This window comes from Pistacia vera, unplaced genomic scaffold, assembly GCF_008641045.1.
Source record: "Pistacia vera cultivar Batoury unplaced genomic scaffold, PisVer_v2 Contig140, whole genome shotgun sequence".
Taxonomy (NCBI): domain Eukaryota; kingdom Viridiplantae; phylum Streptophyta; class Magnoliopsida; order Sapindales; family Anacardiaceae; genus Pistacia; species Pistacia vera.
The window spans coordinates 959,454-1,031,542 of record NW_022195467.1 but is presented as its reverse complement, the minus strand read 5'-3'; the positions used below and the strand labels follow the sequence as shown (position 1 = coordinate 1,031,542).

The 72,089-nt window shown below is 34.8% G+C and overlaps 5 protein-coding genes across 7 annotated transcripts; all 5 read left to right on the top strand.

Annotated features, from left to right (window-relative positions):
- The first annotated feature begins 3,647 nt into the window (after positions 1 to 3,647).
- LOC116123187 (transport and Golgi organization 2 homolog) lies at positions 3,648 to 5,846 on the top strand. The gene is made up of 4 exons (XM_031408995.1): positions 3,648 to 3,903; positions 3,983 to 4,166; positions 5,288 to 5,491; positions 5,610 to 5,846. The coding sequence occupies exons 1-4, from the start codon at positions 3,821 to 3,823 to the stop codon at positions 5,844 to 5,846; spliced, it is 708 nt and encodes a 235-aa protein (XP_031264855.1). The 5' UTR covers positions 3,648 to 3,820.
- A 20,318-nt stretch (positions 5,847 to 26,164) lies between these two features.
- Positions 26,165 to 27,028, top strand: LOC116123230 (ribosomal protein S1, mitochondrial-like). Its single transcript, XM_031409032.1, has one exon. The coding sequence runs from the start codon at positions 26,250 to 26,252 to the stop codon at positions 26,859 to 26,861; it is 612 nt and encodes a 203-aa protein (XP_031264892.1). The 5' UTR covers positions 26,165 to 26,249; the 3' UTR covers positions 26,862 to 27,028.
- Positions 27,029 to 39,494: 12,466 nt separating this feature from the next.
- Positions 39,495 to 43,367, top strand: LOC116123104 (serine/threonine-protein kinase AFC2). Of its 3 annotated transcripts, XM_031408894.1 has the most exons (12): positions 39,495 to 39,706; positions 40,454 to 40,646; positions 40,934 to 40,960; positions 41,053 to 41,206; positions 41,312 to 41,360; positions 41,458 to 41,572; positions 41,810 to 41,901; positions 42,029 to 42,185; positions 42,279 to 42,343; positions 42,430 to 42,527; positions 42,627 to 42,729; positions 42,821 to 43,367. In XM_031408894.1, exons 1-12 carry the CDS (start codon positions 39,608 to 39,610, stop codon positions 42,965 to 42,967), a joined length of 1,299 nt encoding a protein of 432 aa, XP_031264754.1. In that variant the 5' UTR covers positions 39,495 to 39,607; the 3' UTR covers positions 42,968 to 43,367. The 3 variants fall into 3 exon arrangements, with proteins under 3 accessions (XP_031264754.1, XP_031264755.1, XP_031264756.1); XM_031408895.1 differs by lacking the exon at positions 40,454 to 40,646 and having other exon boundaries at positions 39,571 to 39,706; XM_031408896.1 differs by lacking the exons at positions 39,495 to 39,706; positions 40,454 to 40,646; positions 40,934 to 40,960; positions 41,312 to 41,360; positions 41,458 to 41,572 and having other exon boundaries at positions 41,056 to 41,206.
- Positions 43,368 to 45,299: 1,932 nt separating this feature from the next.
- LOC116123186 (zinc finger BED domain-containing protein RICESLEEPER 1-like) lies at positions 45,300 to 46,782 on the top strand. The gene is made up of 2 exons (XM_031408994.1): positions 45,300 to 45,513; positions 46,073 to 46,782. The coding sequence occupies exons 1-2, from the start codon at positions 45,300 to 45,302 to the stop codon at positions 46,780 to 46,782; spliced, it is 924 nt and encodes a 307-aa protein (XP_031264854.1).
- A 3,894-nt stretch (positions 46,783 to 50,676) lies between these two features.
- Positions 50,677 to 68,804, top strand: LOC116123223. The gene is made up of 13 exons (XM_031409023.1): positions 50,677 to 50,807; positions 50,887 to 51,134; positions 54,375 to 54,700; positions 54,819 to 54,911; positions 55,018 to 55,108; positions 57,516 to 57,594; positions 61,025 to 61,122; positions 62,816 to 62,885; positions 63,241 to 63,347; positions 67,310 to 67,426; positions 67,623 to 67,699; positions 67,831 to 67,875; positions 67,967 to 68,804. The coding sequence occupies exons 2-13, from the start codon at positions 50,919 to 50,921 to the stop codon at positions 68,475 to 68,477; spliced, it is 1,830 nt and encodes a 609-aa protein (XP_031264883.1). The 5' UTR covers positions 50,677 to 50,807; positions 50,887 to 50,918; the 3' UTR covers positions 68,478 to 68,804.
- The last annotated feature ends 3,285 nt before the right edge of the window (positions 68,805 to 72,089 follow it).

Below are 72,089 nucleotides of genomic sequence, written 5' to 3'. Positions count from 1 at the left end.
TACAAGGGCGTCGTCATGGGGATGATGCAACCTGGCTGCATCCTGTTCAGAGAAGGAGATTTCCACGTCCCTGCGAACCTTTCATGGTCGCTGATCCGCATTCATTACTCTAATGGGGTCATGATGTGCTTCGCAAGCATACCTTTCTTGGACACCTCGCGAATTCCCAACGAAGTGCGACCCCCCGAAAATCAAATTAAGACTGAATACCCCTTTCTGATCACGGCGCTTCTTACTCGGCTCCCCTCGATCTTTCTCTTTTGAGGGAGCAGAGTCATCGATGTATTCCTTGAAATGCCCCTTCTTGATAAGCTTTTCGATTGCTTGCTTCAGAGCTCGGCACTCATCAGTATGGTGCCTATTGTCCCGATTGTAATGACAGTACTTTTTATTATTTCTGGCTGTCGTAGGGGTTTTCATGGGCTCGGGCTCTCCGAGCAGACTGGCTTCTTCGGATTTATCAAGAATGGCGGATACAGAGGCATTTAGTGGAGTATATTGGTGCCTGTCGCGATCGCGATGAGGAACTGGTGCATAGGACTTTCTGGGCTCGTAGCGAGGTTTCTTCCCTTTTCGCTGATCATCGGCGGCCCCCCTGCGATCAGCCCTTCGGCTTTCAAACATACTGCCAGAAGCACCGGAGTCACTACAGCGGAGTGCCGCTAGCGAATTTTCTATCCTGAGGTATTTCTCCGCGAGGTTATAGAATCTGGTGAGGGAAACATAGTCCTCAGCCTGTAATTCTTTCCACAAGTCAGTTTGCAGGCGAACTCCAACTATTATGAGTGTTCAGATGGACTCTTCGGGGGCATGAGCCACCTTGTTGAGTTCCTTGTGGAAACGGTCGATGTAGGATTGTAGGGATTCATCCCTTTCTTGCCTTATGTTGCTGAGATAGCTCAAAGGCATCGAAAACTTTCGATTTGCTTGGAAATGCCGTAGGAACGTCGTGCTCATCTGAGGCCACGAACTAATCGATCCCGCTGGTAGCGACTTAACCACCGTTTGGCATGAGAAGTTAGAGTCACGGCCAAACAACGACATTTTACAAGATCCGAAACCTGGTGGAGCTCTATCAGGTCGTTGAACTCATACAAATGATCCTGTGGGTCATGGTTCCCATCAAACGGCCGCATGTCGGGCATTCTGAACCCCGGTGGGAGTGGAGCAGCTAACACTTCGAGAGAGAAGGGGGATGCAGAGGCGACATGGGCCTGCTCGTTTTGCCGCTCTCTCCGCCTGTCCAGAGCTCGCTGCAGCTCCTCAATTTGTGGTAGCGGAGCCAGTTGGGGATTGCTTTCACCCATGTGAGTCCGGCCCTCGCGATTATGGTTTAGGAAAGTCCGGAGGTCGGACTCCTCTTCGCCTCGACTGGCACTTCCGGCCGCTCTCAACACATGCTGGCTAGAGGCGTGTGAAGGCGATGGATGGTGCGAGGTATTTTTACGACCCTCGTGGTGGTACGAACCGCCCCGCGAGGTGTGGGGACCACCCGCATGACAACGATCAAGATCGTTCTGTTGGCGGTGATAAGAATCACCCCGCCCAGCACTTTCGCTTAGGTTCATCTGCGACGTGGCATGGGACAGCTCGGGATTCACTTTTTCGTCGAGTCTTAACTTTGCTGGCACCTTGCCTGGGGCACGGTTTGTGTTTGTTGGCCCTTTAGAGCCCGTAGGCTTGCTTTTTGCCACTTGCTTACCCTTACATCTACACACTGTAGTGCTCGCAGCACGGGCTATTTCCCTTTGCCGTGCTTTTGTGTGACCTGCAGACGTTTTTTGCAGTTGCACCGCCCCAGCTGTTCTAGATGGCACGCCTTGGTCCAAACGGTCCAGCCTTTCGTTGACCGTCTGGAGAATATTGTCAAACCTCTCCAGGTAGCTTCTGATGGCGGGTCAAGCTACGAAACTGCTGGGATATCCACTGCAGCATTTTGTGGAACTGGAAGTATCCTGGAAGAGGTATCCCCCTGGGTTAAGGGAACTCCCTCAATGCGCTGGTTGACTTGCTCAGGTTCAGATTGGCAGGCCATTTGTTCCTGTAGGACCAGTAGGTTAGAGATTCTCCTGATGAAGGATGAACACTAAATAGGGCCCTCCTTCTAGCGTCAAACTGTTGATGCCTGATTTTGACACCAACTAATCGACACGTGAGTAACGTTGGTTGGCCAAGAGACATACGTGGGTACGGATAACGTGTAGAGTAAATGCAATAATAAGAGCTTTTTAAAGTGGTTCGGATGCTAAGGTAGTAGGCCCTACGTCCACTGATAGTTGTATTAGTATTGTGGGTCAGGTCGCAACAGCGGACTGACTTACAAATGATTAGGGAAAAGTAAACACAAAGATACAAGAGAGAGAGAGAGAGAGAGATAGTTCAGAGTGTAAAAAGGCCGAATCCCCTCAATGAAGGGGTCTTCCCCTTTTTATAGTGAGATGAGCGCAAGTAATCATCATTAAATCCATGGGTTGGTGTGAATGTCAAGACAAAATCCGGCTTTACGTCACATTGCCCACCTTCCAAACTGCTTTCACGCGATTTGGAGCAGAGAATGGACACGTGGGGTCTCCACAACGTCTAGCAAGCCTGGCGTGCGCTTACAATTCTGACGGGAGCAGGTCACACTCTATCACGTGATTTCCCATGTCAGCCCTTGATTTCTCAGGCATAACATCAACATAAACCCTTGATGACAGAGGTTTACATCGATTTCAAGAGGTGCCTAATAGGATGAAGTAGAAGACTTATTCTAATTGGGAAAAATAGTACTAAAGGTTACAATTCAGTGACAGAGATGTGTACTTTTCATATAATGTTTTTATTTTAAAGAATGCATACACTTCAAGAATAATCTTAATTTTAGTAAGTTTACCAAGTGAGTATTTGCAAGGCCAAAACACCCTTATTGGTAGGGGTGAGCAAGAAATCCGATAGAGCCGGAACCGGTGGGTGCTTGTGGTTCTAGTTTTAGCTCCTACTCGGAACGAGCATGGAAAGTGTCAATTCCAATTCCAAATTTGGTGGAACCGGCACTGTGGGGTTCCAGTTCCGGTTCTAGTTTCACCACTTCAGGAATTGGAACCAGAATCGATCTTCAGGTTCTCGAGGTGGACCCGATGGGTACTAATGGTGTATTTGTAATTTTTGAAAACTATGGGGGTGTGTTTGTAATTTTCAAAGGGTATATGTGTCATTTTTTGTGATAGTAGGGGGTTTTCATAATTTTCCTAGATATCTGGAACCGTCCAGCTTCAATTCTAATTCCTTGGAAAAAGGGTGGGTACCTGGACCCGATCACCACTACTTATTGGCCACCTTCTTAATGACTTTTTTTTTTCCTCATTTTGTAGATGCTAGAGTTGCATTATCAAACCCATTCCCATTTTCTCACTCAACCAAAACCCATAGGCCATCCAAAATATCAACAATATTTATTCATTCTTTATTTGATTGATCCAAATTATTTATGATAACAAATTTTGTAAAATGTATTGTCATAATAGCATTAATATAGATAATTTTATTAGTTGCTGTCTTGAATTTGTGAAAATGTAAAAGAAATAATAATTAAATTAGCACATGTTAAGGCATAGTCTTGGATTTGGAATGCCAAACTTGGCATGGCCTACTTGGCCAACAACCCACTTGTACTTGTCAAGTACGTCCAACCAACACGTCTCAAGATTCGGTCTGGGGAAGTGGCAAAACCGATACCGGAAGTAACGTCCTGTAAGAAGAAGGCAGAGGACTCGACCTTTTCATTTTACACAAACAGAAACAGCCACATCAAGTAACAATTAAAAAGCAAGCAAAAGCCATGTGTATAGCAGTGTTTATGTGGGAAGCTCACCCACTTTACCCTTTTCTTTTACTACTTAACAGAGACGAGTATCACAACCGGTAATCACTCATTTCAGAATCTGATATGGTTTTATGGGTTGATTTTGTTGTTTGATTTGTGGGTTTTGTTTTTTGCAAGGCCTACCAAGCCATTGGAATGGTGGGAAGGAGGAGAGATTCTGGGAGGGAAAGATGAGATGGCTGGTGGGACATGGTTGGCTTCTTCTAAACATGGTAAATTTGCTTTTCTTACTAATGTTAGGGAGATTCAATCAATCCCTCAAGCTAAGAGCAGAGGAGACCTTCCTGTTCGTTTTTTGCAGGTACTTACTGTTTGGTTACGGGAGTTTTATGTTTGATTATTTTAGGGTTTGCTTTTGGTTTATCAAATGTTTATGCTGGTGATATGTTTGAGATTTTTGCTTCGTGCCATTAAGGGATAATTAGAGGCCTTTGTCTAGAACAGTTTCCTGGTGATTATGTTTTTTTTTTTTTGTGAAGAATCAAATGAAATGGGGACAAGAAGAGACTCTTTAGCTAGAAAACAGAACAAACAGGGAGAATTTTGAGTGAGGTATGGGAAAATTAAATGTAAACAGTTAAAAAAAAACTTAATCCTAATCTAATACTAAGATAATGGAATCACAGCATTCCTTGCCCCTTGAAAGAAGGCTTTTCCTCAAGCACAAGCCAAATCAAATCATCATCCAGGATCTATAACAAAGACTTCTAATCCACTGCCATTGTCATCACTCAAATTAATACTGGAGGCATCAGCATTCACGCAACCAAAGTCATCATAAGTACCTCAGTAACACCGTAACCCATTGATATTGCTCCAAGAAATATCCATGCAATTGGGTCATGGAAAGTCAGTTTGTTTAGTGAGTCCTTGTAATTTGACACCTCCAAGTATGTACTTGTGTCTGGCAAGGATGGCCATGTTGTGAAACATTTTCTGCAGGTTGCAGTTTATCTAGACTTGTGCAAGTACGCTCTAATATATCAGGTAGTAATTCTATTTGGTGGGTCAAAGAGTTAACCTTATCTTCAACTTCTTTATGGTTCATATTTAGGCAACCAGGAAAGTGCTCTGATACCAAAATTTTAGGGCTTTTTGTGAAGATTTTAATGAAAAGGGAATAAGAAGAGACATTTTAGAGAGAAAATAGAACAGCAGGGAGAATTTAGAGAGAGATTTGGGAAAATTATACGTTTATTCTTCCCTTTATAATAAAATTAACCATTAATAGTTTGTATGCAATATAAAATAATAAGATATTGGAATCCTAACAGATTAATGTTTCCCTTAAGTTATTGAATGAAAATTGCTATCTTGATGTTTGTTTGAAGGAATTCACTAAGGTTCAAGGGGACTAGTTTCTTTTGCTAAAATGATTCTTTTAAAAACTTTGGATAATCGTCAAAACTTTCCTTTTTGCAGAGCAAGAAAAGTCCCATGGATTTTGCAGAGGATTTCGTGAAGGAGATAGATCAGTATAATGGGTTTAACCTGGTAATAGCTGACATTTATTCCAAGTCCATGGTGTACATAACCAACAGACCAGAAAGTAAAAGTTTTGTGACAGAGGTTTCACCGGGAATCCATGTACTAACAAATGGAAGGTTGGACTCTCCATGGCCTAAGGTAATATGTTTTATACAACTCAATCGATTCAATTGCCAATTCTTGCATTTTATACTTAAATTTTCTTACCTGTGAATACATATTAGAATAAATTCTCTATACCATTTTTCTTTCTCAGGCTGAGCGTTTGAGCCACAGGTTCAAAGGACTTTTGGAGAAATATGGTGAAGCTGAACTTCCCATGAAAGAGATGGTCGATAAACTAATGTTGGATACAACTAAAGACGATGAAAACTTGTTTCCTCACATTTATTCTCCTGAGACAGAGTACAGCTTAAGTTCCATATTTGTCGATGTAGAACGTCCGTTGGTAAATCCACAAACTTACTCTCCTTTGAGACAGAGTACAGCTTAAGTTCCATATTTGTCGATGTAGAACGTCCGTTGGTAAATCCACAAACTTACTCTCCTTTATNAAACCAGATTTTGTTAGGGCTCATATGAAAGGAACATCCTGAGTCTAGCACCCATTCATTAGCAATTTTAGAACTGGACACAGTAAGGGCTTCAGTGATTTCAAAGCTGTTATTAGAGGATGCTAGGTTACTCTCTGTATAATTCTGCTTTTGCTTCCTAATCCAATCATAGCAATTCTTTTTTATGTGACCAGGTTTGTTACAATGGAAGCACTTTCTAGTCTCTGACTTAGACTTATTGTTATTATAGCCTTTGCCTTTCTTCTTATTCTTTGGCCCTAAGTTTTGTTGAACCCCATTTCCAGTATCTTTACCAAAATGACCAGTATCTTGTTTTCCTTTTACAAAGAGATTATTCCCATTTCTCTTTTGTATTTTCAACTCTAGTTCTCTGGATTTTAAGCCAGCCATTATTAGATCTACACTAGGGACTGTACCAGTGTACTGTAATGCATTCTTTACTACTAAATATTCATCAGGAAGAGAATTTAACAAAATCATTGCAAGACTAGAATCTCCTAATTCCTGATCAGTTCCTTTTAGCACTAATGTCATTTTTAGAAATTCATCTAAATTTTCTTCTAATGACTTAGAGGCATCCATTCTATAAGAAAACAGAGCACCTTTCAAGAATGCTAAATTAGGAGCAGATTTCAATGCATACAGAGTTTCGAGTTTACCCTAAAGCTCTATTGGTGTGTCAAGACCATCCACTTTTCGCAGAACACTATCTGATAAATTCATGATTATCAGATTGTATGCTTTTTCATCTATCTCTGCTTTCTTTTTCGTCTTTTCTTCTTACCACTTGGTTTCATCTTTCTCCATTGTTATTCCCACCTTGTTGTGGGATAAAAGTGGCTTCATCTTTTTCTTCCAGGTATTGAAATCCATCTTCCCATCATATTGGGATATCTCTACACGCGTGGTAGTGTTCATCATATTTACAATGACAAGACAGAGCAGTATAAGGAGTACATGGCTTTGTTACACCAAAAGTTGCCAAATACTGCCAGGCAGTTTTTAAGACAGTCACTGGTTTTCCAGCCTATATACCCTTAAACAAACTCAAAAGATATTCAAAACCCTAATTAAAAAAGAAAACCCCCAAATCTTGACAAAACCCTAATTTTGATTTTGCCCTATTTTCGCCGATCCCTTATGTATGTGAACTAATCTCACGAATTAGTCCCAAGACTCAACAAGATTTGATAGCCTAATGATCTAGGAACCTTTAAATCGAAAAACCCCCAAAATCTGACAAACCTAATTTTTGAGTTCGTCAAGAGTTGAACGATTTCTAACCCTAGACTCGATTTAGACCTAAAAGGCTCTGATACCACTGTGCAAATCAATACCAATCTTTCTACCTGCAAGATTAGTCACAATACAAAACAGAAATGCAAGAACAACGAACAATCACACAACACAAGATATATCGTGGTTCGCTTGTTCAATATAGAACAAGTTACATCCACGTTGAACTCCAGAATATGGAGCTCGCTGCACTAGTATTGATCACTTCAAAGATTACAATTTACAGATGAATCTTCTTCACTGTCAACCACAAAATCAAACACTCATTCACTTCCCTGTATCCCACAAATCCCAACAAATCCTAGAGTATTCTATACCCTTTAAGGAACCCCTGCCCTCAAACAAGACTCTAGAGAGATTCACACAGAGAAGAACTAGAATGAACGTGAAACCCTAACCCAGATGAAACGATTTTACAGAGAAAACAAAATGAAGACCCTTAACTCAATCTGTCTGCCAAATGCGTGAATAGTCCCTTTTTATACTGTTGACCTCTGATTGCATTTGAGCCATTGGATTCTCTTTAACTTTGATGGTTGTGATTCATTTGGACTGATAGACAAAACGACAGCGTTTTGTTACCTGGTCTAAACGACGTCGCATGCTTCACTTATTTAACAATGAAGTTTGTAAATAGAAATGATAAATGAATCTTGAATTCTAAGAATCATCCCCAATCATGAACTTGAAGTTTTGAATTTAAAATTTTGATTTTTATGTTGGAGTCTGAAGTTTCAAATGTCAAAACCTGAAGTCATGGGCTGTGATTTTGATATATGGATTCAAAACCTGAAGTTCTAAGTTTCAAGATTCTGATATCAGAACTTGAAGTTTTAACTCTAATCATTGCTTTCCTTTTATTACGTGCAATTTATTGTTATTATTGTTATTTTATTATTCTTTGACTTAATTGCATTATGTATTTATTTCTTTGACTTCTATTATATTACTAGAGACATCAAAAATCATGGCAAAATGAAGTTTGTAAATAGAAATGATAAAAGAACCCTAAATTCTAAGAATTAGTCCCCAATCATGAACTTAAAGTTTTGAATTTAAAATTTTGATTTTTATGTTAGAGTCTGAAGTTTCAAATGTCAAAACCTAAAGTCTTGGGCTGTGATTTTGGTATATGGATTCAAAACCTAAACTTCTAAGTTTCAAGATTCTGGTATTAGAATTTGAAGTTCTAACTCTAATCATTGCTTTTCTTTTATTACACGCAATTTATTGTTATTAATGTCATTTTATTATTCTTTTTTTTTTTTATGCAATTTATTGTTCCTTTACAATTATCGCCTTTTATATTTATATTTTCATTATTGTTTTTGGATGCTTGAATGCATCCTATGACATGCATCCAAAAAATGAGGATTCAGGAAAGAAAATTACTTATCGTTGTAGGATAAAGTAAAATTCTAAGTTATACAATATTCTAAGGAACCTAAAGTCCTAATATGATTCTTTTACCTTAATAGCTAAAGCTTTAAAGCTTTTTCTGAGATTAATATATGATCTTTTTATAGGTTAATATGACATGTACACTAATTACGTTACTCTTATTAGCGAATAGCTTTTGGAAATGCTGAACCTTGTGAAGATTCAATATGATGCCCTAAGACTAGATGGAAAGAACTATGTTATACAACAACAAAAATGATCTATGGTAACATACAAAAAGTGTTACCAAAAGTAAAGGGCCTAGTTAGTAAATACGCATATAAAATGCGTATTTACGTATTTTATAAAGGACTGCCGAATTATTCGTGAATTATTGGAGTATAACGACATCGTTTTAAAAGGGGGGGAATACAAAAACTAACCCGCCCAAAGACATCCACTTTCCCCCCTATTCCCCCACACCTGACACCTTTACATTTTAAACTCAAAAGTAATATGTATATTTTACGTTTTCACTTACCTCTTTGTATTCATTTTGTGATGAATAATTTTCTTGAATTAAATAGTAATTTGCTTAATTATGATATTGAGTCAAAACACATTTCATATTTTAAATTATTTCCATGCTATCTAATAAATTAGATTGGATTAATGAAATTAAAATAATAATTTATTATGAAAAAAAACTGTCATATATTATAGGTATAAAATAATAGTTAGACTATTGTAACACTAATCTTTTATAGATTTGTGGACAAATTTTAGTTTTTGATTTAAATAATTTAATGGATATAGAAAGTTAAAATTGGTTGCATTTAATATTTGGGTGCGTTGGTTTAGTATTTTGGATAGGATTTTAGGGATAGTATTGGGTTATTGATATGGGTATTACGAGGTAAATTTTAAAAATTTATAAAAAAGCCCTAGGTTTACTAATTTACTAAAGACCCTAATGTAAAATGACAAAAACACCCCCACCATCTGCAGTGTCATATCCGCCACCACCGCCGGAATCTGGCCGGAAAATTTCGTTACGGCAAGACTTGTCGGATCTGTGCCGTAACACGTCGTTATGGCCTTTTCCGGCTAGATCCATGGTGGATCTGGCCGGAAAAGGCCGATCTACGGTTTGTTTTGGCCGTCGACGGCCGGAAAAGGCCAAACGACGGCCATCTTTGGCTGTCAGCGACGCCAAAGTAGTGGCCGTCGTTTTCGGTCAACGACGGCCAAGATTGGCCGTCGTTGACCGTCAACGACGGCCATTTCTTTGGCCGTCACGACGGCCAGATCTGGCCTTTTCCGGCCAGATCCGTGGTGGATCTGGCCGGAAAAGGCCACAGCGGTGAACTTCCGGCCATTTCTGGTCGGAAGTTTGGCCGTTGTACAGATTCCGGCTATCACCGACGGTGGTTGCCGGAATCTGACAAGTTGGGTTAATGGGGGTATTTTTGTTAATTTTTAAACTTTTTTTTCAGGGGGTATTTAGTGAAATTAATAACCTTATGGGGTTAAAATGTAATAAAAAAAATAGGGTAATATTTTGAGAATATTGTACCAAACGCTATTTGAAAAATAGGATCCAGAATAGGGATAAAAATATTAAACCAAACGCATACAAACTTATCAAGTTTTAAATTAGTAAAGAATCATTGCTACATATTGTGTTTGAGTCTGGAGACTATAATTTAAATATCAGTTATATATTATATATTTGTGTTATTGGTTAATTGAATACTTTACATTTAAAATACTATATTGATTTTAGTCAAGTAATCCATAAAAGTATTAAAACTAAGATTGATATTGCAGTATTTTTCAAAACGTATTATTGACAATGCACCGTATTAAACCCGTACCGTATTTTTTCCGTATCCAAATTTTATGGCCGAATTTTTATAAACGTATTTTTCATTGTTTGCCGTATTATACCCGTAAAATTTCCGTATCGTTTTTTTGCCGTACCCGTATTTACTAACTAGGGTAAAGGGTAGCATTAATGAGTATGCTATTAAAGCTCATGTTACCAAAAAATGAGGCTTTGGTAACACTTAAAACTTGTTATTACTAATTATTTTGTTGCACTTATTGAAAGTTATAAATGAACTTTCAATAAGTGTAATAAAATGCTATTCTTGAGTATACTATAGCACTTAATCATAACTATAAATGATTTTAGCTTACACTCTATAAATGCTATAAATTATTTTTTCATAACATTCTTATATTGTTATAGGTTAGTTTTTTTGTAACATCCTTAAAATGTTATAGATACTTAAAATGTTATAGATAACAAATTTATAACATTTTTTTAAATGTTATAGATAGGTTTTTCGTAACATTGTTAAAATGCTATAGAAAAGTTTTTAATAACAATTTAAAAATGCTACCAAAGTTTTTAAAAATGTTGTAGACAGGTATTCATTGCATATTCTAAATGTTATAAAATTATTATCCATAACATTTTAGAAGTGTTATCAATGTATCTTGTATATCATATATAATTATTATTATAGTTGTTACTTTCATAATACAAATTATAGATAATGGTACACTAATTTTGGTTGAAACAATTTTATAACTCTAATGATAAAGTTTTAAAAGCACATTTCATTGATAAACCTCCATATACAAAAACCTTCATTTATGTCTAACAAATAAGCACCCATCATTCTTTACATCATATATAATACCTAGATGATTGAAAAATTAACCATGAACAATAGTTAATACTTTCCAATCATTCAAAAAATCTATCAATAAAAACCACCATATATATCATCTTCAATTCCCATGTGCTACCATTTTACCAAAAAAGTCTTTGATATTCACAAACTACAAAACCATTGAAACAAAAATCATCTTCAATTCTCATGTATATTCTAAAAAATGACATTCCATATATTGCAAACTCAAGAAAAGATGAAAACAAAAGCACCCCAAACATTTAATGCAAAACAAGGAGGAAAAGAGCATATTTAAATCTCCAACTTCACAATGACTAATCCTAAAAATTTCCACCAGGCAAGTTTAAATGATCTATCGATATTACATATTTCTTCAAAATGAAGTGTTATTCATGTTTTCCCTCCCATTTTTCATAATCATGTTATAGGAAGCATGAAATTATCAATAAGAATGCAGAATCAACAAAACTTATCTTCAAATCATGTCATTATCAATAACTCCTAAAAGTGACGAGATAATAGAAAAGAAGTTACCTAAAATTAGTTTGGAAAAGTCATGACAACTTTGTCAACAGGCCAAGAAATTGTACTACCCACAACATCTTCAACATAAACCATTTCTGATGCAAACCTCCACAAAAACGTAGTAGATACCTTAGCTATATCAATCCAAACTCTCATAACATTAGGTCTAATGGGAACATTGTGAACAAGTGCTTTTAGATAATTTGAAGAAAAACGTCCTTCATACTACTTCATTAGACCCTCTCCAATCAAGCAACTTGCATTTAGTTTTGTGGGGAGATTGTTTTCACAATCCACAACACTAAATGGATACAATGAAACAATTTCCATCTTCAAAAGTAAGGACTAAGGAAAAACGTGTACATATATATCTAAGTATACATCTTCATATAAAAATAAACTTATCGATACATCTTCAGATTCTTCAGTTGTTTGCCTTTGACCTTGTCAACTTCATATAAAATTGTTACAAAATATACAAAGTATAATTATGAAATTAAACAATTAGTTATATTTATACTAGCCTAATTTTGTTTCAAAGCTAGGTTGAGCAAGTCCTTGATATGGTCCATTTCCATTTTCATCTCCACTTGCTCTTGTTTTATTTGAGCTATATTGTTGTCCCTTTGAGCTATTATGGACAATTGTGTAAGAGTTACGTGTCTACCTTTGTCAGGACCGAATACCTTTGTTATAACATCTTCTCTCAAATTATTGGGAGTAGGCAAATGTGAATCATTTTCAATTTCTTGTAACTTATTTTATAAATGCAAATAACACAACATCAGGATGTTCTGATTATATATATATACTTATTTATATATAAAAGAAAATTCATTCTTACAATTGTTTCTGTAGCCTTTGTGTTGACTGTCTCACCATTCTTTTACTTATGAGCTTTAATCCGATGCGTTTGCTAGTTTTGTTTTTCTAACAAAAAATAAAAATGATTATAAATGTTTAAACTCTTATTCATTTTAATCTTGAAATCATATATAAAAAAATGAGACATTACAATATCCTCAGTCATGCGAGCATAACCCCTTCAACCACCTATGTATGGAGTTTGTTTTTCCTCCTTTTTTTCATTTCATCACTTTTATCTCGAAATAATTCAGTAATTTCACATCTAAAATAAAGTAAACATTACTCATACGCATATATAATATAATGACCAAAGGTGTGCAATGATATAATTACCTTAAACTTTGAACCTGTTTTTTCTTCCACAAACTTTTTCCATGCACCAATATTGTTGATGTTATCAGGTTTGAGTGTCATTCTTTCTTCTTCATTTTTGGTCATCTTAATTTTGCTAACAGCCTTGACTTTGAAACTCTCCAAAGTGCACTCATCTCCATAAACACATAATGTTTCTACCATTCTTCTTCCAACTTATATCTTGCCTAAGGGATATAAGTAAATCGTTAGAACAAGCACTACTATATATATATATAGGGTTTAATGATCATGTCTTTGTATTTTTTTTTTTATTTTTTTTTTTTTTTAACTTATGTATTAGGGATTTGAGATGGCTCATCTACCAAATAATAGGAGAAGAATTAGCATTGCAATGGATGCCATCTATATTGAAATGCTTTTAAACCTTTGTGCTTTTATGACCATTATGATTAAAAAATTTACATTGCTTGGCATGAGATTACCTAGAACTATTAACTACTTTAATGATGAATAAGTTGAAGAGAGGGTTGCTATTAGGTTGAGCAATATTAAATATGCCATAAGAGAAAGTGATGTTCAAACAATAAACTTACCAAGAATATTTGGCAATTTCTCCAATCAGAAATTGCCAAATTTATATCCCTAAACCTTTCTCCAATCAGAAATTGTTAAGGTACAATTTCTCTCCCAAGAGGCCCGAAGAATCAAGACAATTTAACATATTCTTCCTCAATAGGCTGACCTTTGTTATTGAATTTGACTGCAATCCGATTATCAACATTCAAAGCAATGTTCTTCATTTCAGTTGGACCTCTTTTTTTCTTAGGCACACTCGTGAAATTCATAAGTACTTAACTTTTTCACAGAACCTGCTAATCAAACAAAAGAAAGTTAATATCATATTTTACATTTATTAATTCTTAAGAAATTAATAAATGCAAAAAACCCCATTACCTATAAACAAGGCACAACTACAATTACATGTGATACATTACCTAAATGAAAAGAAAACTAGCTATATCCACACACACACACACACACAAAGTTTACATAGAAAAATGGTAGTTCTCTTTACTTAACATTCCAAAAGTACATTAATCACACCAATAGACCTTCACAATCCTCTCTCACGTAACTATCTTCCTCACTATCTTCATAAATGTTCATATCTCATGTAATATCCACTTCTAGCCTACAAGTTAAATCCTCCTCCTCATTATACATTTCCAACTCATAGTAATCCTTTGGAGGTGCCTTTAACACAACATACCAACTAGGTGAATCGATTTCTCTAGAGTAAAACACTTGTAACACTTGTTTCACTTGGGATGCCAAGATAAATGACTTTCTTACATACTGATTCTGACTTTGGTACAAAATGACAAGTGTAAAACCTTCTTTAAATTTAACTCTATGTCCAACATTTGCCCAATCACTTAAGGTGTGTCTTTTTATCTTTTCCTTACTTGTTAAGATGCACCCAATCCTTATTCATCATCATTATAGCACTGGAGAAATGTTTTTCCTAATATCACCAATGCATCAAATTCAAAGATAAAATCATTTACTTTTGCACAAATTATGGAAGTTGCTCATAATGTTTAAGAAGAATGTGTTGAATTCTAAAACAAAATAAAAAAACTATTAGTTAACCAAATTCTACAAGAATATCCTTTAGTTCTAACATTAATTAATCTACAAAATTAACAAAAGTCAAACAAAATATGAATAATTATAGGTAATAATGGCAAGAGCATTATCAATAACAATGAAACATGAGTTGAGATAAAAGGAGTCATGGCGGCGGAAATAGCGAATTCGGTGAGATCTGGCATCAACGAAGCTTGGGGAAGGTAAATCTGAGCTAAGAAAGCATGGATCGACCACTAGAGTGTCCAGATGTCACTAAAAAATGGCGAAATCTCGCCAAGAAGTCAAATGGTCGCGGCTGAGGAAAGGTGAACAATCACTGGCAACAAGGGTGATGATGGCCGACGTGGGAGATCCTGAAGGGACGCCAAAATTGGAAGATGAAGGGTTGCTAGAAAATGGATGGACTTAGGGTGAACAGGTTTTGCTTTTGCGCAAACCTTTCATCTTCCTTTTATACTAGTTGCAAAAAACTTCTTGAGGTCCCTACATGAATGAAAAGTGACAAAATCAATCCAAATAATTTGACCCCTAAACAATTTAAATGAGACAAAATCAACCTCATATTGGGTTAGCGAGAATTATGTGTTTTTTCTCGGTAAATAATGGTAACACTTTTAAGATGTTATTATATTTTGATTATAAGGTAACATTGAAAAAAGCTACCATATTATTGGATCTAGTATAACACTTAAAAAATGCTATTGCAGATATATATTAATAACATTTTAGAAAAAAATAGTTACCTTTGATAGATAATAAGTTATAAAAGATAAAGTGTTACTTATCAAAATTGATATCATAACATTTTAACAACAAATGTTACCATGGATACGTATTTGGTAACATATTAAGGAAAAGTGCCATTGTCCAGTGTTACGGTAGGTCTTTTTTTTTTTTGTTTTTTTAGTGTTGAATGGGCTCTCGACACTATTCTCTACTTGGAATCTATGAACCTAGGTGAGGTGATTGAGGAAAGAAATACAGCATCCCTGCAGGACAAATCGAAGGCTACCATTTTCCTCCAACATGATATTTGCATAGGCCAAAAATTGTATTGGGCCTGACAAGGCCCAATAACAAAATAACCATATTACGACCCAGTGTCTTAACCCAACTCCGATTGGACCCACGCTGAAATCCATTTCATGAACTGCCCACTCTATGAGTTGGGCTATCCTACAAGTTAAGCTAAATTAGACTCCAGCCCATTAGCCCACAGTAGTCCATAAATAGGAACAATAATCCTATCACCTTCCTAATTCATTCAAGATCCAGTATCTTACATGAATTAATACCCTTGAACTGATAAAGGCAAGAAGTGAGAGTTCCTTCTTAATTGGAACTCATCTACCAAGTAGGACTCAAAGTCTTACTAGGATTTCAACCCCTTGGGTTCACTATATAAACAGAGGCAAACCCTCTCAATACTCATTCAGAAATAACCCATAGCACCTAGCTCATCTAGCTCTCCAAGTTCTAGCTCTTAAGAACCACCACATTATTCTGGTAACCTTTCCCGTCCTTAGCCATCACTAAATACCCTTAGCCTCGCTAACTTGAGCAACGGAGTGTCTACGGCAGACACCACACCGATGTTTATCTAGCCTTCATATTCTTTTTTCTTCTCTATGTAGGTCTATTAGGTTGTCAATGGCTCTATTCTCACAGGATTCGTCACTTCCAAATCTATAGTAGATTTTACCATCTACAATATCCAAGAAGGATTACGAGCTGAGTACATGGATAAAAAAGATCCATTTCAATTATGGAAAGGAAAGATTTGAACATAACAAATCAATAATACTTCAAATGGCTCAATATGACTAGACACATTTGCGTCTACAAGATTATAAGTATGTCAATGAGCATAATTTTGCTTTGTTCATAATTGTTTCTAAATTGAGATTATATAGAGAGAAGATACTTGAAGAAAATATGTTAGAAAAAACATTCTCCATTTTCCACCCTTCTAATATGCTCTTGCAATAACAACATCGGGAACGCAACTTTAAAAAGTATTCCAAATTCTTCTCATGTTTGCTTGTTGCTGAAAAAAATAATGAATAGTTATTGGGAAACCATCAAACTCGTCTCACTGGCGCTCAATCGTTCCTTGAAGTGAACACAAACGCAACTACCAATAGTAATAATCGTAGGTGTGGTCGAGGTCATGGACAAAACAATGTTCGACTTAGAGATGGGCATTCTAAGAAGTTTCAGTCAAACCACCAGAAGTGGAAGAAAGTTGAACCAAAGCATGAGAAAGAAAACAACTCACAGAATTAGATCCTGAAAAATAATGAAATCTTAATGTCTCATACTTTTTTGGAGATGCTGATATGGGTCATTCAACTGGTGACAAGAACATCTATGATTTCCAAGATTTATGTTTATCATCTTGCAACATTTTGTTATGTTCTAAAATCATGTATAGTTTTAAGAGCCATGAATATTTTTTGTTTTGTTTGTTATCATGTACTCTTTCATATTTTGTAAACATCTTAACTAATGTAAAACTTTTGTATATGAAAGGATGGACTTCAAAATTGAAACATCGATGTCAAAAATGGTGGAGACATTTGTCTAGTAGATAGTGTAATGACTCACACTATCCTTCAAGATAAAAAAATAACAAAAATCTCAAATTTGGCATTAATTGAAGCTAAAGTAAATACCATATCAGGGTTTGTAAACATAATTGAGGGCTCTAGAAGAGCAACACTCTTGTTAGCAAGTAGAACTAAGTTGAGTATCCATGATGCTTTATATTCTAGCAAATCCAAAAGAAATTTGCTTAGTTCCAAAGATATACAAATCAACCGATACCACATTGAAACTTTAAGTGAGAATGATACAAAATTTCTTTGCATCATTTCCAATGTTTCATGCCAAAAGCAAATACTAGATAAGCTTTCTGCTTTCTCAAATAGGTTATAATACACATTTATAAAGAATATTGAAACTTATGTAGTTATGAACCAAAAGTTCACTGACCCTAAACTTTTAAACTTTGGCACAACCGTCTTGGTCACCCAGGATCTTCTATGATGCGTGGGATCATAAAAAACTCACATGGACACCCATCAAAAAACTAGAAGATTATGTTGCCTAATGAAAGTACTTGTATTGCTTGCCCATAAGGTAAATTGGTAATTAAGCTATTGTCGAGCCAGTCGTCATGGCAACAAAATTAATCCTAATTACCGTAGTAGTAATAAGTAAGATCAAATCCATAGGAAGCAAGTACTAACAACCTATTGTATGAATGAGTCAGTAAAATAAGATTGGCAAGTTTTAATCAACTAGTACCCTAAGAAATTAATTGTAGGAAATCTAATTACTAACTGAAACACAATATTAAAGGCATTGCCCTACGACTTTGACTCAACTTAGGATTGGCACACAATTCTTCTTTTCACTCCTAGATTTCCTAAACCTATGAGGTTAGGCAAATCACATAAAAAGTCTTTTAACAACTAGGTATAATCTATCTTGTCTTCCTATCGTCTTAGTTACAGATTGATTGGTTAAAGACTATCTTCAATTAACAAAGAGACCCAAACAATTAAAACCACTAATTGGTACAGAGAGAATAAATACAATCCATAATCCTTGTAACACAATTACAAATTTATCACATGAATGAAATCATAGCAAAAACATTACTGAATGACAATATATAACAAGATTGTAATCAATATCAAAACAATTGGAAACCATAATGCATCATTTAGAACTTTCAAACCCAACATTCAACATGCAATCAATTTGATTTCACAATGAACACAAATCCAATAAAGCATTTCATAATTCAAATCATGCATTATTATTGTAATCATATCGAAACAAAGCAATCCTCAAACCAAAATATATAACAATCAAATCATGTGCTCACTGTGTAAATAATAACCCAATTAGTCAAGAGTTTTAGTGAAGAGGAATATAACCTGAATCCTGGTCTTGCCTCTACCTAACGGGCAACTGGGAGCTCAACCACTCATGGTGGTGCTGACAATGACTGGAAAGTCTATAAGGGTGCTTGTCATGGTGGAAATCATGTCTGTAGTGGTTGGAAGGAGTGGATTGTGACTGAGGAACACCAAGAGGTTTTGGGAAGTCGAACAGTCACGGCGACTGCTCACGGTTATGATGAGTGTGATAGCTACAGGAAGCTCGGGAAATGATGAATCTGAGTTGGGGAAGATAAATTGGAATTTAGGGAAGATGGTTTGGCACTGAATAAGCTCAAACGTCGTTGAAAGAGACAAAACGTTGTTAGGATGTGGAACAGTCGCTGCTTGTCAGAAAAAGGTGGATTGACGCCGAAATGAGCTAAGGAAGGTGGATCAACACTCAGGGAAGGTGAATCAGTGTTGGGGAAGACGAACCATCACCGAAAAACTATGGAAGATGGCCTGGAAGCTTAAACGTCATCGGTGGAGGGGAGATGAAGCATCGTCGACGGTGAGAATAGAGAAATGAGGGTGATCGATGGTGGAAGAAGCTGAAACGATGCCGAAAAAGGGAGGTGGAGGGTCGCCTGCTGTAAGGCTATGGTTAGGGGATGAGTGGCCCAATTTTTGCGCAACCTTCCACTTTCCTTATATAGCCAATCTAGAAATTACTATTTGGTCCCTACATGAATAAAAAGTGATAAAATCAACCCCTACTACTTATAACAATTTGACCTCTGAACAACATAAATGAGAAAAAATCAACCCTGGATAATAAATCACACCCGAATATCAACTTAATCTCAAATTTTAATCCAAGCATGCCAAATTAGTAAGAAAAACTCATAATATGATTTTCATACATAAATTCATAATTTCTCTTAATTATCTCAATATAAATTGAACTTTAAGCACAAAAGGGTATTTTAATCACCTTAATAGTCATTTTCATGACTCTAATAGCTATCCTTCTCTAAAGTTAGTCTAGAATCCCCATCATTTTTACAAAGAATTCTGATCATTTTTACAAAGAATTCAATGAGACATATGTGGAACTATTCATCCACCAAGTAGACTATTTCGCAAGTTTAGAAGTGTTTGGATCATATAATGTTTTATTATAGGGGGATATTATATTAAGGAAAAGATAGATCACCTTGAAGATTATTGGGAATGTTTAGAAAATGTGTTTGATTGGTTCGAATAAATTGGTGAGTAATATGTTTGGTTGGGAGGATAAATTGGTGGGTATGTTATATAGATTACTAAATTACCCTCTTTTTTAAATATTAATAAAATAGTTTTTTTATTATTATTTTTTGAATAATTTCTTTTAACCACCTACATTTGAAATTTTGCTAAAACACCCCTGTTATATAAAATTTTAATTTGTAGCAAAATCACCCCCACCCACCCCCAAGCCATCTCCGGTCGTCACCAGCAATTGACGAAATGGTGCACAATTGGTAGTATATGGCCAGTCGTGCGTCGGTAAAGCCATTTCCAGCCATGGATCACAAATCCATTGCCGTTTCATGACCAAATCTATGGCCATTTCATGGCCAAAGACACAGCCACAGAAACACCAGATCTGGCCGTTTCTGGCCATGGACAGAAAAAGCCTTACTGACGCATGACTAGCCAAATCCTACCGGTCATGCACCATTACGGTGACTGATGCCGGTGGTGGTGAGTAACGGCCAATGGTGGTCTTGGGTGGCTGAGGATATTTTGTTAACTTTTAAACTTTTTTGTGGCTAAGGTGTTTTAGCTAATTTCTCAAAGGTATGGGGTTGGGTAATTGTTATTTGGCATTTAATTAAGGGCAAATTAGATAAAAAAATAAGATTACCCGATAATGTTTTAATCCCCGGGTGGGGGGGGGGGGGGGGGGGTGATATCGGATTGCCCCCAACATTACCAACAGTAAACACTATGGGAGCATTTGGGTCATATAATATTTTATTAAAGGGAAATATTATACTAGCGGAAAGAAAGATTACCTTAAAAATTACTGGGAATGTTTAGAAAATGTGTTTGGTTGATTCGAATAAATTGGTGAATAATATGTTTTGTTGGGAGGATAAATTTGTGGGTATGTTATATAGATTATTAAATTGCCCTCCATTTTAAATATTAATATAATAGTATTTTTTATTATTATTTTTTGAATCATTTCTTTTAACCCCCTATATTTGATTTTGCTAAAACACCCCAGTTATATAAAACTTTAATTTGTAGCAAAACCACCCCCACCCACCCCAAACCACTATCGGTAACCAGCACCACCACTGGCAGTTGATGGACTAGTCGTATATGGCCGGTCGTGCACTGGCAAAGCCGGAAATGGCCATGGATTAACGGCCAAATCGATGGTCATTTCATGGCCAAAGATATGGCCATGAAACAGCCACAAATCTGGCCATGAAAATGCCAGATCTTTGGCCATGCCATTTTACGGCCACATCTTTAGCCGTGAAACAGCCATAGAAACGCCAGATCTGGCCTTTCTGGCCATGGATAACGAAAAAGGTCTTATCGACGCATGACTGACTAGATCTTGCCGGTCGTGCACCATTACGGCTACTAAAGCCAGCGACTGGCGGTGGTCTTGGGTGGTTAGGGGTATTTTGTTAACTTTTAAACTTTTTTGTGGCTGGAGTGTTTTAGTAACACCTCCTAGCAAGGTAGTAAGATTACCCCTCACATTACCAATAGTAAACACTATTTACAATGAAAGATTACTGTAATATTTTATTATTTGCAAACCAAACACTGGAATCTTGCAAAATAAACGAAGATTACCCCTGTTATCTTATATACACCCAATCCAAATGACCCTTATTTGCAATAAAAGATTTCCGTAATATTTTATTACTTGCAAACCAAACACCGGATTCTTGTAAAATAAATGAAGAGTACCCTCGTTATCTTATATTCCCCCGATCCAAACACAACCTTTATGGTATTGATTAACATATCGCCATGATGGTCACATGTTTGTTTACTGTGAATCTGTAATGTTGCCTTTGCTTGATTGCTGGCATAAATCATGAGATTACGGGCACACTTTCTAGATTATCTGATTAAAACAATATGTTTAGACAATGATGGTGAGTTTTCCTCAAAAACATTAGATGACTATTGCATATCAATGGGAATTGATGTTGAGCACCCAGTACCACATGTACATACCTAGAATGGTTTGCAAGCGTAGCGTTAGTTTGCTTGGACTCATGTTGTTTTACATGTTGTGGCGTTAATTTGCCTAAGACCCGTTGCATATCATCGTTACTTCCCAATACAACTTCTATTTTGACATCAACCTAATATATCTCATTTAAAAACTTTTGGTTGTGTTGTGCAAGTTCCAATTGCACCCCCTCAACGCACAAAAATGGGACCCATTGTCATTTGGGAATATATGTCGACTATAATTCAATGTCTATCATCAGATATCTTAAGTCCTTGTCGAGGTGATCTGTTTACTGCACGTTTTGCGGATTTCCATTTTAATGAGACAATATTTCCGTCTTTAAGGAAAAAGGTAAAGCCTCTTAAAGCAAAGCCTGAACTTCCTTGGAAAGTAAATTCTATGTCCCATTTATGGATGCAACGAAAGTAACAAGATCATGCATTCCTTCTATCAATACACCAACAAGGATATTGATGTTACCAATGAACATTCCATTCGGGCAGTAATCGATTCATCTGTTACATGGTAAAGCGTGGTAGACCTGTTGGAGCCAAGGATATTATTCCTGGGAAACGAAAGGCAAAGAGTCAAATAGATATCAATATTAACAATATTAGGATAATAGACAATTCCACATCTTCTAAACTAACTCCAGAAGAGTTAATACTCCTTGAAAAGACACAAGCCCTTAAAGAGGAACAAATTCCTGAAGAAATACATGAACATAGAAATTAATAAATCTCTATAAACTATGCTCATATAAAAAGAAATGTGGAGACAATTATCGTTGATGACATATTTTTATTTGCAATAGCTATTGAATTTATTAATTATGATTTTGAGCCACATTTTTTCGATTAGTGTTGGAAAAAACATGATTGGCCAAAATCGGAAGAAGCAATTCAAGCAAAATTAACTTTTCTAGTATAACGTAATGTATTTGGACCTGTAGTTCAAACGCTTGAAAATGTTAAACCAGTAGGGTACAAATCTGTATACACAAGAAAACGAAATGAGAAAAATGAGATTACTAAGTATAAGGCCAGACTCATGGCTCAAGGTTTCTTGCAGAGACTCGGAATTGACTTTTGATGAGACATATTCACTAGTGATGGATGGATCATGTTTAGATAATTAGTTTATTAGTCTAAGAGGAACTTGATATGCATCTCATGGATGTTATTATTGCATATTTGTATGGTATACTAGATACTGATATCTATATGAAAATCCCTAAAGGATTCAGAATGCCAAAAGCAAATAAAGTAAGTTAAAGGAACATATATTCAATAAAATTGCATAGATCGTTATATGGGTTTAAATACTCAGGGCGATTGTGGTATAATCATCTCGGTGAAAATTTGATGAAGGAATGATACATTAATAACCCTATATGCCCATGTGTTTTTATAAAAAAAAAAATGTCAAAATCATGATTTGCCATTGTGGCAATATATGTCGATGACATGAACTTAATTGGAACTCTTGAAGAACTCAAAAAAGCTATTGAGTATTTAAAAAGAGAATTTGAAATGAAGAATCAAGGGAAAACAAAATATTGTCTCGGCTTGCAGATTTAGCATTGTTCAAATGGAATACTGCTCCATTAGTCAAATTATACTAAAAAGATCCTAAAGAGCTTTAATATGGATAATCCTCATTCCTTGAGTACTTAATGCGTGTTTCCTACAACATGTAATATGTAGCAAGTATACTAATCGCACAAGTAATATAATGATGAGTAGAGTATCGTTCCCACGAGGATAGTGTTACTAAGTACCGATTTCCCTAGTTTAAGTCCTAATTGAAGAAACAATAAATTGGATTGATGGAAAATTAACAACTAAATACAAATTAACAAAAATATAAATGAATGAATATGAAATTAAAGCAAAACCCACCAACTTAACTAATTAAACAATGCTAAAAAAAATGCTAGGGTGTTGATTTCACCTAAATACGCTAACCCAAATCATAGAATCTATTACCCGAGTTCTAATTCCTTGATTGAAAATCGAATTCCCTAAGTTTTAAAACATACCTTCTCAGGCTACATTTCCCTGCTTATCCTTATTAACCTTCCGCACCCAACAAAATGAAGATTAATAGTTCAAAGTGTTTAAGCTTTATGGAATTCTATCTAGATTTCGTAGATCGCTAAACCTATCTCTAGCGTTTGCTTTATCTATGGTATTTATCCCAAGAGGCACAATCACAAATCACTTCTCAGTCTCATTGTGAACAACACACATTTGAATGGTGATCAAGCATCCAAAAATCATTAAGCAAAGAGATAAACACTCAATCATAAAATTAAAACTCAAATTAAATCAATTCATATAAATTTGAATCATTGTATCAAGATTACATCAAACCCTAGCTAAACAACTCAGTTCATAGTCAAAAACAAAATAAAATAATAGAAACAAACTGAATCAAGATTCATCATTGAAAAACAAGCAAAAGATGGAGAAATCTTCTCTAATTTGAAGCTCAAATCTTCAATAATCTCCTCTTTCCATGAGCTGTCTCCCAAATGACGAACCAAGCCTCTTTCTCTTCCTTTTTCGCTCTAATTTATATCTCTCTCACTTAAGGATCAAGCCCTAGCAAGCCAAACGCGTCGTTTTATTTTTAAATCTGACGCAGGTCACCGCGGTGAAGACTTTCGGGCCAAATATGAGCATGATAGAGTCTGAATCTGAAAAAGTGTTAAACATATGAATTGTAGCCCTTTCAATTATCTTTCCTTTCATTAAAGAATCAGCACAATCCGAGGTCTACATCTCAAGTTATGGCAGAAATACTAAAGCACATCCAAAGACATTTTTCTTCAGTTCCTAGCGTACTTTTCACAACTTCAAGCCAAGTTTTCACCCTTTTCCAGTCGGAATTAGGAAAAACCCAAAACATGAAAGTTGCATCTCTTCTTCTTAGCTTTCCAAAGCTTCTAAATTCAGGTCATTCCGAGTTTCCAAGCTCAAGTTACACAATTTACGCTCAAAACTGTCATTTATGCTAAAAATTACCGTTTAGGCCTGCAAAGACAAATTAATAGAATTAGGTAGCAATTATAGCCCAAATTGTATGAAAAGTATCCTAAATCCTATCAAAATTCAATGCAAAATCATAGTGTAAAATATGATTATCAGTACCCCAATAGTAGTTCGGTCTCTTGATCCTAAGAAAGATCAATTTCATCATAAGGAAGATGATGAAAAGATACTTGGTCCTGAAATACCATATCTGAATATAATAGGTGCAATATTATATTTAGCATAATGTACGAGACCAAAAATCGTATTTACAATAAATTTGCCGACAAGATTTAGCTTTGACCAACTCACCGACATTGGAATTGGATCAAACATATCTTTCGTTACATTGATGGAACAAAAGGCTTGAGATTATTTTATCCAAAGAAACATACATTTTAATAATCATAAATTAATTGGATATGTAGATGTTCGGTATTTTTTATCCCCACAAAGCCCACTCGCAAACGAGATATGCTTTTACTTAGAATGACACTGAAATATCATGGCGCTCTATAAAACAAATAATGGTTGCCATTTCTTCTAATCAGTCTGAGATACTTGCGCTTTATGAAGCCAACCAAGAATGTGTATGGTTAAGATCTGTCATCCATCATATCAAGAATATATGTAAGTTACCATATACCTTAGATACTCGTATAATTATAAATGAAGACAATACAACATGTATTGCTTAAGTCAAATGAGGATATATCAAAGACAAAACTAAGCATATTTCACCGAAGTTTTTTTATACTCATAAACTCTAGCAAAATCGATAGATTGATGTTAATAATACACTCTAGTGATAATCTTGTACATTTATTTACTAAGACCCTACCGACATCAATATTTGAAAACTTAGTATATGACATCAGTATACGACGACTTAACAAGTAACTAGGTTAAATTTTGTCATTATGAGGGGGAGCATTGATCATTAAGGAGAACATCAACTAGGTGGAGTTTTAGAAAGAACTATTATATTAGACATATGTGTACTATACTCTTTTTTCCTTCACCATGTTTTGTCTCACTGGTTTTCCTAACAAGCTTTTTAGTGAGCTAATACAAAGCATGATGAGCGCCACTTTGCAGTTTCACTGTAAGGTTGTATTTCTTTACTTGCAACTTTTTGCAAACCAAATCACTGATTGCATCACATCTAACCAAAAGCAAATTTTGGTCAAGCGCACGGCTACGAACATTACACGTGTACGGATAGAGCTAATCTCAACCGCTAAAATTAGGGTTAGGTTTGCCTCTTTCCTCACAAAACAAAGAACATGCTTATTTTCTCCTGTTTTTTCCTTGTCAAAATCTAATTTTCTCTCGATTTTTCTTAGTTACCCTTTCTCTCGTCAAAACACTAAAAAGAAAATCTAAAAGCCATACGATGAGCATCTACTTGAGTCGATTATTTCCAAGATCTAATTCAAGTTTTCTCTTATGTAGTGGAAACGCCTTACAATCTGAAGTTTTTCGCTTAAGGGACAAAATGTTCTTGGTGGATGCAGGAATTGGGACCCCCAAAATTTGTATGCAAGATGAGCTTACAGGCGTGCCAATCAACCGAGCCACCAGGTTTGAGAATATGGTGGGATTTAAGGATCTAGTGGCCCGTGAATCACTGATCAGAGAGAAGATGTTGGAGAGATTCTTCATCGATCTAGTGGCCGGTGAATCACTGATCAAAGAGCAAGCAGCCGCCAGGTTTACTGATTTGGTGGGATCCACAGATGTAGTGGCTGGTGAGCCGCTTCTTCTTCTTCCACGAAAATTCAGACAAGAGCGAGCTTGGATGGAACTGAACAAGATTTGGCGAACGAATACAAAGGTCAAAGGCTTTATTATTGAGAAAGTCAGAGGAGGTTATTCGGTAGCCATCGCAGGTTTCATTGCTTTTCTTCCATTCCGTCCTCTTCATTTTAAAAATCAAAGGATGTTGAATGATCGATTCGCCATTGAGAGCCTTAACCCCAAAAGGACGCAATTGGTGGTGTTCTAACAAAAAATAAAAATTGTAATTTTTTTTTTTTTTTTTTTTTTTTTTCTTGTTGAGTTGAAGCTGTTTCTTGGTTGTTTATTTGTTTGTAGGATTGTTGATTTAATATTTGTGATGAAGGAGTAGGTAGAAATGATTTTGATTAATTGGAATGTGTTGATTTTCATTCAGTGTTGGTTTGAGTTTGATTTGGATTATAGTTATTATTTTTGGGTTAAAATTATTTTGTCCAATTCGTGATGTGGAGATTGAACATACACTCACTGGTTTGCGTTTACTGAGATCATGTTTCAATGAGGAACGGCTTGAAAACCCCCGTGATTCAATTTTTCAAAGAAAAACTTGCAGACCTTTCAATTGTAAGAAACGAAGAAAATGGGCATTTTGAAGTGCAATGGAATGATAAAGATGGTAATTCATGTATTTACAATGCTGATGGAAGAGATCTGCATACTGCTCTGCTGCATAGGATGTCCATTGCTTATCCTTTTTGCTCTGCTGTTCCATCTTTTGGTGGCTAGTTCTCAATCAAATCTGGTAATGGTGAATTAACTGTCCTAATTGATATTTAGAACTATCGCTTTTGCTTTGTTTGTGTTTCACCTGGATATATGTTATTGGTGGCAGTTAAAACAAGGGTTCTAGGTGCTGATAACCTGCAGATCACAGGCTTTGTATGTTCTTTCTGTATTCTTCTTGCCACTAGGTAGGATTTTCATTTTTTTAACCTCTTCCATTTCCTCAAATTTTAATCTCAACAAAAATGGTTTCCTTGATTTCTTACTGATTTTTCTGTTTTTATGATTATTCTATATAGACATGCAATCTAAATCACTTTTTTTTCCAGATGCCCCTTCACACTCAAGAATAAAGATTTAACTAATACTTTTTTCGTTGTAATATTCTATATTTGACATTTCTGTATTTCAGTTTCTGGAGGAGCCTTGTGATTCTCAGATGCTTGGAATGCATGATGCCTTTCGAACTCCTGGGGTTTGTTTCTTCTTGATGCTATCTTTATTTTGTTTTTGTCGTCCAACTTATTCCGTTCATGATCATGATCACTTATTTCTTTGCTCGCACAGTTAACTTGGGAGATTAGTTCATTTTGTAATTTTCTAAACAATTGAAGGGCCAAACAACCTAAGAAACATGACAAGCTTATTGCAAAATTTCAAATTAGAAATTGTTATTCTAGGCCTTGCAAAATTATTTGAGCTGCATATAATAATTCCCAACCATCTGCACACTCCAGAAGATTTGTGATGATTAGCTAGTTACTTGTACTCTTACTTGGTGGAGAAACAAAATCCATAAGTATAAGCTTGTTTGTTTCAGACAATTTATGAGTTGTTGCAACAGTGTGGCTTGATATCATTAACTTTGTTATGGAAGATCCTGAAAACTGTTGGGACAATCAAATCATTTATCCAGACAGTTGATTCGTCAAGTGACTATTTATGGTTGTTATGGTTACAGGCTACCAGCCAAAGGCTATCTATGGGAATGACTCAAAAATGTTGAGGTTGCCTAAGCCTGGTGAGATGCTTCTTTCTGTTCATAGCTCACCTCTCGGTGTTTACAAGGAGGAGAGCATGGAAGCAATACAGTGTATGCATTTTCTACATATGAGAATCTCTTATTCTTGTCATTGAGGTGCACATGATTTACATTGTGTTCTGGAAATGGAACTACTTTATCATTTTGGATTACATTAACTACCCTTACTAAACAAAATTACATTTGCTTTTATGTTTCATATACGATTTATGCAATACAAATCTGAAATGGACGGTTTAATGTATCCTTGAAACTTGTACTGTATCTTAGTTTTGTTCTAATGTTGTGAATTCTTGATTGCAGAGTTAGATGAGGATTGACATTGAGAAAATTCTGTCTAATACAAAGTTTTGATCTTAGGTTTTTACTCGATTATACTAGGAGACTTTACAAATATTTTGTGAGATCTTATGGTCGTAGATATAGAATTAGTAAATCAATATTTGATTAAACTTTAAGAATGCATAGGTGAAAAGCCATAGGAGACATGACAAATTGCCCATTTGTTGCATTATTAGGAGGCTGGATTAATCATGTGTATCGTAATTAGGATTAGTTAAAATCTTAATTGAGATTATGTGACGTAAGTTATATAGGAACCAAAGGTCACCATTGCTTAGTAGCCAACTTCCTGGAAGATGAAGGAAGATTTTGCCAATTTTTCCATTTTTTGGGGAAATTTTTCTCTCCTTAAAAGACTTAGAAAACTTTTAATTCAACAAGAGTGCACCTTCCGAGAATGGGATTTCCCAATCTTATTAACGGGCATAGTTGTAGGCTCTGTTTTAAAACCTGGATCGGACCGATCGGACCGGTCGGTTCGACCTGGAGCTGGCCTTTACTTCGGTCCGGGTTAACATAAAATCGGGAATGTTATTAAACCTGTTTTGGACTGGTAATGGACCGACGGAACAGTACAAAATCGTCAGTTCGACTGGCACGAGGCTTAAAACGGTTCGCTATTTTTTGGTATCTAATCCAAAAAAATTCATATTCCTAATTCCTAAAACAGCACCGTTTCATTCTCCATTTCATTTGAATAAAAAAAACCAAATTGTATCTTCCATTTTCATCTTCTATTCTTCTTCACTTGTTTTAAAATCTGTTGCTAAAGAAGAAGAAGTAAGGAGAGGGGAAGGAAGAAGAAAGAGAAGAGGAGACAAGAGAGAGTAAGGAAGAAGATTAGAAGAAAGAAAAGAGGAGATGAAGAAGAAAGAGAAGAGGAGAGAAAAATTATAGTAGAGGAAGAAGAAAGAGAAGAAAGAAGAAGAAAGTGGCGGGGAGTGGGGAAGAGAGAGCTAAAAAATGAGAAAGAAGAAAGTGATGGGAAGTGATGGCCTGATGGGGAGAGAGAAAAAAATAATTAATAATAAAATTTGTAGGGTGTATTTGTTTTATTTTAAACTTACAGGGGTTTATAGGTAAATTTTAGGGATGTATTTGCTGGTTTTTAAACTTATAATAATTAATGGAATTGTTTAAAAATGTGATTGTTATATACCAGTCAGATTGACCGGTCCAATCGGTTGGACAGGTTAACTCGCGAACCAGCCCCTTGATCAGGCCAACGAACGGTCCAGTTTTTAAAATATTGTGCCAATGTATGTTAAAAACAGAGCAAGAGACGCGGGACCTTCCTTTCAGTCAAAAAGTGGAAAAATTATATTAGAAATAGGTGTAATTGTTTTTATTTATTTACAGACATTATTTAAACTCGTTACTATATTTAATTCTATGGGTCCATTTGGTATCACTTAATCGAGCAGAGTAGAGTTTATAGAAGAAGAGTTTGTTGGAGTATACCTTGTGAAAAATATAGCTTTAATATTGTTTGGATAAAAAAATAGAAAAAGAGTTTTGTAGAGTTAATTTACTAGAAAAGGCTTTAAGATATAAGAATAAATAACAAGCTATTTTCGCACTCAATATTATCACTTGCATAATTTTTTTTTTTATTTAGCTATTTTTGTGGAGGATATGAAAAAAATCCAAATTAAATAAAAGCTGTGGTCCAAATCTTCTGTACATTCCAGCTGCTAGGATTTAAACTTATGAACACACCAGGCCCAATCCAAGTCTTTTAATTGTCACATATTTCCATCAAATAACAAAATAAGTAAAATATCAATATAATTAAATAGTTCCATATATAGAGATTTTATGTAACAAGTATTAATAACCAAAGCTTGGGTTAGAAAAATCTAATACCCAGTTACCTACAATTAATGATCGACGAAAATCATGGCAACAACAAATGTAGCTCTTGGATAGGCCCTTCCTCGAATTTGAAGGGAATTTAACTAAAAGGGCAATGTTATGTTTGCAACTGAGTTCTGAGTCATATAAACAGACAAAATAAAAGATATAGTAGTCATTTTATGTAAATTTTGTGTAATTTTTGTCTGTTTGTATCATGGTTATTAGTATACTACGATATGATTCGATACGGGTCGTCAACGATACGTATCAGAGAGTATATCTTAAACTTTTCGATAGGTTGATATGTATCTTATGATACGTATTGGTTTGTATCCTTAAAAATATCGATACAAATTCATAATTTTTTATTAATTTCAGCCTAAAAAAATTTTTGAGTCAGATTCTGGTCATCCAACCCAGTTCACTAAAACCCATCCAAATTTACCTATTTTGTATGAAGAAAATGAAAAGGAATATGTGTTGCCCATTTTGCATGATAATAATAACATAAGTGAAGATATAGATTTTGACATTGATCATGGAAATGATATGAATGGTTGAGGGGAAATGATATAAATTCTTAATTTTGTGATTAATTTTGATTATGTAATACCATAATTTAAAGCCAATAATATCCACTGTTTTAAAACCCGGACCGGAGGACAACCCATTTTGCTGCCCAGGTCACGGTCCAACCGGTTAGACCAGTGATGTCATCACACAGCATGACGATGTCAGCACATTTAAAAAAACCTGTTTAAATTGATAATTTGTGTAAATAATAACCAGTTATTAGAGAGTAGACATCTTCTAATACGTGCAAATAATAACTAGTTATTAGAGAAATTAAAATATGGCAAAATACCTAAAAAGAAAAATTTTATTCCATAGATTGTCTCAACAATACACCGTAAACATTTGATGTACAACTTAACAAAACTAAAAATGACTTGAAACTCATAATACCAATAACAGCAACAAGTTCAAAACACCTTTGTAAAACAGAAAGACTATATTTACAAAAGGGTTCATTAAATCCAAATCCCTAATTCCCTTTCAAATAACAAAACATAACCACCACCACTGTCTATCCTCTTCCACCACCACTCTCAGTCGAAATCCCCATTTCCCTCACAGCGAAATGTAAAGGAAGAGGATAAACCCACTCTCAACCGCTGCCATCCCCTCCCTTCCCAATCAATCGCACCATCGTCCTCTTCCTTCACAACAAATGATGCCACTGTCCACTCCCTTTCACTGTGAGTGATGCTATCATTCTCTTCCCTCGCCGTGAGCAATGTTGTTGTCCTCTCCCTTTGCAGTGAACGACGTCATCGTGCTCTACCCTCACTATGAGCGACGCCACAACACTGCCGCTCTCTACCCCTCCTCAGCTCGATTTCCGGCGAGGGAGAAAGACGTCGTCGATTTCCGGTGAGGAGGAAGACGTCGTCGATTTCTGGCGAGGGAGTTCAGTTGCGATTTGGTGAATGCCGAATGGTTGCGATTTCAGACTTAGGGAGTGGAGTTGATTGCGATTTGAGTGGGATTTCGAAGAGAAGCTGAAAAATCTGAGAAATTTTAGTGAGAAACTAAGAAAGAGAAGAAGCTGAGAAACAGAGAAAGGAAATCAATGGAATGGGCTACGCAATAGTGCGTTTGCGTAGGGTTAGGGGTTTTTGAAATCAGGCCGGTTTATCCGCCGGTCCGGTTGGACCAGCGGTTCATTGATTTTATCCAGGTTTTGACCGGGTTAAAGCGGTTTAATGCATAATAACGGGTTTGATGTTGACTCGAACCAGACAGGTGATCGGTTCCCGGTCCAGTCTGGTTTTTAAAACAGTGATAATACCACAAAATTCGGTAATTAATTTTGGAGATGATATTAATTTTTAGAAAAAAATTATTATTTTATTTTTTTTAAAGGTGTATCCTATGATACGATACGATACGTGATACACAATTAGAAAAATTAGATTTTTTGATATACGATACGATAAGCAATTTGACAATCATGGTTTGTATGACTTAGTTGTAAGGAAAACATTATTGTAACTAAAAATCCTATATCAGTACCAGTAGCAAGCATGTCCCAAAAAATTAAAGGTTGGTCGGTACATTATTTGAAATATGATATTCTGACTATTTTGAATAGGATAGGATCATAGAATATGATTAAATAAAAAAAGATAGGATTCTGATAATGTGTTTTGTACATTTTTTTAGAGCATTTTCTAAAAATATTTAGATTATTTTTAACCCTCTATATTTGTTAATCCCAAACAAAAAAAGTTTATGAATTAACAAAAACATCCTCACCCACCCACCGAACCGACTGTTGGCAATTGGCCATCACCACCAGATGGTGGTCGACAATTGCTGGAATGGCCCATGATCGGCTGGATTGACCTTTTCTGACCAATTCCATTGTGTATCTAGCCAGAAACGGCCAGATCTATGGTCAGAATCTGGTCATCATCAATGGCCAGATTGGCGCATAATAGGCTAGATCTAGCTAATTGTGCATTGTTTCGACAGCCTGCGGTGGTGGCGGTTGGCAACTGATAGTGGCTTGGGTGGGTGGTTGTGTTTTTGTTAATTTATAAACTTTTATTGTGAAAGGTAATTGTTATGTTTTTGGTTAAATATAAAATGATTGGATTTTGAATTGAATTCCATCAATATTAAAACAAACACATTTTGTACTATTTACTTTAAATAGGATAATATAATAGAGTTTTAAAAAGTTAAACAAACAGGGGGTATCCAATTTTATTACTTTTGGAAATATTCCATCAAGGAAAAAATAAGGGGTTGTTTATTACACTTTTTAGGAGCATTTTTCTACTATCCTATTTAGATTAAACAGTAAAATAAGTGTTTGGTTGCTTATTCACAAATCCTATCTAAAAAAACAATCTTACTCAAATCCAACTCAAATAGGTAGGATTTATTTTCTATTATCCTATTCTATTTAACTCAAAATATTTAACAATTACCTCTCACAATAAAAGTTTATGAATTAACAAAACACTCTCACCCACTTAAGCCACTGTCGCTACCAGCAATCACCGTTGGTCGATAGTCGCTATCACTACCATCGCCGACCGTTAGCATTGGAATAATGCATGATCGGTCGGATCTGACCGATCATATGTCGATATGCCTTCTAACTGTAGATCTAGCTGTTTCCAACCAGATCGGTGCACGACCGACCAGATTCAACTAGTCATGCGCCATTCCAACCATTATCGGTTGTCGTCCAACGGTGATGGCCAGTTGCTGACAGTGACTTGGGTGGGTGGAGATGATGTTTTTATTAATTTATAAACTTTTATTAAGGGAGTGTTGAGCTAAAATAACTAATGTAGGGAGTTAAAAAATAATCTAAATATTTTCAGAAAATGCTTTCAAAAAATGTACAACAACTATTCTATATTTTTATCCGACTCTGATATAATTTTTAGATATTATACATTGTTTTGAAACATCGATCAGACCATATCGGCCGGTTGGACAGTGTTTTGGTTACATAACCGGTTCAAAAGGTAATAAAAATTGTTTATATTAATTAACTCGTGTCAGACCGTTCTTGGACCGGAGGTACAGTAGCAGGCCGTCGGTCCAATCAGACTAGACTTAAATCCGGTCCAATTAATTTAACCCTAATTAAACCCATTTGACCATTTCTCAGTTTCTCCTTCATTTCATTTCCTCTTCTATTTGCTTTGTTGTCGTCTCTACTTTATTCTTCATCAGCCGTGATTCTTCTTCTTCGTTAACCTTCGATCTTCTTCTAATTTTTTTGTTCGGTTCTTTAGTTCATCTTCGGTTGTTCTTCTTTCATCCTTCCAACTCAAACTTCATCCTAAATCGACAGTCTTCTCCGCCTCCCGCAGTCGGCTGGTGACCTTTGATTTACCGCCACCGTGCCAGAAAACCTTCGATAGCACGCATTGCTAATGGTTGGGCGGAGGATTTTGCGGGTTTGTCTTGGCATTTTGGTCCCCATGTCGTTGAGGTGTGGGATTTTGTGTATTGCCACATTGCTGATGGATTTTTGGTTGGCAGCTTGTTGGTCTTTTGTTGGGCGGTGATTTTGGGCTTGGGGCAAATGGCAGATGGGAATTTGTTGGTTTTTTTTTTTTATAAGCTGGGATGGTTGATTTGTGTCTCGGCTGGCTGGCTGTAAGAGGTTGGCAGGTGGGGTGGGTTTGTCTCTCACATGCCATTGGTCTATTGTTGGCTGAGGTGTTGAGTTGTGCTGACTTGGAGTTGAAGATCAGTTTCTTTGGTCTTCTGCTTTGTCTTTTCTTTCTTGCTGTTTGTTGGCTGCAGATTTGTTTCTGCTGGGTGGTGTTTATGGGCTAGTCACTAGTGTATAGGCACCCAAGGTCTTCTTTTCGTGTGTTCCGCGTGCGGGCTGATTTGTGAAGGATTGTACATTCTTGCCTCTTTTGTTTTTTTGCGATGTCTAGTCTCCTTGTTCTTATCCTAGGGTCGAGGTGCTGGGTGTAATTCTTTATTATTTATATAATTACCATTTACCTAAAACTCTCTTCTCTTGAAAGCATCATCCTTTCCTATTCACAGAAGAGTTTCAGAGGTGGGAATCTTGTGAATACAATATCAGGTTGTTCAATTTGTGTATTGTTTGATTTCTAAATCCTGTGAAAATTCTCAGCTAATCTTTGTTTGTGTATTGTTTGATTCAAGGTGGTTCAGTTTTGAGTCGTTTAGTGAAAGGATTATAACGTTTCAGTTCATATATATTGATCTGTGTTCGTGTATTGGTCGTTGAATTCTTTAAGAATTCTCCTAATCGCCATTCAAATGAAGCAAGTTTGACCAATTAAAAGCTTGAGAAATTTTATGCAGTGAAAGGAATATGGTGAATTGATGTTGTGCCCTGCGTTTGAGTTCGGTATATTGGGCCAGTTTGTGTTTTTTTTTTTTTTGGGTTGACGTCATCCGATTTGATTTGTCGGTCTAACCGGCGGTTGCCTAGTCGGGTTATCCTCGGTTCAAGTTTCAGAACATTAAATATTATACTAAACACATCTTCACATTATCTTTCAAAAAAAGTTAAATTGGACTGGTCTAGGATTTAAAAATCAACAAAATATTAAAAGTTAACAAAAACATCTTCAATCCATCCATTAAATACGAACAGTCAAGCATCACTGCTGGAGGATAGTCAAAGTATTTTTGTAATTTCTAAAAAAAAATTGAGAGTATTTAGTTAAATTAATAAATTTAGGAGGTTTAAAAGAAATTAAAAAATATAAAATAATATTTTGAGAATAATAACATTTTACTGTTTAATTTTTGTAGGAATACTAATAATATTATTCCCAAAAATAAACCAAACGAAGCCTAAATATTATACTAAACACATTTTCAGAATCCTATTATATTTAACTTAAACTTATCCTATCTTATTCAGAATATTATTTTTTAAATAATGTGCCAAAGACCCTAATTAATTTACTTTTTGTTATAAAATACGAGACTTTCCAACCGTTTGTGCCCTTGCTTGTCAAATAGACACATGGCCCATACATTTTCACCTGAAGAAACATGGTTCATAATTCGTTATTGGATAATATATTAACATAATCTACTACTTCTAGCAGTAATATATTATTTATTATTTTATTAAGGGTATAATTAGGATCTTATTAGGTTTTCTGATTGGATTTATGATTTAAATAAAATCTGCAAATTTTAGAAAATTATAATTATTGAGTTGACTTTATACATATATCCAAACCCCAAATATATACCGGTTTAAAACTGATATGTGATCACCAATTTCAAATGATTTTGTTTTAATTATATAGTTGTAATTCCTTCTTTGTTAAATCTTTTTTTTTTCTTCCCACTTGAAGAAGGCTTTGTACATGTATATATTACTCATTTCAATAAAGAAAATCACAACTGATTACTAAAAGCTGAAAGAATTCTCATGGTGTCAATGCCAAAGGCAAGGTCACAGGTTCAAGTCTCCACATTGGGGATAAAAATATAATTGATGCTTCTACTCACGTACAACTTTAAAAATTGCTCTTAAACCCCTAAAAATACAAGAAACTACCAAGTGTACCTTGCCGTTAAAATTAACAACTTGAAGGATAAAACGAAATTTGGCTCATTAGAAACTTATTAATTTTTTTTTTACATGTATATACGACCAGTTGTGCACTAGCAACTGACGGAATGGCGCACAACTAGTCGTATATAGCCGATCGTGCGTCGGCAAAACCATTTACGATCATGGATCACAGATCCATGGCCATTTCACGGCCAAAGATGTGGTCGTGAAATGGCCACATATCTGGTTGTGAAAATGCCAGATCTTTAGCCTTGAAATGACGGTAGTTTCACAATCAAATCTGTAGCTTTTCACGACCACATCTTTGGCTGTGAAGCGACCGTAGAAACAACCAGATCTGGTCATTTACGATCACAGATCTACCGAAAACAGCCTTAACGGTGCATGACTGGCCAGATCCCATCGATTGTGTGCCATTACAGCGACTACTGTCGATAGTCTTGGGTGATATTTTGTTAACTTTTAATCTTTTTTGTGGTTGGAGTGTTTTAGTTAATTTCTCAAATTTAAAGGGGCTGGGTAATTGTTATTTGGTAGATATTTGAGGACAATTATGTTCGAAATTGTATTTAATTAAGGGCAAAATAAGTATAAAAATCAGATTACTCGATAATCTTTTAATAAGAGCCCCTAGGGAGAGTATTTGATTACCTATTACACTACCAACAGTAAACACTGTTTGCAATAAAAGATACCTGTAATATTTCATTACTTACAAACCAAACAACAGAATCTTGCAAAATAAATGAAGATTACCCCCGTTATCTTATATTACCTCGATCCAAACGTACCTTAAGTAATAAATTTTTTGGATAGTAATACCGTTGTTCTTAAAACAATTTACAAGAATTTAGCCAAAACACCCTAGCCACCCAAGACCACTGCTAGCCGCTAGCCGCCAACCACCACTATCGGCCGCAATCTGTCATCCCCGGAACGTCCATTTCTGACTAGATCCACGGATCTTGCTGGAAACAGGCAAATCCATGGATCTTCAAACTTCTTTAATAATTTTGGCGGACTACATCTCTTTGTATCAAACCATTCATCATTCCACCCTTCTTCCAACTAACATAATTGGATCCATGATTGTAGTTGTGATAATGTGGCCCCAAAATTAATTAATGCAAATCAATGGATTTGGTTGGAAAGAGTTAGAGCGGCGCACAGCTAACCAAATCCTACCAGTAGTACGTCGTTCATGTGATGGTGGGCTGTGGCTGGCGGTGGTGGCCGACGGCTAGTAGTGGTCTTGGGTGATTGGGATGTTTTATTAAATTTTAAACTTTTATTATGGCTAAGATGTTTTAGTTAAATTCTCAAATATAGGAGGTTAAAAGAAATAATCCAAATAATAATATTAAAAAAAGAAGGATAATTCAATTAAAAGCTTTTTTCATAATTCTTTTATTCTAGTCTAATCAAACATATTTAATATAACATTCAAAAACATTTAAAATAATATATCTTTTTATTAATATAATATTTTTAATAGTACAACATTCTCTGAACCAAATGCCCAAACTCTCAGATCCCTTATCGTATGAGATATACGCCCTGTAAGATTGGTATGATTAAGATTTATGCTTTTTCATCAAACCCACCAAACTACATGAAATTAATTTAATCCATTATATATATTATGCAAGTCAATTGTGGTGGGGACCAACTATTTATAGCATATACGATGGAAGTGGGTATATGCTTTTAAAAGTTAGCTGTCTTCGTAAGAAAGGATAAGACATATTTCCCTAAGTTGTTGAAAAAGAATATTTATATTTAAATTCTTATACATATTTCACTATTTCCTCAATAAAAATTGGTATGCTATTATCAAATAAATACAATCTTTAAATTTATGTGAGATTTTAATAAATAAACTCACAAAAGAATTGGAGGCCAAAAGTAGTCTCACTATATTCATATTTAATTATTATTAATCTTTTTAGTTCATGTTTTAATTATAGACTATAAATAAAAATCTAACTTTTAAAATTTTGTATTGTGTGTATTTGAAAAATGAGAGCCGAGAATAAATTTTGGGTACAAATAACCTTATCCCAAAATTGAAATTTATGTGAAATAATTATTTACACTATAAAAATTAGATTTTATGGATTTTAAAATATTTATTAATTTTATTAAAAAAAGTAGATTTGTCTACAATTAAATTAAAGAGTAATGCTACATTTACATCATTCTTTTATACCATATTCATTACATTATAATATGACATATGTCACAACCACATAAATTTTTAATTATTTTAAATTTTTAATATTATAATAGAATTTATGTGATTGTGATATATATCATATCATAATATAATGAAAATGATGTAAAAGAATGGTATAAATATCACATCATAATGTAATAAAAATGGTGTAAAAGAGTGTATAAATATAACATTACTCTAAATTAAATTTTTAACTGTATGAATTTACACCCTAACTAACCTGTCTATTTCTGGATTGGCATCATGAAGGCCAGCCCGGCACGTGTGTAAGCGCGTAAGAATAGCTTTCCTTTATTCTGCTTGAAACAAAAGCTAACTCAACCACGATTCGAACCTAACCTGAGGCCAAACCTAACTATAGTTAAATACCTACCAAATACTTGCAAACCAAATCACTGATTACATTACATCGAATCAAAAGCAAATTTTTGGTCAAACGCACGGCTATGAACATTACACGTGTACGGATAGATCTAATCTCAACCGCCCCAACCCCTCTAATTGGTAGGTTAAAATTAGGGTTAGCTTTGCCCCTTTCCTCACAAAAAGCACAACGTCCTTATCTTCTCCTGTTTTTTCCTCCTCAAAATCTAATTTTCTCTCGATTTTTCTTAGTTACCCTTTCTCAGATCTAGAGTCATGGAGATGGAACGCGTAACAGAGTTTCCTCTCACGCATCTGGATCGTCGGCCGCGAAAGCGGGCGCGTCTGGGCTGGGACGTGCCTCAGGCACCGAAGGTATCATCTTTGATTTTCAAGATCCTATTTTTGTTTTTGATTTTATGTGTTTTCTTCTTAGTTTTGACCGATCTAGTTATTTTTTGTAAACTAGGTGATCTTTATTGATGTTTCAGATAAGGTTTGGTCTAATTGAATGATGCGTGTTATGCGTTCTCAGATCTTATGTATAGAGATAATTCTTTGTTCCTTTTGGTTATTATATATCTTCTATTGCTGATTAAATCTATTCTGAGATCTGTTTTCTTTGTGTTTGAGAGGAATTTTTATTGTATATCTCTTTTTATTTGTTCACCCGGATAGATCGTAATTATGAATGTCGTAATTTTGAATGGTCCAAATTTCTTTATATGAATTTAGTTTGGAGGATACATATTTTCCATGATCTGTCTATCGCTTTGATGACAGATTTATTAGATATTGAGTTTTTGATTATGTGGGATCGTTCTTCTAAGTCATCTGTGAATCAGACTAATCATTAAAATTTTTTACACAATTATTTTAGTTACAAGTCAAGTTTCAGCTAGAACCATATTGCGAGCTGGTTGTCTTCCTTAAATATGTTCATCTTATGCCTTGTTTTATATGTTTTAATTTGTTTTATGCACTGAGGTTCTTTTTCTGTGCTAATTATCAATGAGTTTTGGCTTCAAATGACTGAAGTTGGTAAATATCCAAGGGTAGCATTAAGGGAGCACAGATTTGTTATAACTTTTGAGTGGTACATGAATGAATGGCTCTGTGTAGGCTCAGGTAGGATTATTTTGTGGACAAGATGTTGGGAATGTAACAAGCTTTGCACCTTCAAGAGCTCCCTCAGACTATACCACTAGTTCTCTATTTGTAAAGAGTGTGGCTCGAAATGGTTCTCCCCCATGGCGTGAGGATGACAAAGATGGCCATTACACGTTTGCGCTTGGAGATAGTTTAACTTCACGCTGTAATTACACTTTACCATCGTTGTCTCAATTAATGATAATAATCAGTCTAAAATAAGTTTCATATATCTGTGATTTTCATTTCTGTAGTTTGGTGTTTTTTGATTTATATATTTCAAATAAGTGGACCTATTTATTATTTTTGACACATGAGTTTTCAGTATTTTTATTTCATATATGTGTTGTTCCTGTGCATGTAATCAGAGAAAAGGGATTTGATTTGTCATGTTTTTGACTTGTAGAGTTTACTAATTTCTGATTACTTATATATTCCTTTCTGTTATTTCAGATAAGATTCACAGCAAAATGGGTGAAGGTATGTTTGTGCAACAGAATTCACACCTTTATATCATAGTTTATTTGTTCATCTGTATGATGTAAGGTTTCTTTCCAATCCTCTTTGTACAGGAACCTTTGGTCAGGTTTTAGAATGCTGGGACCGGGAAAGGAAAGAAATGGTTGCCATCAAAATTGTTCGTGGAATCAAGAAATACCGTGAAGCAGCAATGATTGAAATTGAGGTTCTGCAACAACTTGCAAAACATGACAAAGGCGGCAATCGGTGAGCAGTTTGTTTTAGTTTGCAACCCATCCTGCCATTGCTGATTGCATAACAACATTCGCTAAATTTCTATGTCAAATGGTTAAATGGGTTTATTCCTTGCAGTTGTGTGCAAATACGGAACTGGTTTGACTATCGTAACCATATCTGTATTGTAAGTATATGATTGATTTGTAATAAGATTGATTTCCCCAATTTACACATAATTTGGGGGTTAAGACTTCTTGGATGTATTCAAATGGTTTCAACAGGTGTTTGAGAAGCTTGGACCTAGCTTATACGATTTTCTACGGAAAAACAATTATCGCTCATTTCCCATTGATCTAGTCCGTGAGATTGGCAGACAACTGTTGGAATGTATAGCATGTGTGTAGTAAATACTTAAGCTAGTTTCTCTCAAATCCGTCATGCATTTCCTTTTTTTCTTCCCCCCTCCATGGAGTCTAATAACTATATATCTTATTTAAGATTAATCTAATGATAAATATTATTAAAAAAGTTAACCTAATTTTTTATTCTAGGTGAATAGATGTTCAAAAGTAAAATGTCATCTATGTTATACGATAATGTTGCTAATGTTGTTCATTTGATTCGTATTTGCAGTCATGCATGATCTATCTCTGATACATACTGATTTGAAGCCTGAGAATGTACTGTTAGTTTCTTCGGAGTACAGTAAGGTTCTTGATTACAAGGTATTCTTGGAGTCCTTTTCTCTTTCTCACTCTCTCTTTACCCCACGAGTCTGAATTTCATATTTGCATATCCCTCTATCCCAATTTATATTATTACTTATTCTTCTAACTGCTCCTGAATATGCAGGGTTCTTCCCGCTCGCCAAAGGATAGTTCTTACTATAAAAGAGTTCCAAAGTCAAGTGCTATTAAGGTGATAGATTTTGGTAGCACAACTTATGAACGCCAAGATCAGAACTACATTGTATCCACACGGCATTATCGTGCACCGGAGGTTATCCTTGGTAAATAAGATTCATTTGTACCTTTCTTTTGGTTGTGAAGATTTTCTCTGTTCAGTAGATTGAGCACACACCTTTTATTTAATGATCTTCTAGGACTTGGGTGGAGTTATCCATGTGATATATGGAGTGTTGGTTGCATCTTGGTGGAGTTATGCACGGTCAGTCTATTTTAGTTTGTTCTTGGAATGTTGACGATTCAAGTGTGATTGAACATTTTATAGAGCTTCTGTGTACCTTTCCATAGGGGGAAGCGTTGTTTCAAACTCATGAGAATTTGGAGCACCTTGCAATGATGGAGCGGGTCCTTGGTCCCTTGCCGTCACAAATGTTAAAGAGAGTAGAGTGAGTGAAATTTTGCCCCATCTTTTGTAGTTTGGTCCATCATTGCAATTCTTTATAAATATTAATTAAAAGTATTCTTTTTACCATGGATCATATCAGCCGACATGCAGAGAAGTATGTCAGAAGGGGTAAGTTGGACTGGCCAGAAGGTGCAACCTCAAGGGATAGCATGAAAGCTGTGTTGAAGCTTCCTCGCCTTCAGGTTTGTACCTTGTTTACATTATGTCACATTTTAAGGGCCCATAATCTTGTTGATCTGGTCATAAACTGTGTTCATCTTCGGATTGTTTCAGAACCTAATAATGCAGCATGTAGACCATTCAGCCGGGGATCTCATACATCTATTGCAAGGACTGCTTAGGTATGACCCCATGGACAGACTAACAGCCCGTGATGCCCTCAGGCATCCATTCTTTTCTAGGGATCATTTGAGGAGATGAGCGAGAACCCTGTGAAGCCCTGGTGTGATTCAGTTGAGTTGCTGTAGTGGGGTGGCCAGAAGCAACTTATTATAGTTTGGTGTGCCAAGTATCTCAAGTGTGCTTCTGCTTCTGCTGCTTGACTGTCTGGCCGCCTTCCCAATTTGAAGGAAGGCTGCGTCTGTAAATATTTTTCCTCAACACCAAAAGCTTTCTGGATGCTCTGTACATGTGAAGCTAGATTTTTAGCGTGATGTTCTAATGAAAAATTCTGAGACTAACCAAAGTGTACAACAGAACTATTTGCGACTGGAGAATTAGTTTTTACTGATGATTCATGTAATGCTCTCTTAAGTTTAGTTTGGCCTCTTTCTTGCTGTCTTCACATTTTTATTATTTTTAATTTTCTTGTCATTTATATCATTCACTTGTGGTTATTCGTTTAATTATCTTTTAGTTGGCATCCTGAATGCGCTAATATCATTTTTGGCCGATTGCTGATCGTCTCAAACAAGGCGGAAGGCCTTGTCTGAATTATTGTAGGCGGAAGGCCTTGTCCGAGTTATTTTTCCTTGGTAACGATCGAAGAAATTATTTGATTGCTAAGATATGACTCTGACCATAAATACGCTTTATAAAGGAGAAATTTTTGGCTGGAACGGTTGCAATGATTTTTGGCTTTCTATCCTTAGATGAATCAAGTGGCTCGTGANGCAAAGCACGGCAGACAGAACTTCTTCTGTTTTTCATCCAATTTTCAGGGCAAACATTCGACAAACAACAAAAGCCAACTAGATTAAGGGCAAAAGAGGAAACAATAACAACGTACCTCAAGCGGGGCGTTACAGTAACCTTATTGTTGATAGGTAGTTATTTCGTTGAATTCGAATCTATTGGGTGGCCATGATGTCTTGCTATGAGCCAATCTTAGTCTGTGTGTAGTAAGACAATTAATTGGTGTCAATCGCGATACTAATCACTATCGATCTGATAAGGAGCCTACGTAGGGCTGTTACACAAACCAAGCAGCTCGTGGGCTTAGCTCGATTTGGCTCGAAAAAGCTTGTCAAGAGCTCGGCTCAAGCTTAATCGAACTGGCTCGACTCGATTCGTGAAGTATATGCGAGCCGAGTTCGAACATAGCTGTTCGACTCAGTGGCTTGCGAGCCAATTTTGGCTCAAAATATAAGGTAACGTTGAAGGTTTTCAATCTATTGGGGGGTAAATGAAATTTGCATTTATTAGTCATAATAGTTTGAAATTTAACAAATTCCCCCCATTGTAAAAAACAAAAACATGATTTTTACCCCCAAATCAACCAAATCCCTAATTGAAAAAACAACCCCAACCAAAATTGACAATCCCGATCATGTTCTCCGCTGCCCCATCGTCCACGGTTGCTGAGATCCACTATTACAGTCGTCGGACACCTGTTATGCTGTTCACCTTCTTCTTCCTCATTTTGCCACTATTGTCGGCCAGACCAAGCTTTTTGCATTGCGATCTATTTCTCCTCTAGCCGTCGATTGCTGCTCGTTGTCCCATCATCTTCTCGCCGGTATAGTAACTTGGTCAGGTATTTTTTGGTCCTTTTTCTTCTTTTTTTTCCCAATGTAAATACTTGTAATATCAATATCAAGCTTTTCTACCTTTGTTTATAAATTAATCTCAGGCTCACCGCTTAGGTATATGCCAATATTTTAGGAATTAGATACTCAACTTTGTATCCTTATCACCTATCTATCTGGCTTAGCATTAGCTCAACATCATCTCATTTTTTTATTCTTTCAAAGGCGTGCGTGTTCATATGTAAGGCATATACCCATTGCGTCTATGACTTTGTGTTCACTGTTAAGGAAGTGTTTGTGCTGTGTAAGTGTAATGTCTGTGTTGTGTAGCTGTAACGTGTTGGTATTGTGGTCATGTGGAGTGTTTGTGGCTTTGTGTTGTGTAAGTGTAATGTGTTTGTGGCTTTGTGCTGTGTAAGTGTAACGTGTTGGTGGTGTACTGGTGTGCAAGTAAAATGTTTGTGTTGTGGAGTGTTTATGATATGCTGTGGTGTTTAGGAAATTATTTGAGTGTGTTGAGATGACTGAATGAGGAGTAAATGAGCAATGACACATTCACTTTATATTAAATGCTACACGGGTGGACAAAAAATTTGTATTAAATGCAGTAGAGGCTTTAGATAAATGTATGTGTTATGTAACTAGTGTTGAAAAATGAAAATGCTTTGGGATGTATAATGTGTTTGTGTTGTGGAGTGTGGACTAATGAAAATGAAAATGTTTATATTACTTTATATTAAATGTAGCTAACCCCTTTGTTTTTATTTTGTATTATAGTTTTGGAAATGGCCGATAGTACCTTAAGCAACCCTACAGAGCAAGATACAATTGCGATTACACCGGGCAATAAACGTTCCTTGAATGAGACCACTACAAATGCGGAACACAGTGTTAGTAGCCCAGATAATAGTGGGCAGAATGAGAATCCAATTCAGAGGAAAAAGAGAGCTAAAACATCTATTGTTTGGACAAAGTTTGTGGAGATGGTTGTCCTAGGGGGTACAAAAAAGGCAGAGCGTATCAATTTCAAAGCGAAACTATCTATTAATGCCACCAGAAGCACCACCCAGTTTTACAGACATTTGAAACGGTGTTAAAAAAGAATAGCTTCCATGAGGCAACAACACATTACTTTTCCTGTTGTGGGCAGTGATGTTGGAACTCCTATTTTGCCTACATTAACTAGAAAGTTCGACATGATGAAGATGTGGGAACTTATCGCCCATTGGGTGCTTATGCATGAGCATCCATTTTCAATTGTGGAAGAAAGGGCTTGAACAATATGCTGAAGTATGGGATTCCTGAATGGAGTCCGATTTCCCGCCATACTTGCAAAAATGATTGTATGAAAGTACATGAGAGTGAGAAAGCGAAGTTGAAGACGTTGTTAAAGAATGTGACCAAATTAGTTTGACTACGGATTTGTAGAATTCCGGCAATCAGAAGATGGAGTATATGGTGATCACTAGGCATTGGATAGATGGTACTTAGAGGATGAATAGACGTGTCCTCAACTTTGTGCATTTACCTCATCCTCGTACCGGTGTTGTGATTGCAGACTCCATTTCCAACTGCCTTATGGAATGGGGTATTGAAAATAAGGTGTACACTATCTCAGTGGATAACGTTTTAAGTAATGACGTTGCAATTAGAATTCTGAGGAAAAAATTTAAAGTTATGGGGAATTTGATTCGTAGAGGGAAATTGTTTCATGTTAGATGTTGTGCCCATATCTTGAAGCTCATTGTTCAAGATGGATTTTATCAGATTAGGCATATCATCGATGACATCCATGAGAGCGTCTTATACATCAATGCTTCAGAGAGTTGGATTAGGGTTTTTACTGAGATTGTGCAACAACTTAAATTGATGTTTCAGAAGCTTATTCTACATTGCAAAACAAGATGGAATTCGACGTATGAAATGTTGGCAATGGCGATTAAGTTTAAAAAAGTATTTCCCAAGTTGAAAGAAACAGATTTAAGTTATCATTACTGTGAACAGGACGAGGATTGGGAGAAAGTGGAGAAAGTGTGTGACATTTTAAATGTTTTTAGTGGTACAACCAATCTCATTAGTGGGAGTGATTATCTGACATCTAATTTATTTTTAAATGAGGTATATCTAGTGAAAATGATGTTGGATAGTAAGAGTGAAGACGAAGATGAGTTCATTAGAAACATGGTGAGGAAAATGAAGGACAAGTTCTATAAATATTGGGGGGAATGTAGAGTGCTGATGTGTGTGGTTGTTGTACTGGATCTTTGATTGAAAATGAGGGTAATTCAATGGGTCTTCCCCAAGATTTATTTTGAGTTAGAAGCCCATGCAAATATTGTAACTGTTCGGGATGCACTGTATGAGCTATATGGAGAGTATGTTGAAGCTAATAAAGCTTATACTATTTCCTGTGGGCCTCTAGTAGTAGGGGATGGAGTTGGAGCCGTTGGTGAGGAGGCAACGACTCCGGGAGCCGCGAGTTGGGATGATTTTAGCAGTTTTTTGGATGTAGTGGAGACTGTTGAGCCAAGTAAGTCTGAGCTAGACTGTTATTTAGGAGAGGGGTGTCATAAGTGCGTGGGGGATCGTGAGGCATTCGATGCTTTACAATGGTGGAAGGCAAATTCAACCAAGTACCCTATATTGTTTTTGATGGCTCGTGAGATACTAGTCATCCCGATTACTATAGTTGCTTCAGAGTCTGCATTCAGTGCTAATAGTAGGGTTATTGATAGTTATCGAGCTTCTTTGTCTCCAGACACAGTGGAAATGCTCTTTTGTGGATGTGATTGGTGTTGATCTTTGAACGGAGTGAAGAAAGGGTGCAAAGTAAGTTCTCTTGATTATATTTTTAGTGCAATTCAATATTTACAATTACTTCATATTAATGTAAACTTAAGTTTGTTTCTTATTTCATTTCAGAAAAACAGGACCACTTGGAGATTGTTCTTCCTATCCCGTTAGTTGACAGGAATCAGTAGATTGTTTGATTCTCCCACATGTCATTGGCTGTGGTAGCAAGATTGTTCAAGTTTGACTTAATTGATTTTTTGTTTGGGTTCGCATATTCATCTTTATGTACTTATGTCCTTAAGTGATTATTATTATTATTATTTTGTTTGCAGGAGTGGAACAAGAATGATTTTGGGATGTATCTGCCCAACATACATCCATTTTTTTGATGAAACATTATATTTTGATGTTTTGGGATTAAATTTGTATGTAATCCCCTTTTTGTTCTAATGAAAGATGAATTAAGTAAAGTGAACCAAACAAAAACTTTAGTTCACTTCACTTAATTTGTTGAAACAGATCAACTATGGTATTTTGTATATAGTATGATGAAATGATCACATGTGGAGATTCAGTTATTTGCCAAATACATGCAGGTTTACTTGTGTTTGTCAAATGTTTTGTGCCTTTGTGGCATTAAAATGGAATATAGTATACATGCATGTCCCCAACATTTTTTTTATGTTTAATTTTTTAAGAGATTTAGTTGTTGTTATAATGTATAGGACAGGAAATGGATTGAATACCATGATAATATTAAATACCAGGTCTGATCCAGAAAAAAAAAATTGTAGGTTTTAGTCTTGGCTCGCGAGCCGGCTTGAAAATCTGGCTTGCGAGCCAAGCTCTAGTGCCACATATTCTTTACTGAGTTTGAGCCGAGCCAACCATCTATGGCTCGGCTAGACTCGAACTCGGTTAACCCTTCCCCCCTTACGAGCTGAGCTCGTTTAGCCGAATACTAGGCTCGGCTTGGCTTGTTAACAGCCTTAAGCCTACGGGTTATACACTTAGAAGATAATTTAAAAATCGTTTTGTAAAAAGGGTACTTTCATCTTTTTGGACGAAATGATATTTTGGTAATCTCACAGTGCAATTAAATTTGCTGAGGTTGTTGCCTGTATTTAATTTTAATATTAAAATTAAAATTAGTGAGATTATATTTAAATATATGTGCGCATGTATTTAAATGGATTGTTATTATTAATTAAATATTAATATATTATTATATATATTAATTGATTTTTAATTATAATAATAATTAATTTAAATTTAAAATATCAATTAAAGGGTGTTTGGTTACAAAGGTGGATTAGGGTTAGAGCCCATAACTATTTCTTAATGGAATAGGGTTTAATTGTTGCATAATATAGGTGTAACTTAAAATTGAAACATGATATCATTAAACATTATTCAATTAAAATAAACCCTAGCCACCCTTTTTACTCTCTCTCTCTCACGTCCCCACTCATTGATTGAAGAAAAATATTTTTTCTCTTCTTGATTCTTTGAAAAACTTGATTCTTGAAGTCATCCTGTTGTTCTAGCAAAACAAAGATTGATTCTTCGGATTGTCTTTGTGTGGATCAACATATGTGCGGTTTCATATTGAATCGGTAGCGAAATAAAATTAGAAATACTTGAAGGAGTCTCCAAACGTATGTAAGATTCCTGATCTTTTGGATGGATTAAGTTTATTTTATACAAAATTTTTGTTTTAACATGTAAGCAACCTAATTGATACCCGAATCTTGGCGTAATAGTAATTGATTTCCGATCTGTTTTTAATTTTTCCGTTGTCTACTAGAGATCAATTACTAACACTTGGGTCCACCTGATATGGATGGTTGAGCCTTGTATGTTGGACCTTCACTAGATTGGGTCCTTGGACCTCGTTTGCTAGACTGAAGGCTTAAGTCTTGGGTTTTGAACATGATTTTTTGCCCATATAGGTATCATGAATAGAATAATTTTGATGAAACCTAGGACTGCTATCTAAGGGTATTAGAAAGTATCAATTATTTTTCGTGGCCCAAGGTTGAAGAAGACAAAAAGTGTCCAATATCGTCTGATTGGGTATCGACGATCGATAGGACTATAAGGGGGTATATGTAATGTTCATAAAGGGTATTTTGATATTGTCTAGTAAGGGGTATCAGACGTTCGATAGGACTATAGGGGGTATTTGTAATTTTCACCGATATCCCCTACTAGACAATATTAAATACCCTCTATGAACATTACATATACCTCCAATAATCCTATCTGATACTGTTTGTCTCCTTCAACCTTGGCTGAAAAATTGATCGATACCACCAATAACCCTCTGATAAGCAATACTAGGTCTGGTCAAAAACATCAAAATCCTTCAATTTTCAACACTCCATCTAAAAATTAACCCAAACAACCAATATTAATCACTCATCTATGTAAATATTCTTTAATTTGGTAGGGATTGTAGTTACGAAGAATGAGTTAGAAGGATTTTAAGGGTTGAAGGATGACTTTTGGTTAAAGGTTTGAGGGATTTTGTGTGTGAAAATAGTGTATAATGCTATTTTGCTATTTTATAAGAATAATAATACTATATTGATAAACACTTCTCATTAACTTTCTTTTATAAACGCAACGTGTTAACTCACAATTGATCAATTCGTATGAATACTATTTACCCAATAATAGATCTCATCTGACTAAGTCAATTACGAATTGTCACGTCGTATTTGTGAGAAGTATTTGTTAAACTATATTCTTTATTCTTTATAAGAAACTTTTAAAAAAAGTACAACTTCTCCACTCCACCCATAAAAATAGTGCTATTTGATGTAATTTCTCCGAATCTTTACCCAAAACCACCAAATAATGAACCCATGCAAAACCCTTAATTTTTTTTCTCTTCTCCATCACCATAAAGTGTCATCGAAATTTGTTTGATTTGATTTCATAATGTGTTAGTAGTGGTGCTGCGAAGAATGGATATCATATTTCATTTGGTTTTAATGAATTGATTTTTGTAGAGATATGGTTTTAGGAATTGATTCGTTAAGATTTGATTTTCAGGAATTAAATATAAAATCTATGAACAGAAAAAAATTAAAAGAGGTTTCAATCGGCGAAGGAATGTCTGATATACCCACCGCAGTGAACAATGTGGTCGATTTCCACTTATTTAAAAGCAGAAGCGGATTATGTAAGTCAGTTTTTAAAAGTTTAGGGGAGTGAAAAGATTGACCAAACAACGTTACAAGAACAATAATAAAGTCAGAGAAGGATGGTTGAAAATTTGACTAGTTCCCCTCCCAAGTCTAAGACGGTAGTCTGATAATAGACGCCTGTTCCTACCACTCTGCGCGTCTTCTCGAAGAAAAATATGCACTTGATTTTTTATTTATTTAATATTATTAATAATAATACTGTTTTTGGCGGGGAGGGGGCAGCTATTGCCATTTCTTTAGACTTTCACTTCTCTTTCTCTCTGACCTCTTCATTCGAGATCCTTTGTAAGTCGTCTCCTTCTTATTATTAGTTTCTGATTTTTTTTCAATTTCTTTCTTTTTACTAATTTTTCATTTTTCTCAGCATGATTGTCTGAAAACACAAATCGAGAAACAATGGGAGGTCTTTGTTCCAAGAATAATGGACTTCCGAAGTCAAAGGTTCAAGTTAGTGTTAATCCTTACAAATCAAATGCGCCATTGGAAGAACCAGTTTTTCAGAAGATGGAGAAGCCTGAATCGGAGCTCAATCCTGATGATTTTTATGACGGAATTCCGCGGTTTACTCTGAAATCTAGATCGGTCAGGTCTACTCAGGCAGCTGTCGCTAAGGTTTTCCCATTTATTTCTTACTCACTATGGACACAATCTTGAATTTGTTTTTATTAGTATTTATAGTTTATCTGCAAGTAAAGTTTTTGTTCTACATGGCTTTTGTTGCCTTGGCTTATAGAGTATTCTATAAGCCGGTCGTCTAGTTTAACCTTAACTATTTTATAAACCACCACTCAGGTTGGTTGTTGGGATTAATGTAAAAAAAATGATGCATTCACACATTTATTGAGTTCAGGGGTGGATGACTTGATATATCTATTTATGGTAGACTTATACCTTGGTGGTCATTGCGGAAGCAACGGTTGGGTCTCAATGTGTTTGTGATTCACATTAGTTATAATTAATAATTTCAGTCTATGTTCATGCCAAAAATCTGTTGGTGTTGTGAGAAATTGATTTAGAATTGTTGTATGGAATGTGGGATAGAGTCTTAAAAGAAATGTTCTAGCTGTGCATTTGATTGGAATGACATGGTAGGAAGGTTTTTAGCTGTGGTTTATGGCAAGTGGTAGTTACAAATTAATCATTTTAGTTTTGGAATTGATTTACTTGTATGCAATTAGTTTGTAGTTTTGTGCATATGTTATCATAAAAGATACAAGATCTACAAAATTCCGGCCAGGTTATTAGGTGAACTCTGTGTAGAATAAAAGTAATACAAGTTGGGCATTATGAAGAATGGAGATTTTGACATAAGGTTCTGATGTGCAAAAATGTTTAATCAGTTTCTTTTAAGATTTTATTTGGAGATAGCACAAGACCTTCAAAGATGGTTTCTCATGGAGGGAACATAACATTTAAGAAAAAATGGATTACAGCTAGTCAGAGGCACTAAGATTATCCTTTTGGTGTGTCCTAAATTTTTTAATTTAAAAGGATTTTAAAGTTTGAGAACTTGCATGGCTTATGTTTGAAAGTCTTGGGATATGGAATCCTCTTGTTTTCTCTTGTTGAGTATTGTAGAATATGATGTCGTAATGTGTTAGAGAAATTGTTAAAATAGTTCTGGTAAAATTAGTATACTTCAAAAGTGGTCTAATATGGCATTTGCAGAGGGGACACAATGGTGTTGAAGGCAAGTCAATTGTGCAGACCTGCTGCCCTTATTAAAGGTGTTACTATTGATTAGATGAGCGAGGATACAGTACATTGGATCCTTGAGAATATTTTTCATTGCTGTACTAAGTCTCTCTTTAATACTTTGGTAGAAGATCCTTAGATTCCCCTTTTTGAAATAGCTTATAGGAAAGCTAGTACCAATGGTGTGATAAAAAAAAGAAGACCAAACATGTCCCTATTTCCTAACTGATGCATTAACGAGAAGTCAGAGAGCTTGAATCACCCTGTTTAACAGTGTTCTGCCTAGGGGTGTATATGAGTCGGGTATTGGGCTGTCCGAGCTTGGCTTGGCTGCTACAGTGTCAAGCTCAAGCTCGAGCTCGAGCTCGACATAGAGAAGGCGAGCTTGCTAGCTTGAGCTCGGCCGAAGCTCGAATAGATTCTGACATTTCCCGTTGTTGGTGGGTTCCTTCAAACCGTGCCCTCCAGGCGACGGCTTCAACGGTTTCAGTTTTGTGGTTTTTTGGACGAGTTTTGTGGTTTTTGCTTGTGGTTTGTTTGTTAGATCAGTAGATCCCAGGCGGGGACTCGAACTGGTTGGTTTTTGTGGAATAATCGCCCGTTTCGGCACTCGTTTTGGTTGTTTTTGCCCTTGCCACTGGTTTGATTGCCTGCTGTGCTTGTGTCACCGCTGTGAAGTTGAAGAGGCAGGGGTGTGTTTGTCAGATCCTAAACCTGCAAGTGTTGGTAGTTGGCACTCAGCAAGTCGGCACTTGACACTCGGCAGATCAGCTCGCTGTTATCCAAAAGTCGGTCTAATCTTTTTGGCCCAGGAGAAGGGAAAGAGATAAGAGGCAGTCCATAATGAAATAGAAAAGAAAAAAGATTGAAAGGAGTATTTCAAAAGCTTTTTATCAACATTGTATTAAAAAGAAAAGAGAATGAATCAATAATTTATTATGCAATTACTAGATTTCAACATGTTATTTAAAAAAAAAAAAATAGAATAGGCTCTAGCCTTGAAAGGTTTGACGGCAGCCCAAGCCCTAAAGTCTGAAATCAGCTGCCTGCCCAGTTCCCGCCCCTGACACCTGAATTCTATCTAGTCGGCAGGGGTGTCATTGATAGATCTCAAACCTGTAGTTGTCAACAGGGGTGTGTTTGTCATTTTTAAAAACTGGTAAATTGCAGAGAAACCCCTAATAGTTGCAAAACTAGCATATACCCCCTCGAGCTCACTGAAGCTTGAAGCTGGTCGAGCCGAGTATCAAGGAGCTTGAACTTGGCTTAACTTAGCAGGCTGGCTTAACTTAGCAGGCGAGCTGCTCAAGCTTGAGCTTGGCTTGGCTTGGCTTACACCCTTATTCCTGTTGCCTAGTACTTGCGCTAGTACTTGTGAACGAATATAAGTTTTACCTTTAACTCTGGCAGGTAGAAACCTTTTTCATGTTGTTCTTTCCTTTTTGGTAGGACCTCAAACTCTTGCAGGAAATAGGAAAGCTAAATTCCTTTTGGTTTATTCATGGTATTACTCATTACTTGATTGTATGAAATACAAGAAATTTTGAAGATGAAAGAGTGGAGGATGGTTAATCATTATGGAACAAAGTTAAGTTTTGGGATTCTATTTGAACTTGTGTTTTCTGTATTACAGAATATAACTGTTTATTTTGTTTTTTTCCTGCCTTGCAACTTGATGGTAGTATTGAATTGATCAAGGTCATGTAGTGCTTTTGTTGATTCATGGACTCTTATAATGTTAGATTTTCTTATTTTTGAGCTCTACATTTAGAGTTTTTGATTTTTCAGCTGTCCTGCCTAATCTTTCTACAGATTCACTTTGGATAGCTTGTTCATTGCTTTACAGATCCTTCTTCAATTTGTTGGACATAGCCACACACACATTTGCTTGTGTAGGGTTATGTAAGTCGCTTGTACAAGAGAGAAAGTGTCCTGCATGCTTGGGTTTCAGAGGAAAGTCAAAATCACAAAAATAATAATTTTCATAAAAATTTAACTACGAAGTCATTAAAAAGAAACTAGAACTTAAGAAAATGTTGATTATTTATTTATTTTTTAATAGGAAGTTCAATTTTGAGCATAATCATAGTTAAAACTTTGTTGCTTCACCTTTTTATAGCATATACAAAGGAATGACAAAGTTCTCTAATGCTGCAGGTTTCAGAGGTGAGTTCCCGTTTAGGAAGAGCTGGTACTGTTGGACTAGGAAAGGCAATGAATGTCCTAGATACGCTTGGGAGCAGCATGACCAATTTGAACCCTCAGAGTGGATTTCTTTCTGGAGTGGGAACTAAAAGCAATGAACTCACGATATTAGCTTTTGAGGTTGCAAATACAATTGTTAAAGGATCCAATCTTATGCAATCTCTTTCTAAAAGCAGTATAAGGGAGTTGAAAGAAGTGGTGCTTCTTTCAAAAGGTGTACAAAATCTAGTGTCAAAAGATATGGAGGAACTCCTGAACATTGTTGCTGCTGACAAGAGGTGAAAATTGTGTAACATAGGCATGATAACTGCTTTATTCTATTGATGAACTTGTTTTGATTGCTTATTACCTTCCTGTTTCTTTTGGAGACATTACTTTATTGACTTATGTGCACAGGGAAGAGTTGAAAATTTTTACTGGAGAAGTGGTTCGTTTTGGAAATCGTACTAAAGATCCTCAGTGGCACAACTTGAACCGTTATTTTGAGAAGTAATATTGATTAAACTCTTGGGTTTGGCATTTTAGTTTACTGCAAATATTATGTCATGTGCATTTATCATGCTTATTATTAATTGTCTTTTCTTTTGTTTTCCAGAATTAGCCGAGAGCTCATCCCACAAACCCAACTACAGGAAGAGGCAGAGTTGGTGATGGAGCAATTGATGACTTTGGTTCAGAATACAGCTGTGAGTATCACCAGTTGTTTACTTAGATATTAAACAATTTTAATTGCTTGATGGAAAGAACTTTTTGCACTCCCAACCAGTTGGGTGGGTGGGTAACTGAAATAACCTTAAACTATCATTTTTGATACATACATGGGCTACACCACTTAATAGGAGAAAACATGAATCATAGGCTTGTGATTTGGAATGCTATGGAGAAAATTGAAAGTTTGGATCCTTCTATATCCAAGATCCCGATAAATTTCGTCTATAAATACCTCTACATTTCATTTTTCCCTAAAACTCCGCTGAATCAAACTAGTTCAGTTTTATTTGAATTAGGAAGTAATGATTATAATTTGTTTTAGGGATTTCCATGTTAGAAATTTGAAAATTATTTTTTCTAAGGAAACTTCTTTTCTCCTTATTTGTGCTATTTGTTTTTATAATTAACTATTTGTCTATGTCTTTGTAAGAATTTGAAATAGATAGTATTATGATTGTCGTTGGTTTTGAATGTGGAATCATGCAAAAGGTCAACCTTTAGCTTGTTTAAGAACTTGGACTGTGAACTGAGAACTACTTAGTCTTTAATGTTCTAAGACTATAATTCCTAAAACAGCTACAAAATCTTCTATTTCATGAGATATTTGGTGCTTGTACCTTCAACCTACAAAAGAATATGGTTACGCCATAGATATATTAAGTATCTCCCAAAACCCTTTAAGGAGATGTTTATATATAGTTTGAATAGTGACCATATAATTTATAAAATTCTAGCCTCAATTAGAAATGAAAGCCCAAAATATATTATAATTGGCTTTGACTTTCTATTAATTGTATTTGCTCCACTATAGAATTACAATTGCATTTTAGGACCTCAAGTAAATTATATTAAATAGCAAACCCAAATAAATTGCAAAATGCCCTATATTACTTGCTCGTTATCCAATCTAGTTTAGTGTATTGTCAACCTGATTAAATATGGTAACTACTACTTTTGTCAACCATAATCACAATTCTACAAATTAGCTTAATGGCCAACATCATCTTTAATGAGGTCTTGTAGATTACATACGAAGGTATCTTATCTAGCACCAACAATTAATCATCCGGACTTTGGAAGTATAGATCACAGAAAATCTCATTCATTATAACTTAAAAGTAACTAATATTGAGGATTGCTACTTTGGTTTATTTGAGGACCGAGTGAGAAATGTATATCTGAAAAATAATATGATTTGAATTGTCAATATTAGTAGGTGATTTGGCAAGAAAGACATGATCATATTTTTGAAGGCAACTGGGAAGAAGTTATTATATAACTAGTTTCCTCAGGATGTTTTCTCGGACTATTTGTCTGCATTCACTTGTTAGTCATCAATATCTAGTATCCAGTCATATATGTTTGCATAGTTTTTGTAGCTTCAGTGGTATTTTTTTTCTTGTCTGCTTCACTTGGTCCACCTCTGTATCATTTTTTTTTACAACCTTTTGTTTCTACGAAAAAAAAAAGTTATTTGAAATGCATTGACATCAATAAAAATCGCTTTTTTGAAGAACCACGTCAGTCACTTTGTAGCATGTGAAGATTGATATTTTGCAGTCTTAGTAATGAATTGGATACATAATCTCTGATTTTGAACACAACGATAAGCTACACGGAGCTGATTTTCATATCATCAGTGTATGAAGTCTCATGCAATACGATCATATAAGATGTAACTTATGGGTTCATCCTTATGCTAAACAAGTAATCAATTAAAATTAAATCATTTGAATATCACCGATGAATATAGTGTTTGACATTGGTAGCTTTAGGGCAGAAGTCCTAACAATCATCGGATTGAGTGATACAATCACCATATCTGTTAATATTTTTTGATAATTAAGAAGCGGCTACTGCCTTTGGAATTCCGTCATTTGTACTAGCAATCCTTTGGAAGATATAGATTATGGATCCATAGATAGTGAGCCCTCAAAGAATTCTTTTGACCCTTTGAATGTAAAAGGAGAAAGATAAGTTGGGCTTGAGTTCGACTATTATTTTCTGGGGACAAAAAAGAAAGCACCTTTTTGTTATTTGTAGGAGAAGAAAGTAAAAGAACTTTAAAAAAATGCCTGTTATTTTTTACGTCTGTTATCGTACAATTATGTGCGTATTACACGGTTATAGACATACCCCTTTTTGTGGGACTCTACAAGTTTGCTTTCTTTTTCCTCTAATATTCAAAGACTATACAAATCAAGGTTCAATTCAAGGAATCTGCTTTACATCTTTCTGAGTCTATAGTTTCTGCTTGTAAAACAATTGTTAGAAGCAATCATAAATTAAAGCTATTTTATGTTTTGAATTTTCAATGCCAGTGTTGATTCATATTGATTTTGTCCAGTTGAATAAAATGTGTTAATTTTCTTGGGTTTCCAGGAACTGTACCATGAATTACAAGTTTTGGATAGATTTGAACAAGACTATCAGCGTAAGCGTCAGGAGGAGGATAATTCAGGTGGCACTCAAAAAGGTGTTTTGTTATTCATTTTTACATGCATGTTTAAATAAATCTTTCAGTACTATCGATTCGAATCTTGGGACATCCAGAAGGATTACAAAAGTGATCTTTACTTGGTATACTGAACAACCTTTAAACTTTTGATTAAAAAATTAAATCATACCGAACAGTTAACAAATTGAGATTACAGAATGTTATCCCAAGGCCCTTCCAATCAAGATGATTAAAAAGGATGAAGTATCTCAAAAATCTTTTGGAACAAGCATGGGTGCCTATAATTGTAGTCTGTATCACAAGGTTTTTCAAATATCCTGTGATGATTTTTTAAATATTTTTGTTGTGAAACCACCCAAAAATTGGCTAGTGCACCTTCTGCATAACTTCGACATTTTCACCTTTACATAATCTATAAAATTCCCACTCTCGAAAGATAAAATAAAATAAATAAAAGAAAAAGAAAAAAGTTGCACGGGGCCTGAAGCAGACTTTATTTGTTTCCTTTAGAAATTTTCGCCGGTCTTTTAGCACTGATATGCACCTTCCTGATTCCTTTTTCATTTGGCACACCTAGAAAGGGGCAAGTAGATATTAAAACTGTGTCTTTGTACATGTTACTGACATTTATTCTATCTTGGGCGAAGGATCAAGCAGAAGTTAAAACTTTAAAAGGGATTATTTCCTCCTAATTATCCAGGCTCTTGAAAGGGACAAGAATGTTGATTACCAATAACCAGTTGTATGATTTGCAGGAGAATATCCGTGAAGAGTTAAAGGGNTTCTCGGACTATTTGTCTGCATTCACTTGTTAGTCATCAATATCTAGTATCCAGTCATATATGTTTGCATAGTTTTTGTAGCTTTAGTGATATTTTTTTTCTTGTCTGCTTCACTTGGTCCACCTCTGTATCATTTTTTTTTTACAACCTTTTGTTTCTACGAAAAAAAAAAGTTATTTGAAATGCATTGACATCAATAAAAATCGCTTTTTTGAAGAACCACGTCAGTCACTTTGTAGCATGTGAAGATTGATATTTTGCAGTCTTAGTAATGAATTGGATACATAATCTCTGATTTTGAACGCAACGATAAGCTACACGGAGCTGATTTTCATATCATCAGTGTATGAAGTCTCATGCAATACGATCATATAAGATGTAACTTATGGGTTCATCCTTATGCTAAACAAGTAATCAATTAAAATTAAATCATTTGAATATCACCGATGAATATAGTGTTTGACATTGGTAGCTTTAGGGCAGAAGTCCTAACAATCATCGGATTGAGTGATACAATCACCATATCTGTTAATATTTTTTGATAATTAAGAAGCGGCTACTGCCTTTGGAATTCCGTCATTTGTACTAGCAATCCTTTGGAAGATATAGATTATGGATCCATAGATAGTGAGCCCTCAAAGAATTCTTTTGACCCTTTGAATGTAAAAGGAGAAAGATAAGTTGGGCTTGAGTTCGACTATTATTTTCTGGGGACAAAAAAGAAAGCACCTTTTTGTTATTTGTAGGAGAAGAAAGTAAAAGAACTTTAAAAAAATGCCTGTTATTTTTTACGTCTGTTATCGTACAATTATGTGCGTATTACACGGTTATAGACATACCCCTTTTTGTGGGACTCTACAAGTTTGCTTTCTTTTTCCTCTAATATTCAAAGACTATACAAATCAAGGTTCAATTCAAGGAATCTGCTTTACATCTTTCTGAGTCTATAGTTTCTGCTTGTAAAACAATTGTTAGAAGCAATCATAAATTAAAGCTATTTTATGTTTTGAATTTTCAATGCCAGTGTTGATTCATATTGATTTTGTCCAGTTGAATAAAATGTGTTAATTTTCTTGGGTTTCCAGGAACTGTACCATGAATTACAAGTTTTGGATAGATTTGAACAAGACTATCAGCGTAAGCGTCAGGAGGAGGATAATTCAGGTGGCACTCAAAAAGGTGTTTTGTTATTCATTTTTACATGCATGTTTAAATAAATCTTTCAGTACTATCGATTCGAATCTTGGGACATCCAGAAGGATTACAAAAGTGATCTTTACTTGGTATACTGAACAACCTTTAAACTTTTGATTAAAAAATTAAATCATACCAAACAGTTAACAAATTGAGATTACAGAATGTTATCCTAAGGCCCTTCCAATCAAGATGATTAAAAAGGATGAAGTATCTCAAAAATCTTTTGGAACAAGCATGGGTGCCTATAATTGTAGTCTGTATCACAAGGTTTTTCAAATATCCTGTGATGATTTTTTAAATATTTTTGTTGTGAAACCACCCAAAAATTGGCTAGTGCACCTTCTGCATAACTTCGACATTTTCACCTTTACATAATCTATAAAATTCCCACTCTCGAAAGATAAAATAAAATAAATAAAAGAAAAAGAAAAAAGTTGCACGGGGCCTGAAGCAGACTTTATTTGTTTCCTTTAGAAATTTTCGCCGGTCTTTTAGCACTGATATGCACCTTCCTGATTCCTTTTTCATTTGGCACACCTAGAAAGGGGCAAGTAGATATTAAAACTGTGTCTTTGTACATGTTACTGACATTTATTCTATCTTGGGCAAAGGATCAAGCAGAAGTTAAAACCTTAAAAGGGATTATTTCCTCCTAATTATCCCGGCTCTTGAAAGGGACAAGAATGTTGATTACCAATAACCAGTTGTATGATTTGCAGGAGAATATCCCTGAAGAGTTAAGGGGGCTGTTGATATTGTTTTAAGAAATATTTTCAGAAAAAATGAATTCAGAAATGAAATAAGAATTTGAATTATGTATAAGATTTGAGAATGTGTTCTGTGTCATTTATAGAAGACAACATTTTGAAAGTAAGCAATGAAAAATGAGTATTTCCATTAAGTTCTTTGAAATGACAAAAAAATGGTATTTAGTATATAACAAAAAAAGAACAGTTAATTAGATAAAGAAGAAAACACAAAGAGAACCAATCATTTTGAATTAAGAATGTACTTGGAATGTACAATGATGGCCTTTATATTGGAAGTGAACCCTTTGATAAAGGTAAGTTTTGATTTCATACAATTATTCTTAATTAACCTAGAATTGATGGGTGATTGACTATATCCTTAGAATTAATGAATTGTTACTTTTGTTTGTTAGGCCTTTACCTTGGGGGAGGAAGAACAAAATTTACCCCTTTGTTTTAACTGTTTTATATGGACCATGTGGTTGGAGATTTGACATACTTGACTTGCAGCATATTCTACATGGGTTGTAATTTAAGATGTCAAAAGTAGTCTGTAAATAATAAATAAAAATTATATAATTTGTTTTTGCTCTTTTTTTGTAGATAGTTGAACATTTCTTTCAATGGTTACTAAATTATAATCGAATCATAATTTTTTCTCTTGAATACATTTATCTTAGGGCTTGTTTGCTCTTTGACATGTAGGGGACAACTTTGCAATATGGGGGGCAGAATTAAAGAGCCAAAGAAAGCTAGTGAAAAGTTTAAAGAAAAAGTCTCTTTGGTCGAGAAATCTGGAAGAGGTAGCTGTAGAAACTGCTTTACTTTGGAAATTTTGATGTGATATATTTATTGTTGATAACCTCATCCTTGGCCTACAACCTTTTTAATTGCTACATCAGTGTATTCTCTCTTCAAACTTTTCATGTGCATGTGTGTGCTTCTATTTATAATCTTTTGATCCTTAATGTTAGTGTTCTGTACTCACTGAAGTTCATACTAAAGGAAGAAATTTCTGATCAATGATGTCTTCTTACTATAATTTTGTGGAAGGTGTCCATGTGTTAATTAATAATGTGTTATTTATAAATACCAAAATGTCAATGCAAACATAAAAATAATTAAACGATTCTAATATTTCAACATGTCATTTTGGATTTCAGGTGATGGAGAAGCTTGTAGATATTGTCCATTTCTTACTTCTTGAGATGCACATTGCCTTTGGCAGTTCTGGTATGTATATTATAGCTCATGGATACTGGCAGTTGTATTATTTAGATTGAGTATTTGTATTTTGTTTCTGCTCAAGGTTTTATGTTAGTGTTTTTTTTTTTTTTTTGTTTTTTCTTGGGGGTGGTGGGGGGTAGGGGAGGGGAAGGTATGGATTTATATTCATTCTGTGGTCGTTCTTCCATTGATATTTTCTTGTCATACCTTTCATAATCACAGTAAACATTGTATACTTCTTGTTCGGGTTGTTTTTCTATATATTATACTTTTTGTTATCTACCCTCAGAGTTTATTCAAACGTAATGATCCTTGATTAAATGTAAGTTCAAAGATTTTGATTTCTACTGGTGTCCTGCAGATGCTGATCATAGTCCATTTAAAGGATCTATAAACATACATCAAAGACTGGGACCTGCTGGCCTTGCTTTGCATTATGCGAATATAGTTATGCAAATTGATACTCTTGTAAGTTATTCTTCCCATTTTTTTGGCATGTTGTTTTATTGGCTATTTTGCTGAACCTTCATTATGACATTTTATAGTGTCTGTTAGTAGTGTGAGGTATTTTTCACTCTTAAACTGATGATATTCTATAGTTTTACTAGGATAAGTTCTGGCACAATTGGAGCCAAAAGACAATAAAACCTATAGAAAAATGAACTATATTTTTTTGGTTGATTTCTGAAACAACCACAAACAAAAGCTCTCCTATTGTTGACAAATAAGTTTTGTTCGTTGTAAACACATAATATAACCTCATTGGTGGAATAATTCCATCAGCACTATCTGTGCAAAAAGTTTGTTGGAGTCACTGATTTATTCTGAAACAGAAATAAAGGAAAAGAAATTGTAGAAAGGTGTTTGATTGCATATCATGCAGAAATTATGGAAGTTTAAGATTATAACTGAATCAAATTTGAGATACTGCAATGTGTAATAATATCCTTCAATTTGCAAAATGTTCTTTAATATCCTTCAATTTGCAAAATGTTCTTTCTAGTTGCTGCACATCAGCAACTAGAGAACCTTTTATATCACTGTTCAGTATTTATGTAGTTTTAGTTGATGCTATACTATGGTGTTTCATGTGGGCACACATTCACATTGGTGCAGCCATGGACAAGAATCTCTCTGGTAGTAATTTAGTATTTCTATTCGTGGAACCCCATGCCTCCCATGAATTTGAGACCTGCACTGCACAATNCAATGCAAACATAAAAATAATTAAACGATTCTAATATTTCAACATGTCATTTTGGATTTCAGGTGATGGAGAAGCTTGTAGATATTGTCCATTTCTTACTTCTTGAGATGCACAATGCCTTTGGCAGTACTGGTACGTATATTATAGCTCATGGATACTGGCAGTTGTGTTATCTAGATTGAGTATTTGTATTTTGTTTCTGCTCAAGGTTTTATGTTAGTGTTTTTTTTTTTTTTTTGTTTTTTCTTGGGGGTGGTGGGGGGTAGGGGAGGGGAAGGTATGGATTTATATTCATTCTGTGGTCGTTCTTCCATTGATATTTTCTTGTCATACCTTTCATAATCACAATAAACATTGTATACTTCTTGTTCGGGTTGTTTTTCTATATATTATACTTTTTGTTATCTACCCTCAGAGTTTATTCAAACGTAATGATCCTTGATTAAATGTAAGTTCAAAGATTTTGATTTCTACTGGTGTCCTGCAGATGCTGATCATAGTCCATTTAAAGGATCTATAAACATACATCAAAGACTGGGACCTGCTGGCCTTGCTTTGCATTATGCGAATATAGTTATGCAAATTGATACTCTTGTAAGTTATTCTTCCCATTTTTTTGGCATGTTGTTTTATTGGCTATTTTGCTGAACCTTCATTATGACATTTTATAGTGTCTGTTAGTAGTGTGAGGTATTTTTCACTCTTAAACTGATGATATTCTATAGTTTTACTAGGATAAGTTCTGGCACAATTGGAGCCAAAAGACAATAAAACCTATAGAAAAATGAACTATATTTTTTTGGTTGATTTCTGAAACAACCACAAACAAAAGCTCTCCTATTGTTGACAAATAAGTTTTGTTCGTTGTAAACACATAATATAACCTCATTGGTGGAATAATTCCATCAGCACTATCTGTGCAAAAAGTTTGTTGGAGTCACTGATTTATTCTGAAACAGAAATAAAGGAAAAGAAATTGTAGAAAGGTGTTTGATTGCATATCATGCAGAAATTATGGAAGTTTAAGATTATAACTGAATCAAATTTGAGATACTGCAATGTGTAATAATATCCTTCAATTTGCAAAATGTTCTTTAATATCCTTCAATTTGCAAAATGTTCTTTCTAGTTGCTGCACATCAGCAACTAGAGAACCTTTTATATCACTGTTCAGTATTTATGTAGTTTTAGTTGATGCTATACTATGGTGTTTCATGTGGGCACACATTCACATTGGTGCAGCCATGGACAAGAATCTCTCTGGTAGTAATTTAGTATTTCTATTCGTGGAACCCCATGCCTCCCATGAATTTGAGACCTGCACTGCACAATCTTCGAAAATCTTGTCATAAGTACTTTAGAGTTAGGTAGTTTTTGTTTTTTGCTTGAACTCTAAACAGACCTGAGCTCGACAAGTATGAGTAAGTATTAATAGATAAGTCCGAATAATATGCTGTTCTATTTTCATAATGTTTGAATATAAATCTTAAGTTTATGTTTAAAATTGAATACATCAGAAAACAAAGGGGCTGTTATATTTCATTTTCTGTTTGACAAAATGAAATGCCAAAAATGAGAACCAGAAATTGAATTTTGGATTTTTAGTTATCTAGGAATGTGTTTGTTGTGTAATTTTTAGAAGAACATTCTGAATATGAAAAAAATAAAACACGTTCAATAGTGTTTCTGTTAAAAAAAAAAAAAAAAAAAAAAATGTTCTCAACTTATAATTCTTAAATACTATATTAATATTCTTAAAAATTTTTGCAAATCAAATTAGAATTACTTAAAAGAATTAATAAAAAATAAAACAACTCGAAAGTGTTTTTTGCTTTGGGCTAACAGATTGATGCAGTAGAATAAGAATTACTTAGAGAATATAGAATTAGACAAGATACAAGGATTGATAGAGAAGTAGATAGCCTTATGGAAAGATCAAAGAAAGAAAAGGGAAGAAACTAAAGAAGAACTAGGCAAATATTCAGGAAAACAATATGTTATTACTCAATCAAAGTCTGTCAACAATAATGATAGAAAAATTAAATAGGGAATACAAAAATAGAGAATGTAAAAGAATTATGGAGAAATAGATAGGAATATAGAAAAATTAGAGAAATAGAAGGGAAGAAACTAGAAGAACAGAATAGGATTCTTGAAAACAACATTTTATTAATCATTCAAGGTTTGTCAACAATAATAATAGAAGTCTTTATTTATAGACTTTGAAACAGGATCCTAATGCTAATCAAATATGAAATAAACATCTAAAACAATCACAAATGATAAAACTATAAAAACACTCTTGACAACTCAATCCCTAAGATAATTAAAACAAAGACTAAAATAACTATAGATTTTTCTTATTCTTCCAACATCACTAATCTAGAAAATGCAGAAAAAGATAAAAAAAATTCACCATATCTTATGTTTTTGTCGTGAACACAAAAAATAAGATTTGCATTTTTTGAAAATAGAAAATCAAAGCATATGCCTATCAAGTATTTTGCATTTTATGAGGAGAGAAAACAAGAAAATAGGAATTGAAAATTGAAAATAGCCACTAGTATTTAGAATATATTTACTTATAAGTGTCACCTATATTCCTATTTACTTGTAACTAAAAAATGTTAAAAATAAAATTATGTTAGAATTTTTTTATTAATTTTTTTTTTTTTTTTTCTGTAAGAAACAAAGTCTCTGTATAGAAAGTATTGATCTTGCAAGGTTATCTGATAATAAAATTATGATCATCTTTTGTTTAATTTCACAACCCAATCTTTGGACTACTTAAGCATTTAAATAAAACATAGAAATATTGGGAAAGGATAATCATATATTGAGGGCAAATCTCTCTAACTTTCCTCACCTATCTTTTGAAATTGAAAATAAATCTCTTTGACATCTTTAAATTTAATGATTGACTTTATCAAAATACCTAGGGCCTCTCTAACTTTGATAAGAATTATTTGGGATCTCCCCTATTGCTAAAAAATCCAATGAAGATTCTGTAATGGCAAGGGAGGTGAGAGAATTTCAAAACTAGAAGGATTATGTGTGATTTTGATGAAAACATCAAAGGAGGATAGCGATATTGACCCTTTTATTGTTTACAAAATAAAATTATGAACAATTAAAACGCAAGATACAGATTATACTTCTACTAATATCAAATTCTTTTTGTTTGTAAATCTTGGGTTTCATTTGGATGAGAACTTCTTTTCGAAAATGGAATACAAAAGTCTTAAATGAGTAGAAAATAAATCAATCTTATAGGCATAGTGTTAAGAATTGAAATAATTAAAATAATCATTAGAGATTTTGTGTTCAGATGAAAGTTTTAAAACTATGTACTAATTTTATGAGATATTTGGCAATCAGTGTATATTAAACATCGAAATGGCAGTTATTCAATTATAGTCTGACTTGAGACCCAAAAGTTAACTCTTTAGTTTTCGTGTTCAAGTTTTAGTTAATGCAATATGGATGTTTATATAGGAATTGTCTGAATAGTAATTTTATCGAATCTTACATGAAAGTAGTATTTTTGTAATTAATCAAGGATGTATGCATTTGTAGAATTAATTTAACATCCATTTTTAATTGAGAAAAAATCATATTTCTGAATTACTGTAAAGCAAATTACTATTAAGGTTTAAAAAAAGATACATAAATGAAATACTACAACTCTCTATATCCAGTATACATCTAATATATTCCTACTTCGGGTGTTGGATGGACAGATGCCCTTGTCTTAATGGGTTCTCTATTGATTTTTTTTTTTCTTCTGTTACAATAATTTGAAGGATACTTTGTTGAAATTTTTCCTAGAGTTTTTTTAGTAAGGGAATGGTGAAGAAAAAGCACAATGCTACTTCTATTTGCTTTATTTCAAAGAGGCTGGATTCTTTGAAAATTAAGGTCAAATTGTCTTATTAACTTGTTTATATACGGTGATCACTAAATTATTGTCTTTCAGGTTGAGAGGGGTGTTGTAAGAAACTATTGCTAAAAAGCAGTAGGCTTTTGTTCGTAATATACAGATTTATGATGTCATGAGGAATGTCAGAAAAAAAGAGGGTTTGGTTCTCAAAATTGATTTTGGGAAGCATATGATCATGTTGACTGGGGTTTTCTTGATTGTGTGTTGGAATCAAAACGATTTGGGCAGAGATGGAGAAAATAGAATAGAGGTTGATTGGTTTAGTTAAGTGAAACTGTTAAGGATTTCATTTTGGTCTAACATTTACAATTTGAGGTTGGTTTGACTCAGACTGCCTTTGTTGAATGCTTATGTCCATGGCTGAATTCATTGGTCATTTTGGGTCTATAATCTGAAACTTTTCCTATATAACTCAATCGGGTCATTTGTCAGACTGTTTTGGGTGGTCCCTTATACCAAGCACTGCTTTTAGTTAATGCATGCCCCAAAAATGAAATAGCTACTTTAATATATATATAAGATATATATAATATATATATATATATATAATATATATTTCTTTGTCGTATCTTTTATGTCTTCAGGATTTCTTTATTCAATGAGTTTGCTGTATCAGGTTGCACGATCGAGCTCTATGCCCCCAAATACAAGAGATGCTTTATACCAGAGTTTACCACCAAGCATAAAATCAGCTCTACGCTACAAAGTACAATCTTTATCAGTCAAAGACGAGGTATGATATGTTTTGATAATGTAACCTTTTTCTTTTCAAAGGATGCATATTTTTCACTGCATAAAATAAAGATAAAGAGGATTTAAGAAGAGCTTTTTTTTGCTTGTTTTCTTCAGCTGCCAAATAATTATTTGAAGAGAATTTCTTTGTCATCCTTGCATTTAGTAATGATTCTGGCTTTCTTCTTTTCCTGCAGCTCACTGTTACAGAAATCAAAGATGAGATGGAGAAGACTTTGCAGTGGCTTGTTCCAATTGCCACTAACACAGCCAAGTAAGATGGCCAACTTTTCTGTAACTAGCTAATCCATTTTCCCATGAGTTGTATTCATATTCTTTGTTCAATTGATTGTGTCTTCATCTTATCATCATTTTGACTTTTTTGGTTGCAAATAATTAATCCAGAGCCCATCATGGATTCGGCTGGGTTGGCGAATGGGCTAATACAGGGTGAGTCACAGTTTTCATCTTCATCCTTTTCCAAATGGGTTTGAGTAAAACATAAAAACTGAAAAATGAATGTGTATTATTGATGTACAAGGTCTGATGGCAACCGGAAGTCTGCTGCTGGGACTACTGATGTGATTCGCATTGAGACACTCCACCATGCTGACAAGGGGAAAACAGAAGCCTATATTCTTGATTTAGTATTGTGGCTTCACCATCTAGTCAACAGGGTTAAGATTGGGGCCACCGTTGGTGGCATAAAGTCACCCATCAAGTATCCAGTTGCGACACCCCTGCAAAATGCAAATAAGCAGACCAAAGATGAGACCGCCAGTTCCCCGTTACTAACCCCGGAAGACCAGGAGATCTTAGAGAATGTAAGTAAAAGAAGAAGAATCCGAGGAACAAGTAAAAGCCACGACTTTGACCGGATAAAGTTGAAAAAATATGATAGGCTGAGCAAGAGCAGTGGCCACTCCTTGCAAAGCGGAAATAAGGAATTAGTCGCCATAAAGAGGCATCCTTCTCATCTTCCCATAATTTCATTTGGTATAGAGAAGGAAAAGGTACTGGATGTCATTGACAGAGTTGATGAGCTTAGATAATCTAAAGAATTGAAATATACAGAGACAAGACAAAAAGTGCCAGAGTAATATGACAACATTATGGGAAAAGAAAAAGTATTAAGGAATGTTAGTAACACTATTTGTTATTCTATTTTTAACACGTGTATAAAAGATAAATAATAATAAGTTGGTAATATATTATTCTTTTGTATTTGTGTCATAAGTGTTTCTTTGGGGCACTGGCAGTCGATGGAAATGGGGTGTATGTGTAAGTTTTTAAGATAATTTCTTGTAAGTTTATCTTTGTGTAATTTGTTTTGACGTGGTTATTTGATTATATTCAACAATTCTTTTTGTTGTCTTTTATATAATTTAATTTAAACGTTAATAACAAGAATATATATTCTGGTCTAGGATAGTAATCATGCATGAAAGAAATAAAAAGAAGTAGAACATCCAACAAATACAAGTACATCTCGAGAATGGGATCTGAACATTGTAATACTCGGCATTTGCGAATCTTTGAAATTTGTTTTAGGCCAAATCACATACAGCCACCCAAGGTTTGGCGAGGGTGTCATCGGTTTTAAAAAACCATCAACATTCCACCTCTGTCACTGCTACTCTCCATCTATGTGAATTTCTCTTTGACCGTTTGAATAACTTTACGAGTAAAAATCAATTAGCCCCCTACAGTTTGGGAAATACAATTTTGACACCTATTGCAATTTTAATCAAGTTATCCCCAATCGCTTCAGAAACTTATCAATTACCCCCAACAATCTCAACACCATCCAACCTCTATTAAATACACGAGGCTACAATGGTAATTTTTTATTCCTTCTTCCCTTTTTCTCCTTTCTCCCCCTCTTTTTCATTTCTTTTACCTTTCTTTCCCTTATTTTTCTACTTTCTTTCTGCCTCTCGTGGGAACTGGTATTGTCCCTCAATGTTTAAACGACAACGTCGAATCTAAAGACCCCTTTTTTTTTTTTTCTTTTTTTTCACCAGATATAGGTCTATCCACCAGGCTTTTTGCTCTGAAAATCTGAAACCCCAAACAAAAACTCCCTCTTCTTGTGTCCATTCATGGCGTCTCCTTTTACTTTCTACATTCTTCTCCACCTATCATAATTATGTAAATTCATGAAGCTAACATCATTACAGTCTTAGTTGATCACTGAAGAGGCCCAAGGCATCTTGTCTGTCTTTGTTTTGATGATTCATGGACTGGCCTTAAATGGGTTATTTCTCATGTTAATGGAACTAGTCTGGAAGATTGGCTAAACGATTTAGCTGATTTTGAAACGGTCCATTTTGCTAGTGACAGTTCTGGTGCTAGTATGGCACACTTCGTGGGCTTGAGATATGACCAGCAAAAACCAGAGGGATTTGAGGTTGGAGGCATTATTCTGATTCATCTATATTTCTTGGGTAATGAACTGATCAGTGTAGAGGTTAATCATTTAGAGAGAAGAGAATTTGTAGATAAATTTTGGCGTTTCGTATATCCTGTAACAAATGGGTGCGACTGTTTGTTGTTTAATATGCTGGCTAATGTAAAATTGGCGAGGTTGGAGAGTTGTCGATGTAGAGTGATGGACCTGATGGTGGAGGAGAAATAGAAAAATAAGGGGGAAAACAAAAAAAAAAAAAAAACAGAGAAGAAAGGAGGGGGAGAAAGGTAAAGTAAGAAAAAGACGAAAAAACAAGGCAGGAGAAATTACCACTGTACCCTCTTTTATTTTTTAATAAAGGTTATACGGTATTAGGATTTTAGGGGCTAATTGAATAGTTTATGAAACGATTGGGGGTACCTTGATTTGTATTGTAATAATCGCCAGAAAATATATGTTCCAAAGTATACGGGGCTAATGGATTGTTACTCTACCCTTCTTTGCACGTAAGAATCTTTATTATAATCTAAGTTAGTAAATACGGTAGTAACGGTACAGCAAAAAAAAGGTATGGTTGTTCAAACATTAAGTTATAAAATTTGGATATGAAAAAAATACGATACAGATATATACAGATTTAATATGGTATATTATCAATAATAAGTTTTAAAAAATAACGATAATTTCAATCTTGATTTTAACACTCTTTATAATTATTAAATTAATTATTTTTAATTTTTTCTTACAAGTGTATGATTTATATATATTTTAGTTCGTAAAAATTATATCATTTGTTTGGTAATTAATTGTAAAAGGCAATTTTATTTGTCATTTGTCAATCATTAATACAAACAAATAATGAGGATTGATCTTATAATTAAATATTAGATTTGATTAAAGAAATTTTTGTTGTTTTCATTTAATGAAACCTCGACATAAATCCATAATCATTTTATTCTTTGAATAATTAACATCACATTCTAGTACCATCATCAGCTTCATAGTATATCCCGTCCCGCCATTCACATTGTGGACAACAAGAACTTCTGCCAAAAAGAACAATTATAAAATAACAATTTCATATAATCACGCCTTCATAACAAAGTTTAAACACTTGGTTAAGTTGTACGCTAAACTGAATTATTGGGTCCAATCATTAGTACAAACAGTAATCAATCATGTGGACCTTTCTCGAAAAATTAGGCAATGAGGGTGGAAATATATAATCGACCCACCAACAAAGAAATCTGTTCAGGCTCAATCGGAGAGTTGCTGGGGAATCATCAACTTGAAGAAGGAAATAAAGGACATTCAAGAGAAGAATAGTTGAAGAATAAGAGACGAAGAGTGGTTACTGCCTTAGTGGTTGAAGAATAGTTGAAGAAGAATAGTTGAAGAAGAAGAGAGGAAGAGTGCCAAAAAGGAGACGAAGAGAAAGAATAGTTGAAGAAGAAGAGAGGAAGAGGGCCAAAAAGGAGATGAAGAGAACCGAAGAAGAAAAAGTGATTTTTTTTCATCTGAGTTTTGACAAAACCTTAATTAAAACGATGTCGTTTTGGTTCATTAAATAATAAAATTTTATTTTAAAAAATATGGCTGAATTATATGAAAATTATCAAATTATACTAGAATTATATGATTGGAACATATAATTTAACTGTGCTTATAAAATATGGGAATTCATATTTTATTCGTGATAAACCACCAATTTACTAACTAGGATTATAATATAGTGACTTGACCAGTTTTAATAAAATCATAAATAACCATCTACATTTTAAATTTCATTCACCAACACCATCTTCTTTTACCCATCTAGAGCTGGCATTTGGGACTGGGCCAAAAAGCCCAGCTCCAAAATCTGGTCCTATGACTAGTCCTTGAGAGGACCGGACCTAGGAGGCCTAGTCCCAAAACGGGACCAAGCTTAAGGAGGAGGGCCCGGGCTTAGACCCAAAAAATTTTATATTTTTTCAATATAGTCCCCAGTCAAATTACATAAAACCCCCTGTTAATTTTAAAATAAATATAAATTACGAGGGCTAAAAAAAATTTTACGAAATTTATTTAAAAAAAAAAAAAAAAAATTCCATGTCTAAAAAATTTATAAATTTTACCCCTAAAAAATACTAAAAACTCCCTATAAAATTTCGTTTTGCCCCAACTATAAAAAAAATTGAGGGGGAAAAAAAAAATTATCCAAGCCCCATGGGACTGGTCCTAGGCTCATGGGACCAGTCCCGACCAGACCTAG

Bases quoted from the DNA above. Each gene is read 5' to 3' on its own strand.
- LOC116123187 (XM_031408995.1), top strand. From the start codon at position 3,821: ATGTGTATAGCAGTGTTTATGTGGGAAGCTCACCCACTTTACCCTTTT. The intron at 4,167-5,287 runs GTACTTACTGTT...TCCTTTTTGCAG, and splicing joins TTCCTGTTCGTTTTTTGCAG to AGCAAGAAAAGTCCCATGGA. The intron at 5,492-5,609 runs GTAATATGTTTT...TTTCTTTCTCAG, and splicing joins TGGACTCTCCATGGCCTAAG to GCTGAGCGTTTGAGCCACAG.
- LOC116123230 (XM_031409032.1), top strand. From the start codon at position 26,250: ATGAGCATCTACTTGAGTCGATTATTTCCAAGATCTAATTCAAGTTTT.
- LOC116123104 (XM_031408894.1), top strand. From the start codon at position 39,608: ATGGAGATGGAACGCGTAACAGAGTTTCCTCTCACGCATCTGGATCGT. The intron at 39,707-40,453 runs GTATCATCTTTG...GGCTCTGTGTAG, and splicing joins ACGTGCCTCAGGCACCGAAG to GCTCAGGTAGGATTATTTTG. The intron at 41,207-41,311 runs GTGAGCAGTTTG...TATTCCTTGCAG, and splicing joins CATGACAAAGGCGGCAATCG to TTGTGTGCAAATACGGAACT.
- LOC116123186 (XM_031408994.1), top strand. From the start codon at position 45,300: ATGGCCGATAGTACCTTAAGCAACCCTACAGAGCAAGATACAATTGCG. The intron at 45,514-46,072 runs GTACAAAAAAGG...TTGTGATTGCAG, and splicing joins GGAGATGGTTGTCCTAGGGG to ACTCCATTTCCAACTGCCTT.
- LOC116123223 (XM_031409023.1), top strand. From the start codon at position 50,919: ATGGGAGGTCTTTGTTCCAAGAATAATGGACTTCCGAAGTCAAAGGTT. The intron at 54,701-54,818 runs GTGAAAATTGTG...TTATGTGCACAG, and splicing joins ATTGTTGCTGCTGACAAGAG to GGAAGAGTTGAAAATTTTTA. The intron at 67,427-67,622 runs GTATGATATGTT...CTTTTCCTGCAG, and splicing joins CTTTATCAGTCAAAGACGAG to CTCACTGTTACAGAAATCAA.